This window comes from Piliocolobus tephrosceles, chromosome 18, assembly GCF_002776525.5.
Source record: "Piliocolobus tephrosceles isolate RC106 chromosome 18, ASM277652v3, whole genome shotgun sequence".
NCBI classification, from domain to species: Eukaryota; Metazoa; Chordata; class Mammalia; order Primates; family Cercopithecidae; genus Piliocolobus; species Piliocolobus tephrosceles.
Window position 1 is genome coordinate 31,836,552 of NC_045451.1, and position 68,348 is coordinate 31,904,899.

Consider the following 68,348-nt stretch of genomic DNA (forward strand, 5'->3'; position numbering starts at 1 on the left):
ATACAGCGAAAGCAGTGCTTAGTGGGAAATTTAAAAGGGTACAGCCACTCTGGAGACCAATTTGACAATTGAAAAAAGAAAACTAAACAAATAACTACCACAGGATCCAGCAAGAACACTCTGGGGAACTGCACTGCTAGATAAGTGAAGACAAGTTCACACAAAAACTTGTATTCAAAAGTTTATTGAGCAGCTCAATTCCTGACAACCACAAACTAGCAACAACCCAGATGTACTTCAAAAGGTAAAATGATTAAACAAACCGGGATACATCTACACCATGGAATACTACTCAACAATAAAAAGGAACAATCTGTTGATATGTGCAAAAACCTGGATGAATCTCAAGAGAATTATCCTGAGCGAAAAAAGCCAATCCCGAGGTTTCAGACTGTACAATTCCAGTTATATAACATTCTTAAAATGACAAAATTATAGAAATGCAGAACAGATGAGTGGTTGCCAGGGGCTAAGAAGGATGTGGTGGTGGGAGGGAAATGTGTGTGTGTCTATGAAAGAGCAACCAAAAGGATCCTTGTGGTGATGGAAATGTGCTGTATCTTGACTGTATCAATGTCAATATCCTGGTTGTGATACTGTACTAGACAGATATGCAAGATGTTACCATTGTGGTAAAGGGTACAAGGGATCCCTCTGTTATTTCTTACAACTGCATGTGAATCTATAATTATTTCAAAATAAAAAAGAATTTTGTGAAATAATTGAAAAAAGGATAGGGGTGTGGGTTACATGGCTATATGGACCAGTCAACACTCACTGAGCCATATCCTTAAGATCTGTACATTTCACTTTATGTAAATTTTATCTCGGTTTTTTAAACAAGATTTTGCTTCCAAGCTGCTTAACTTATTGCTTTTCAATACACCAAGGCAAAAGAGTACTCATAATAAAGAATATGAGGCACAGCTTGCTAGACACATTATAATTTCTCATAAATACTTTTGTGTATTCCTTAGAGACTTGAGTCAACCCAAGTTTAACAGAGCTAAATTGATATTATATTAAATTATATTAAACTCTCTAATCATATGTAGTCTTAGCTCCAGTTTGAGTCACATTCTTTACAATGTGTCAGGAAGGGCCGGGCGCGGTGGCTCAAGCCTGTAATCCCAGCACTTTGGGAGGCCGAGACGGGCGGATCACGAGGTCAGGAGATCAAGACCATCCTGGCTAACACGGTGAAACCCCGTCTCTACTAAAAAAAAAATACAAAAAACTAGCCGGGCGAGGTGGCGGGCCCCTGTAGTCCCAGCTACTCCGGAGGCTGAGGCAGGAGAATGGCATAAACCCGGGAGGCGGGGCTTGCAGTGAGCTGAGATCTGGCCACAGCACTCCAGCCCGGATGACAGAGCAAGACTCCATCTCAAAAAAAAAAACAAAAACAAAAACAAAAAACAATGTGTCAGGAAGATCCCTCAGTATCTTGCATAATTCTTTCCTTTTGCCACTTGTATTAGTAAGTATATTTATAGAACAATGACAATGGTTTATTAAGAGATGGGATATTTCATAAAAGCAATCATTTAACATTATGAAACAAAACTGCATACTATCAAATATAATTCTACTCAAAGCACTACACTCATTTATGATTACATATAATTTACTTATAAATTATAAAATATTAAAACCATACTTAATAAGAAAAATAAATTAGAAAACTAAAAATACTGGCTGGAAAAAAAGGTCACATTTTTATCAAGATCCTTAGTCAATGAAAGCTTCTTAGTTTTTATTATGTAATTAGTAACAGAATTTCAGTATTTCTTGAAGCCTAATTTATAGACTCTTTTCTTAAAAGATGAGACTTCCATGTAACTATCAGAATTTTTTTACATTTTGTATGACCCATCCAGACGGAATATCCTTTTTTTCTCTTTCCAATTTTTATTTTAGGTTTAGGGGTGCATGTGCAGGTTTGTTACATGGGTAACTTTCATATTGCAGGGTTTGATGTACAGATTATTTTGTCACTCAGGTAATAAGCATAGTACCCGATAAGTAGTTTTTTGATCCTCACCCTCCTCCCAACTTCCACCCTCAAGTAGGCCCTAATGTCTGTTGTTCCTTTCTTTGTGCCCATGCGTACTCATTGTTTAGCTCCCACTTGTGAGAACATTTGCTATTTGGTTTTCTGCCCCTGTGTTAATTTGCTTAGGATAATGGCCTCCAGCTCCATCCATGTTGTTGCAAAGGACATGATCTCATTCTTTTTAATGGCTGCATAGTATTCTATGATGTACATGTACATTTTATTTATTCAGACTACCATTGATAGGCACTATGAACATACATGTACATGTGTCTTTATGGTAGAACAATTTATCATCTTTTGAGTATATGCCCGGTAATGGGATTGCTGGGTTGAATGCTAGTTCTAAGTCCCTTGAGAAATGTCCAAACTGCTTTCCATAGTAGCTAAACTAATTTGCAATCTTACCAGCAGCATATAAGTGTTCCCTTTTCTTCATAACCTTGCCACCATCTGCTGTTTTTTGACTTTTTAATAATAGCCATTCTGATGGGTGTGTGAAATGGTATCTCATTGTGGTTTTGATTTGCATTTCTCTAACGATTTGTGATGTTGAACATTTTTCCATATGCTTGTTGGGTGCCTGTATGTCTTCTTTTGAGAAGTCAGAGAGAATATCCTTTAATTTCACCATAAATGTGTTGCCCAGAACTAGAAATATTAGAATCATAGAATATTAAAACTAGAAGGTCCTTAGAGAGATATTTGTGCAACCATCTTAATACACACAGGAGGAAGCTGAGGCATGGAAAGAAGTCATCTGCCCAAGGCCACCAACTTTCAGTTAGTATGCATTCAACAAATACTGATTTAGTGCCCTCTCCTGTAAAGCCCTATTGGAACAGCTTTCAGACACAGCAGTGAACAGAAGGGACAAAAACTCCTGCTTTCATTTATTAGAATTCTAGTGGGGAGAGAAAGACAAATACAATGTATAACCCATCAGATGGATGTAAGTGTGGAAAAATTGTTGCAGAATGGAACTGTAATTTTTAACATAGGGTGGTCCAAAAAGATCTAAAGCAGGGGTCCCCAACCTCGCGGCCATGGACTGGTACTGGTCCACACAGCAGGAGGTGACTGGTACGGGCCACACAGCAGGAGGTGAGTGGCGGGCAAGTGGGCAAAGTTTCACCTGTATTTATAGCTGCTCCCCATTGCTCGCATTACCATCTGAGCTTCACCTCCTGTCAGATCAGCAGTGGCATTAGATTCTCATAGGAGCACAAGCCCTACTGTGAACTCCACATGCAAGGAATCTAGGTTGCACACTCCTTATGAGAATCTAATCCATGATGATCTTATGATCTGTCACTGTCTCCCAGAGGGGACCGTCTAGCTGCAGGAAAACAAGCTCAGGGCTCCCACTGATTCCACATTATGGTGAGTTGTATACTTATTTCATTTTATATTATAATACAATAATAATAGAAATGAAGTACACCATAAATGCAATGTGCTTGAATCATTGCCAAACCATCCCCCAACCCCGGTCCATGGAAAAATTGTCTTCCATGAAACTGGTCCCTGATGCCAAAAAGGTTGGGGACATTGGCCTAAAGGATCAAATGACATTGAACAGAGATGTAAGGAGGTAAGGAGGAGGTCACTGGCAGGGGTGGAGAGCTTCCTGGGCCGAAGCAACAGCCAGCACAATGGTGTGACGTAGGCTCATACTTAGCCTGTTCCAGAAACAGAATGGAGGCCAAAAGGGTTTGGAGCAGTCAGCATATGGAGGCTTAGAAGACGGTGCCCCTGCGTTGAGGTGCGACCCATGAAGGGCCTTGTAGGCCTTTGTAAGAACTAGGCTTCTACTCTGAGAGAAATAGGAGCCTACTGGAGGTTCCCCAGTAGTGGAGTGACCTAATCCAACTCTGCTGCATGTGAAGACTCTACAGTAGGGGCAAGAACAAAATGAGAGGGACCAGTTTTGTAATAATCCAGGGGAGAGATGATATTGTTTGGGACCAGGGTGGTAGACACTAAATTTGTAAGAAGGAGCCAAATTTGGATTATATTTTGAAGGTAGAACCAAGAGTTAGTAAACGGCAGAGCTAGGCCTAGACCCAGGTTTTCTGATGCTCACAGGTTTTTTCATGCGTTCTTTTTGGTACAACATGTTGTTGGATAATTTTTTAAAGTTAAACAGTATTCCTGAGAATTTGAGTCACAATTAAGGATCAGAGTTGCAATTTTTTGTATGAAAATGAGGCACAGCTCACAATCACTATACCAAGAAAATATCTGTAATTAGAACAGCCCACATTTATCAAGTTGAACCATCTGATGAAATAAAATTTTAATTACCTGAGCTTTTTGAGTTGCCTCACTGATCCTAGATTTAAAATATCAGTCTGAAATTGCATTACAGTTTTTGCAAAGAATAATAGTCTCATGATGATAAAGATAAACCTGCATTGGTAAAGAAAATCTGTCTATGTTAATCGCCTGCAGGCCTAAGCTTATTTAAAAATGTAGTACTTAGGCCGGGCGCGGTGGCTCAAGCCTGTAATCCCAGCACTTTGGGAGGCCGAGACGGGCGGACCACGAGGTCAGGAGTTCGAGACCATCCTGGCTAACACGGTGAAACACCGTCTCTACTAAAAAATACAAAAAGCTAGCTGGGCAAGATGGCGGGCGCCTGTAGTCCCAGCTACTCGGGAGGCTGAGGCAGGAGAATGGCGTAAACCCGGGAGGCGGAGCTTGCAGTGAGCTGAGATCTGGCCACTGCACTTCAGCCTGGGCGACAGAGCTAGACTCCGTCTCAAAAAAAAAAAAAAAAAAAAAAAAAGAAAATGTAGTACTTTAGCTGGGCACGGTGGCTCACGCCTGTAATCCCAACACTTTGGGAGACTGAGGCAGGCAGATCACCTGAGGTCAGGAGTTCGAGCCCAGCCTGGCCAACATGGCAAAACCCTGTCTCTACTAAAAATACAAAAATTAGCCAGGCATGGTGGCGTGTACATGTAACCCCAGCTACTCAGGAGGCTGAGGCAGGAGAATCACTTGAACCCGGGAGGCAGAGGCTACAGTGAGCCAAGATTGCGCCACTGCACTCCAGCCTGGGTGACACAGTGAGACTCCATCTCAAAAAAAAAAAAAAGAAAATGTAGTACTTTAAAAATGACAGATTTTTCAGATACCAAGCTTTATACACTGCATATCATTTCTCCATGGATAAATCAGAAGCCAAATACATTGCTTTGTGTATGGACATAATATTTATATACAGTATAACTCAAGAAATTCATATCTTCACCTCCTTCATCTAATACAAAAGTTCAAACACTCAGCCTAGGTTCAGTGAGTAGTGTTGGGAAGAATGCATGCAGATGGGAAGCATGGCCAGTGAATTTCACCAGAGTACTGGAAATAGCATATGAGCTCATCATTGATCACTAACACTTCTCCCTTCTTTCCCAAATTCACCAGCCCACAGGTTCTTATCAATGAATGTTTCATAAAATGTAAATATCCAATCAGTACATTTGTTTCACACAGGCTTTAATTTTATTAGGAAATACTTTTTAAAACATTCAGAAAGTTAGAAAGAATAATACAATGAATACTAAGATACCCTTCAGTTATGTAACAAACCTGCACGTTGTGCACATGTACCCTAGAACTTAAAGTATAATAATAAAAAAAAAAAAACAAAAAAAGATACCCTTCAGCTAGGTTGAACAATTAACACTTTCTCTTATATGTTCTATATATGTATGTAACTTTCCAATTATACTGCTGGACCCATTTTAAAGCATATTAATGATATCGCATATCACTTTACCACTAAATGTCTCAGTATGCATCTGCAGAAAATAAGGATATTCTCCTGCATAACCACAATGCCATTATCATAACAACACAATTCCCCTTTGACACCTAATATACAATCCTTCTTAAAATTTCAACAGTTGTCCCTATATCTTCTTTTTCCCCTCAAAACTGAATCCAGTCAAAGTTCATTGTTTATATTTGGCTATGCTCTTAAATCTTTTTATTCAATGACATTGACTTGCATTTAAGAGACCAGGTTATTTATGTTATATACAGATTTGCCTGATCATTTCTTCATGGTAACATTTAGCTTGTTTCTCTTTCCCCTGTTTCCTATAAACTAGATGATCGATCTAAAGCCTTAATTAGATTCAGGTTTAATGTTTTTGGCAGTAATACAGAGACAGCCAAATGCCTAGGCAGATAAAAAGGGGTCCCTGCAGAATCTCCGACATGCCCCATAAGTGTTTATATCAGATGCTTTTGTGCAGATGAGGGAACCCGACCTGGGCCTTTTCTGCACATGCCCACATGTGCACTGGGGGAACGGGGTGGAGCCATGGGCAGGTGGGAGGAGCCTGGCCTCTTCAGACCCTGTGTGGTGGCCTGGGATTCAATCTGTGAGGTGGGGGGCCTGTTAGCAGGACTCCATCTCGCTTTGCTGAGATTTTTTTTCCCTTTTCACCCAATAAAATCCTGCCCTACTCACCCTTCAATGTGTCCGTGTGCCTAAATTTTCTTGGTCATGTGCCAAGAACTAAGGAACAAAATTCTGTAACAATACTTCAGAGGCAGTACACAGAGGAATGTCTACTTCATATTGTATCACATTTAGGAGGTGCCTAATGTCAGAATGTTCCACTACTGGTGATGCAAAGTTTGAGTAGTGTATTCATTATCTCTTATATAACAAATTATGCAAAAACATGTCTTTAAACCACCATAATTATTGAGTATTTTTCATGATTTCTGCAACTCCTGAATTTGGACAAAGCATAGCTGGAACAGCTTGTCTTTGCTTCTTGATGTCTGGAACCTCAGCAAAATAACTTAAATGAAGGTTGGGAGCTAAAATCATCTGAAGGTTCATTTGCTCACATGACTGGCAGATAGTAATAGCAGTTATGTGAACTCTTCATGTGGCCTTGGCTTTCTCACAACGTAGTGACAGGGTTCTAAGGGCAAGCATCCCGAGAGAGAAAGCGAACCAGACAAAAGCCGTATTGTCTTTTAAGAGCTAGCCTTAGAAATCATGCAGTGTCCTTCTCCACTCTGTAGGTTGAAGCAGTTACAAAGATAGCCCAGATTCAGACAGAGGGAACAAAGATCCCACCTCTTGATGGAGGAGTGTTGACATCACACTGAAAGAGCATATGGGAACGGGAATATAGAATCCTCCCATCCATCTTTGGAACATGCAATCTGCCTCAAGTAGTGAAAGCCAACTCTCTCCATTTAAAGTTACCGCTCCCCTCTTCTGACTACCAAGTAAAGGCATGGTTTCCTACCAGTGTTTTACCTTATGATTTTAGCATGCATTGATGACCCTTGTGCAAATCAATTATTAGGAGTTAGAAAAAAGTGATTTTCTACTTTTAACATTCATTGGACATATTTAGCTGGCCTCCTTCTGTAAAGAACAGTGTCCCTTTCTACTTGGACTATTAGGTTATCCTGAAATATGATTCTGCCTGAAAAAGCGGGATAACTTTTACTTTATTTTTTACTAGTTACCAATGTTCAAAGAAAAGTTGGTGTAGAAGAGTCCACCAATACTAGCAATTTGGGCTTTCTCTTTTTTGGGGGAATCATAAGGAATGCATTTTTATATGTGTTTGAGTCAATTAGTATTATTTTATGTTTAAGCTTAAATGCTCCTAATTTGGCTAGTGGGAATCAGGTTCTAGTCAGGAAAACAGAAACCACTCTAGATATTTCAATGGAGGGGGGTTGGAATTTAAAACCGGATATTAGATACACAAGTGATGGAAGAGCAAAGAAGCCAGTCAAAGGATAGTTGTTGTAACAAGTGAGTTATAGAGAAACGCCGCACTTTGAGACTAATTTAGGAGTATTTTATTAGCTGGCAATCGGGAAATGGCTAGTGCTCAAAATTCTCTCGGCCCCAAAGGGGCTAGATTTTCTTTTATACTTTGGTTTAGAGAGGGGAGGGGGAGCCTAGGTGTAGCAATCTTACAGAAGTAAAACAGGCAAAAAAAAAAAAAAAAAAAAAAAAGTTAAAAAGACAAAAGGTTACAGGAAAGCAAACAGTTCCAGGTGTAGGGGCTTTAAATCCATCACAAGGTGATAGGTGCGAGGGCTTTGGGTGCTATGTACTGGACACAAATGCAGGGGCTTAGGATACTATCACCCTGGCGAATTTCTGGGAACTGGGGACATAGCTTGCCACCATACCTTATCAGTTAATTGCACTCTTTGATGTGCTGGGAGTCAGCTTGCACAAGTTAAGTCCTTGAGGAAGGGGGTGGGTTAAGGAGCCCTTGATGTCTTGCAAATGAAGGAGCCAAATGGAGTCCGTCCGGCTTTTCAGCTAAGGGAGAGTCTATTCATATTAAAACAAGGTAAGGTATCACATTGCCCACTTGTGGTTTTGGGGAATCAAATCATCGATTCCTCAGTTATAACAAGGGAGTTATTCTGGGTTTTAAGATACATAAGCTATGCGTTGCTTTACAAAGTTAAGAAACCAATTTAATATACACGGCCTGAAGACTAAGCCTAACAGTAAGAGAAGGGGGCTAGCTGACCTAGTGATTAAAGTAGTCAGCCATGGATTCTAGTTAAATATACTTTGGTACCAGGGGGTGGTATTTTCCTATTGTTTATCTAGATTTTCTGGATGATGAACATAGTTTTAACTTTAAATCTCGAGATATAAAGCCTTAATCTCTATGACATGTCATAATACCATTGAGCTGAACCAGGGTTATAGACAGTTACAGTAAGAGGGTTACAATTTTTCACAGTACATGGTCTAGGACGGGAAGTGTGAGTTATGGAGAGGGTTGAGGACTGGGTTGATCTTCTAGCGTAAGTAGCTAGGGTCACACATGACCAGTGAGGGCAGAAAAACTGATAAGAATCTTAACAACTAGAGTCAGGGTGATTTTTAGGACAGAGGTAAAAGTCAACGCTCTGGAGTCCTTTTTTTTTTTTTTTCTTCACTTTTAGAGTTTTAAAATCCAGTCTGGCTTCCTGTGTGTCCGAACCCTGCAGCAAGGTTGACGTTCCCTGCTCCTATGACCGGCAGGTTGCATGGTTCTTCATGGGTAGGCGCAACAAAGCACATAAATCGACTGCAGAAGAGACTTTCTTGGAGGTTCCTGCCTTCCAAGTAGTGTTTACAAATACAAGTCCTGTCGTGAAAGAAGAGAGGAGAAAATAATAGGAAGGCGCAGAGGGCATAACAGGTGGAAACAAACAAGAGAGGTAAATAAAAAGAATGAATGTAATGGCTTCACTTGACTTAGACGCAGTTTTAAGGGGCCTGGCGTAGGCTTGGGGACCTATGTTTCTTGTTGGGCTCTGTTGGCCTTTTTGATGTGAGAGTGATGAATCTAAGCAGGAATGCTGTCCACTTTCAGAGTTGTTGGTGTGGGGAGGATGACAGTATGAGGTCCTTTCTAAGCAGAAGTGAGTCCTTCTTTCTGGAACTTTTTAACAAACACCACATCACCTGGCTGGAATGAGTGGCAGGGCCCCATCTGGTCAGGAACTGGATTGGGATGAGCTCCCCAGACAAGTGGCTGGATGATATTTTGCACCTGTTGGAGAGACTGTAGGTACTGTAATAAATTCACTTGTGAGATTTCTGCTAAATGGATATCCTTTAAGGAGTGGAGTGCATCTTACTTGAAGAAGGGTTAAAGAAAGGAGTCTTAGCTAATTTTTTTACCAGTCTCTAAGATCAATTTTGTAAGAGTTCATTTTAGAGTGCGATTCATGTGTTCTACCTGCCCAGAGCTCTGGGGTCGATAGGCACAGTGAAGCTTCCATTGAATGTTTAATGCCTTACTGACTGACTGAGCTACGGACAAAGTGAAGGCCAGTCCATTATCAGACCCTGTGGCAGCAGGCAGCCCATGTCCAGGGATGGTTTCATTGGGTGAAAACCTAACTACCGTGGTGGCAAATGCCTCAGTCTATCTGGAAAAGGTGTCTACTAGTACCAGAAGGTATTTGTACCCTGCCTGGTGTGGTTTTATTTCTGTAAAGTCAATTTCCCACCTTTCTCCTGGCGAGTATCCCTGGAGGCAGTGGCCTGAGCTAGGTTTAGGACCTTGCTTGGCGTTGACCTGGGCACAAGCCATACACCGGAGAGCTGCTTGGTAGGCTTAAGTCCTGACGGTGGGGGGATCTTGAAACAGCTCCTTAGAAGCTAGGGCCAGTTTTACTTCTCCTTCCTGATTTGTACTGGCCTGAAGATCCAAAGCCTGTTTTTCCTCCTCTGGGGAATATTCTGGGTGATCTGGCAAGTCAGGTTGCAGAAAGGACACTGCAGGCAGCAGGGTCAGAGGCGCAACTGGGAGTCCAGCTGCCTCCCAGGCTGCAGAGTCTGCTCTTTGATTACCACGGGCAATGGCCGTGTCTTCTTTTTGATGTCCTTTGCAGTGAATTACAGCCACCTGTTGAGGGAGCCAAACAGCTTCAAGCAGGGCCAAAATTTCTTCTTTGTTTTTGATAGCCTTTCCTGCTGAGGTGAGTAGCCCCCACTCTTGGTAGATGGCTTCGTGTACATGCACATTAGCAAAAGCATACCTGCTGTCAGCGTAAATGTTAATACGTTTGTCCTTACCCATTGGAGGGCCTGAGTGCGAGTGACCAATTCAGCTTTTTGTGCTGAGGTACCAGCCAGCAAGCCTGAGTCTACAGTTTATCCATCTCCATAGTAACAGCTGCACCAGCCTTTCTACTCCTTGCTTAAGAAAGCTGCTGCTGTCTGTAAACACTGTGGTGTCCGTCTCCTTTAAAGGCATATCTTGGAGATCAGATCGGTCAGTTTCCACAGTCTCTAACAGTTTCTGGCAGTCATGGACAGGTGTGGTGAAGTCTGGATCAGGGAGCAAAGTAGCTGGATTTAAACACCTTGTGGGAGAGAAAGTTAAACGAGGCTGATCTAACAGTAAACTCTGATACTGCAGGATGCATTTGACAACCATTTGCCAGAAGCACTTTGCAGCAAAGTATGGCATGAGGAGCTGTAAGGGTTAAATTTTGACCTAGAGTCAGTTTATCAGCCTCCTGAACGAGGCTTGCTGTGCGGGCAACAGCCCGCTGACAACTTGGCCACCTGGAGGTCACTGGGTCCAGTCTTTTAGACAGGCGACAGGGCGTCGCCATGGCCCTCCACTGTGGCGGTCACCATGGGCTCTGGGGGGCCAAGTGAGAGGGAGCCCCGGCCCTTTAAATCATCAGATTTCTCTGCTGCGGGGAGGGTGAGGGCCTTTTTCTTTCCTGGTTTCTCCTCTGGCTTTAATGGGCATTCTCTTTTCCAGTGTCCTATCTGCTTGCAATAAGCACATTGGGGTTTTTTTGTTTGTTTGTTTGTTTTTGCAGGGGAGCCTGCTGTCTTTTCTGGCCTTTCTGGCATGGACCCGGGGTCCCCTGGCTAGTGTTCTGTGATGGGGGCCCTTCCTTTCCGGCTTCCTGGATGGCCACCACTAAGATTTCCGCTTGTCTTTTGGATACTTCAGCAGCAGCCTTTTCAGCTGCCTGAGCTGCTTGTTTTTGTTTCTCTAACTCTCGATTGTCAAAAACTCTCTGGGCTACTTCTAAAAGCTGGCTAATGCTCATGCCAGCAAATCCTTCCAGGTTTTGTAATTTTTTTTCCGATATCAGGGGCTGCCTAAGCCACAAATGCCAAATTAATAGCACGGCTATTCTCGCGGGGTCAAAAGGGGTGTAAGTCCGATAGGCCCCCTGGAGGCCTTGTAAAAATGCTCCAGGTGGCTCTTCAGGCCCCTGGACAACTTCAGTTGTCTTAGACAGATTCATGGTTTTTGAGCGGCTCCCTTGATACCCGCAAGGAGAGACCAGTGAAAATTATCCAAAGCTCTCTTCCCACCCGAGGAGTTTGGATCTCAATCAGGCCAGGTAGAGGGAAAATCCTCCTCCTGGAGGTTTTTGGCTCCCCTCTCCGGTCTACCGGCTGATGTAAGGAAATACTTTCTGGCTTCTCTTGGAATACGTTCCCACTCTTCAGAGGGTTAAAAGGAGTTGTTGACAGTCATCCCAGGTGGGTCCAGAGCATAGACTACATCAGTGAGGTCAAGACCTGAGGCTTTTCAGAAAAGGGGGGATTATGAGCTTTCCAGTTGTACAGGTCAGAAGAAGGGGACATAAACTAAGTATGGAGCTGAGCACTCATCCCCCAGAGGGATTTGTGCCTCTCTCAGTGGGAGGAGGGGGCTACCTCCTCCTGCCACCGCCCCAATCTGGAAGCAGTAGGCGGAGAGCCCACAGGAGACTTAGTGGAGGAGACAAGGGAAGATTCTAAGGGAGCAGGAGGGTTATAAGGCAGCGGAACTGGGTGAGGGAGACTTTCCTCTTCTTCAGAAAGAGGCAATACAGGAGGAGCTGAGCCGAGCCGGCTGAGGGTCCAGGAGAAAGTGAGATCTGGCTCAAAAGGACCTTGGAGGTAGGATTATGAAGGGCGCATGGGTGGAGCCATGGAGGAAGGCTCTGGACCAAACTCAGCCATTGATCAATGTAGAGAAACTGATTGGCGTGACCGGGAGTTCCAGCCACAACCCGCCAGCCACACAGCCTGAACAATTGTGAGGTTCAGTGACCCTCTGGGGACCACCCGGCTCCAAACTTAGGCCATTCTACTTCACAGAGTGTTGGAGTTTGCCTTTTTAAGGCGGACCCCATAATCCTCTGAGAAGCCTAGAGAGAAATTTTGTAACATACATTGGAGAGGGCTCCAATCTTTATGAGGCCGGGAAGAAGAGTTTCCCATTCTGGAGACAGTTTAACAAGGTTTGAGCAGAGATATTAAACCCAGCATGGACAGAGAAATTCACGACCTGGGGGGCTGGGGTATTGGAAGAACAGAAGTATCACAACCAAAAGAAGTAGGAAAACAGCTATAGCCAGTGCTTCTTGCCACATAAGGTCTGCTTCCTTAAGCTCTGAGATTTAGGGAGAGGACAAGAGGCAGGTCCGAGGCTAGTGGGACCTATGTGATCCCCCTTCTCCTGACTTATAGCCTAAATATTTTTGTGTCTCTACAACTCGAAGGCACAAAGTTCAAACTTGGCCTTTTAAGGGTTTTAGGAGGGAGAGCATAGCAGTCTTGGAGGCGCTGGACTTGCTGTAACACAGGAAAACAGGATGTGCGGGGTAAGGTATGGGGATGAGGAGGAAAGGGGCCACTTGGATCTTTGCTTTAAGGTACAGGAAAGGCCTGGGCAAAACTCTTGGTGGGCTTTTGTTACATTCTAGCCTTTGTGTAAGGGTACTGGCTCTTTCAGCTTTTAATATTTAATGTAGCCACTCAGTCGGTGCTAAAACAGTTGTTACGGAGGCCTGTGTTAGTGAGACCCGGCCTGCCACATTAGTATAGTAGTAGTGTCTTGCTGTAGCAAACCTCTTAGGCACTTCACTATGTGATACCTTACCTTGTTTTAATATGAATAGACTCTCCCTTAGCTTAGAAAGCTGGACAGAAGGACACCATTTGGCTCCTTCATTTGCAGGACATCAAAGGGCTCCTTAACCCACCCCCTTTCTCAAGGCTGGGAGGAGTGGTGCTGGGCAGCAGTGGGTTGCCAGGTCAACTCCAAGGTCCCCTACCCCGCCTCCAGGCCCAGTCAGGCGCTGCAAGCCCAGCTCAGAAGCCTGGCCCGGGGCCAAGGTCACTGCAGCAGACTGGGCTCCTGAGTTCCGAGCTGAGTGTGGAGGTGCTGGTGCTGGGGGAAGTCGGTGGCTTTGACGCCTGAAGGCGCAGTAGCTGGGCGCCCAAGGGGGTCCCTGGGGGAGGGGGTCCGGCGCCGTCCTCTCCCACTCCTTGACTGCGGGTCGGGTCGGGGAGCCCCTGCCGCTGTAGGGAGGTTGTTTTGTAAACTGGCAGAGGCACACCTGGCCTCAGGGCCCGGCAACAGGAAGAGACACGCCTGAGACCTCCTGTGTTAGAAAATCTGCACTCAGGACTTAGAAGAAGTCCTTGCCCAGTTGTCTTGGGCAACATCGATGACCTGACATACTATACTTAGACACCAGACAGGGCAATAGACATTAAACAGGATAATACATACTGGGGTATATAAACAATTACGACAATTTTTATAGGCAGACAAGGGGAGGGGGTCTTGTGATGGGATCAGTCAGATGCCCTCCTGGCCGCTCCCTCTGAGGGGACTTAGGCTCCTCTTAGCATTAGCAGGCCGGTATGAACCTCCACCTCAGATGGAGCTATGCCCCATGCTGCCCTGAGCCTTATGAGGTCACCACGGAACCGCAGGTGAGGGCCCTCTCGAACTCCGTAGCTTTTGCGGTGGAGCTACAAACTGGAAATTCAAGTGCCAAGCCCTTGAACTCCACATTCACGCACTCATTCACACAGAGTTTATAACAGTTTTCTTATTCCTGTTCTAAGACAGGTCGCCGGGAGACCTGAACGAGAGAAGGAGAAGAGATAAAGAGGGAGGGAGAGAAAGAGTGAGAGAGACTAGTCTTAACAGAGAGGCCGGCCTGCCAGAAACCAGGACTCTGTCCTCCAGCGTCCTGGAACGCGGGCAGAGTTAAAAGGAAGGGCCCTCGTCAGGGCCGCTGCCCTCCCAGAGAGACACAGAGGTGCCTAACAGAAAACCAGAACTCTGTCCTCCAGCGTCCTGGAATGCGGGCAGAGTCAAAAGGAAGGGCCCTCGTCAGAGCCGCTTCCCCTCCCAGAGAAACAGTCAGATCTGACTTACCTTCCTGGGACCAGAAACTGAGGACTCAGGAGTTGAATTTTTGTGGGCACACACCGGTGGTCGATCCATTCCCCTCCGGAAGACGGGGTCTTATGGGGCCCTGGAACATCTTCACCTGGCACCTCCCTTGTAAGTCCGCCATCTGTCTGGGGGAGCCTGGAACGAGTCCGGCTCTCACCCGGTGGTGAAACTCTCGCTGGGGCCTCCAAATGATGTAACCAAGCGAGTTACAGAGAAACGCCACACTTTGAGATTAATTCAGGAGTCTTTTATTAGCCGGTGGCCGAGAGATGGCTAGCACTCAAAATTCTCTCGGCCCCAAAGAAGGGGCTAGATTTTCTTTTATACTTTGGTTTAGAGAGGGGAGGGGGAGCCTAGCTGTAGCAATCTTACAGAAGCAAAACAGGCACACACAAAAAAGTTAAAAAGACAAATGGTTACAGGAAAACAAATAGTTCCAGGTGTAGGGGCTTTAAATCCATCACAAGGTGATAGGTGCGAAGGCTTTGGGTGCTATGTACCGGACACAAACGCAGGGGCTTAGGAGGGGACTATCACCCTGGCGAATTTCTGGGAACTGGGGACATAGCTTGCCACCATACCTGATCAGTTAATTGTACTCTTTGATGTGCTGGGAGTCAGCTTGCACAAGTTAAGTCCTTGAGAAAGGGGGTGGGTTAAGGAGCCCTTTGATGTCCTGCAAATGAAGGAGCCAAATGGTGTCCTTCTGTCCAGCTTTCTAAGCTAAGGGAGAGTCTATTCATATTAAAACAAGGTAAGATATCACATAGTGAAGTGCCTAAGAGGTTTGCTACAGCAAGACACTACTACTATACTAATGTAGCAGGCCGGGTCTCACTAACACAGGCCTCCATAACAACTGTTTTAGCACCGACTGAGTGGCTACATTAAATATTAAAAGCTGAAAGAGCCAGTACCCTTACACAAAGGCTAGAATGTAACAAAAGCCCACCAAGAGTTTTGCCCAGGCCTTTCCTGTACCTTAAAGCATGACTAAAAAGGTTTTATTATGAGTCTAAAGAAACTCTCCAGGCCTCCACAAACAAGTTTACTGGGGGTCTGAAGAAACTCCCCAAACCTCCATGATTTAGCAGGAGACAAGATAAGGGTAATCATCCCAGCACCTGGAGCCATTTAGATTAAGTAAATTTACTGAGGCTCCAGAGGAAGGTCTTCAAGACTTAGACCTTAGGTATAGATTAAAATAAGTTAATCACTTAAGTCTTTAGACGAATGCACACTTACATATAGACATATACCTTCTAAAGTATGTAAGCTCTAGAAAACTTCGTAATTTTGAGTTTGGTGATAATTTCCAGGCCTTCTCCCTGTAACTGGTTGCAGAAACAAAAACTCTCTTCCTCCCCAGTCCACCTGCATCTCGTTATTGGGCCACGAGAAACAGCAGCCTGGCCCTCAGTGTGGTCTGGGAACACTAAGACAGAAGGATTATGGGAGAAAGTGGTATTACTAGAGGCTATTTCCCAGGCCATCCAGATAAAGCTACAACTAGAGTGGAGAATTACACTGCATGATTTCCCATTGCCCAATGGCAAATGGAACCACAAAAAGAGGGCTGGTTGGAGTAGTCAGTGCCACAGAGGAGACACAGCCTGCCAAGGATACCAACCCAAAGCAAAGTGAGAGAAGATGAAATTTCTGGCTTCTCCCCGTCTCCAACATGCCAGTCTTCCACTAGCACTTCCTATTGGCTAAACCCAGCCAGAAGTCATTTGGTAAGGGAGACTGGAAAACTAGTTCCTTGCAAATCACAGCAGAGAAATAGGTGGCTGATGATACCAGTTCCTGATGCTACCCCCTACCCCACATCCATGGCTCCTGCTCCATAGACAGGATCTGGATGGGGCAGTTGGTGAAAAACTGTTCCTCCTTTTCCCCCAGCTCCTCCTATAGTACAGAGGTTCGGTCCACAGGGGGTAGAAGCAGGTCTCAAAGACTGGCAATATCCTGCCCCTGCCAAGGGGCTTGACTTCAACTGAATCAGATTGTAGAGCAATTTCTGCCCCCAAGGCACTGTCAAGAACAATAGACCAATCACCTAGCAATTAGTGGAGGCTAACAGCTGGGTGTGATACCAACTGAGGCAGACCTGCCAGAAGCTTAATGGGAAGATCAGGAAAGAAGATAGTCAAATCACTAAACAAGCTCAGCCAAGTCACTGCAGCTGTTATATATGTGTTCAAAGATCTAAAGGGAACCATGTTTAAAGGAAGCCTAGTGACAATGTCTCATCAAATACAGAATATCAATACAAAGAAAGAAATTGTAAGAAAGAACCAAATGAAAATTCTGGAGTTTAAAAGCACAAAAACAGGAACCAAAGAAAGAATGGCAAATCTGAAGGTAGATCAATAGAGATCATATATTTGAAGAATACAGAGAAAGAATAGAAATAACAGGAGGGAAAATAAAAGACAAATGAGCAGAGCTTCAGAGAAAAGTGGGGCACCATTAAGGGCACCAACATATTTGTAATGCAAGTACAGGAGTGGAGAGAAAGTGCAATGGCAAAGGGTTCTTGCCTTAGCCATGCCAAAGAATTGGTGTGGCAGCAGTCTGCGGCAAGAGAGGGACACGAATCAGACCAAGAGAAAAAAAGCGGTAGGCTTTATTGAGCAGTGACAGTACAAAGCTTCCACAGCGTGGACGGGGTCCCGAACGGGTAGCCAGTGTAAGATTTTTCGATCCCCTTTTAAACTCTTTAAGGCGGGAAATACGCGTGGCGGGAAGATGTTACCAGAGTGAGAAAGACAATTAACATGTCTCAGATCTTGAGGAAAACCGGAATTGTAACTTAAGTTTTATCTACTTTATGACCTTGCAGTAGCATGGCAAAGGAGACAGGATCTCACAGGGTTTTACAAATTGTGTTTACAAGGAATTAGAATTGGGAGCATAGATAAGGTCTGCTGGTCACAGAAAAGCAGGCTTTTAACATTCCTTTTAGTTTCAGGGGACGGGGAAAGGAGAGAGGGAGAGAGGACACAGGGAAGCTTATAGCAAACTTTTCGCTGTTTATAGCTTTCTTGGGGAAGAAAACACATGTACAAATTCTAATGTTAGGAATATTTTAAGCATGTATCTTCAATATTATTCATCCAGGACCAAAGTAAGTCGTGATGCAGGAAATGAATGAGTTTCACAGCTTTCTGAGCCCCTACCCGACCCAGGAAGCCCAGCTGCCACCGCCTCTCAAAAGGAGCATGCGCACACACACACATTAAAAGAAATAGCTGAAAACTTCCGGAATTTAATTAAAACCCATTAATTCACATATCAAGAAGCTCAAAGAACTCCAAGTAGGACAAACACAAGACCATCAACATCCAAATATATCATAATCGAAATGTTGAAAGACAAAAAATCTTGTCTCCCTAAGTTGTGGCAGGCCAGGTCTCACTAACGCAGGCCTCCATAACAACTGTTTCAGTATTGAGTGGTTAAGTTGAATATTAAGAGCTAGTGCCCTTATACAAAGGCTGGGATGTAACAAAAGCCCACCAAGAGTTTTGCCTTGGCCTTTCCTGGGCCTTAAAGCATGACAAAATAACGAAGCAATTCTTAACAGGACCCATTTAGAATTAAACAAGTTTTACCTTGGGTCTGAAGAAACGCCCTAGGCTTCCACAAACAAGTTTATTGGGGGTGTGAAGGAACCCCCCAAACCTCCGTGATTTAGCAGGAGACAAGGGTAATTACCCAGCACCTGGACCCACTTAGATGAAGTAAATTTACTGAGGCTCCAGAGGAAGGTCTTCAGGACTCAGACCTTCTGGGAACATAGTGACTATTCATGAAGTGATTGCTACCATCTTTTCTTTCAAGAAATCTCTACCTCAACAGCAGGTTTGAGCCCTCTCCTTCCCTCTAAGCAGCGGCCTTCCATGCACAACCCCTAAGGCAAGAAACCCCATCTTATCCCTTCCATAGCAGCTTACACCCAGGGGACCCTTGCCCAACAGGTAGTCTTCCTGGAGGAGGCTGGTATGTTTAAACCACAGTCCACAGGATCCACAGCAAGATGCTTTAAGTGGAGGAGTCCATGTGCTGTTCAGACATCTGCCAGGATCTTGCCCTGCCAAAGATGGGATGCAGGCTGTCCTTGTACTAGCTCCCCTCTCTCCTCTTCTCTATATCACACTGTAGTATCACTGTCACTGGGCACTTTATCAAGCTTGGTGGCTGAACAGACATCGTGTTAATGGTGGAGGGTTCTTGGCGTCTTGAACAAAGAATTGGACAAAATGCAAAAAGCAAGGAAGGAATGAATGGTTTCATTGAAAATGAAAGTATACTCCACGGTGTGGGAGTGGGCCTAAGCATAGGGACTCAAAGGCCCCGTAACAGAATTTAGGGAGTTTACATACCCTCGACTTGGGGTATGCCCTATATAAATGAAGAGGATGAAGTGATCAAGTCATTTACTTGGCCTACATCCTATGGAGAGGATATTTCCTGTGATAGCTGAAGTGTGAATCAGCCTTATGTTCCTTGCCTCCAGACTCTATTTTCCTGCCTCAATTGGGCTGGTTTTTAGGATATCCATCTCCCTTTAATTGCACTCTCAAGCTTCACCAGTACTTCTTTCACCTCCTACCCCCAAGTGGAGTCAGCAAGGGCAACCAGTGACTGCCGTGATTATCTTGTTACAGAAGATAAGACGACTGTGGTTCTAAGAGATTAATTGAAGTTTGTGCTGCATGTCAGTAGCATATCCAGGATTTGAACTCTGGTTAGCCTTCTCACCCCAAAGTCCATTACGTTGCCTCAATAAATGTCTTTTACATACATATATTTACTAATAAGATTGTGTAATGAAATTTCATTAATAAAAATGAGTGGGATTTCAGAACAGATTGCTTTATGTCATAAAGCAAAACAGACTCCTTTATGTCCCCAAAATGTATTTTATGGGGCATTAGTATGCCCAGAGATATTAATATGTATTCCTCAAAAACAGTGAAATAGGTAATGGAAGTAACTCTCCACAAGTAGAATGTGTGCTCCACTCCACAGCCTGTCTCTGTTGGAGATTTAGAAAATAAATGGGTACAATGAAGGACTTCAGAAGTCATGCAATAATAAAATCTGCTTATCTTTACTTAACTAAGCATATCCCACACTCTTATAACCACAGAATCCTTGTAAAAACCATCTATGGGCTGGGTGTGGTGGTTCACGCCTACTATCCCAACACTTTGGGAGGCCAAGGAGGGTGAGTGCTTTAGCCCAGGAATTCAAGACTAGCCTGGGCAACATAGCAAGACTCCAGCTCTACAAAACATACAAAAAAATAGCCAGGCACGGTGGCATGCACCTGTTTGGGAGGCTGAGGTGGGAGGATGGCTTCAACCTGGGAGGTGGAGGTAGTGAACCAATATCACACCACTGTACTCCAGCCTGGACATCAGAGTGAGATTCTGGCAAGAAGATGACGATGACGAAGATGAAGAAGAGTAGGAAGACAAGAAGAAGATGAAGAAGACGACAAAGACAAAAAAGAAGACGAAGAAGAAGATGAAGACAAAGAAGACGAAGGAGGAGGAGGAGGAGAACAGGAAGAAGGAGGAAGAGAAGGAGAAGAAGAAGAGAAGGAAGAAAAGGAGGAGGAGGAGGAGAAGGAAGCAAAGGAGAAGGAAAAGAGAAAAGAAGAGAAAAAGAAAAACAACAGAAGAAAAACCCCATCTACTATATTGAGACTAGCACTCAAGACATGCAGTTTGGGAAATGCCAAAGCTAAAGGTTTGTAAGCTTTACCTAAGCTCAAGCTCCCCAGAGGCACCTCAGCGGCCATTCTTTCAAAATAAAACAAACTTAGACAGTCGTTTGACATTAGTTTCAGGAAGAAACATCTTAAATAGAGAAAACGTTTTTTCATGGGGAAAAATGACTCAGAGAAAAATTGTATTAGTCTGTTCTCACACTGCTAATAAGGACATACCTAATAATAGGTAATTTATAAAGGAAAGAAGTTTAATGGACTCACAGTTCCTCATGGCTGGGGAGACCTCACCATCATGGCAGAAGGCCAATGAGGAGCTAAGTCATGTCTTCCATGGCAGCAAGCAAGAGAGCTTGTGCAGGGGAACTCCCATTTATAAAACCATCAGATTGTGTGAGACTCATTAACTACACTATGAGAATAGCATGGGGAAAACCACCCCCATCATTCAATTCTCTCCACCTGGCCCTGCCCTTGACCCATAGGGATTATTACAATTCAAGGTGAGATTTGGGTAGGGGCACAGCCAAACCATATCAAAAATCAAGACTTAAAGAATAATGCCATTATTTTCATTTAAGTTGAGGCATGAAAAATTAAACATGCCTATATTTAAATTAAGGAAAACAAAAGGATAACAGTAAATATGCAGTGTCTCTGTGTTCATCACAGTGATGGTGTTAACCAGACCACAGGCTTGGTGAGACACATTTTTTCTCTGCTACAGGGACAAGTCCTGCCAAGCAGATGGCACAGACATAGATAGACCAGTCTCCCCAAGTGCATGAAAGAAGCATGACTAAGTTCTTACAATCCCATTACCCATTTTTCTTGACTACTATCAACCTACCCACACATTATTTTATCATCTTTTTCATCTAAAAGGGAAAAGCCTGTTTTCTTCTATACTACATTCACATATTATTTCTGACACCAAATGTGTGGGGGGTTTTTCCCCATCCCAACCAATTTTCCAGCTCTCTAGACACCAACAGGGTACGCCACATTTAATTCAATTCTGACACCAAATACCTGGAGTTAACGCAGACTCCACAGATTAAGGGCTCAGTCCCATAAAACTGTCCCCAACTTCAAACACCAATCACAACTAGCGGGTCCCCAGGTTGCCCATACTTCTGTCCAACATGGCTACACATGGGGGCTCCCACAACCCCGTCCTCAGGGTTGATAATTTGATACGGCAATGCAGAACTCAGGAAAATGCTTTACTTGTGTTTACCAGTTTAAGATTACTACAAAGGATACAGATGAACCACAACCCGATGGAGGGGTACCTGGGGCAAGGTCCAGAAGGGTCATGAGCACAGGACTTGCTGATTTCATAAAGCTGGAGTCCGTCACCTTCCTGGCACATCAAAACGTTTGCCAACGCTGAAGCTCCCTGAACTCCACAGTTTAGAGATTTTTATGTCTTGTTGACATAGGCCTGATGGATTATTCACTCAATCTCCAGCCCCTCTCCCCTCTCTGGAGGTGGGAGACTGAAAGTTTGAAACTTCCAATCATGATGTGGTCTTTGTGAGCAGCCCCCATCCTGACATCCACGTGCCCATCAAGAGTTACCTCATTAGAACAAAAAATTCTATCACTAGGAAATTCAAAGGAATTTAGGAGCTTTGTGTCAGGAACTGGGGTCAAAGACCAAATATTAGAACAAAAGATGCACTCCATCACTTTGGAAATTACAAGGGTTTTAGGAGCTCTGAAAAAGGAACTGGATAGGAAGATTAAATATATATTTCTTATTATATCACATTATCACATCAACTTTATTACACTTTCATTACAGGTTGAAGTTTACAGACGGATGTACACTAAATGCATTTCAGGTAAGCTGCTGCCTAACAACCTATAGGAAAGCACAATAATCAGATGATAAACTGTCTCCAAATCCAGCTTCCAGGAAGTTTACCTATAGATTGAAACACCATCAATGGAATTTAGACACTAGTGATCTTTAAGTACAAAGGGCCTGGGTATCCTAACCTCATCATCTTGATCTTTTTCTTCCAATATCACATCTGTACTCAATCTTTTTTTTTTTTTGAGACGGAGTCTTGCTCTGTTGCCCAGGCTGGAGTGCAGTGGCGCGATTTCGGCTCACTGCAACCTCCACCTCCCGGGTTCAAGCAATTCTCCTGAGTAGCTGGGACTACAGTAGGTGCACGCCAATCTGTACCCAATCTTTTTGGGGTCTGCAGCATTGTCCACTCAACACAGAAACTGGACATGAGCATTTTTTAGTTCTATTATGTGCCTAGTACAGAGGCTTATTCAGCAGGTAGTTAAATATTTGGTGAAAGGAGGTAAATCTTGAAAATATATAAGCATTATCCAAAAAAGTTTTATTTTTGTAAGAAACAAGAATAGGTCAGGTGTGGTGGCTCACGCCTGTATCCCCAGCACTTTGGGAGGCGGAGGAGGGTGGATTGTTTGAGCTCAGGAGTTCAAGACCAGCCCAGGCAACATGATGAAACCCAATCTCTACACAAAATACATTAGACAGGCATAGTGGTGCACACTTGTAGTCCCAGCTATTCAGGGGGCTGAGGTGGGAGGATCACTTGAGCCTGGGAGGTTGAGGCTGCAGTAAGCCATGTTTGCGCCACTGCACTCTAGCCTGCATGACAAAGCAAGATCCTGTCTCAAAGAAAAAAAAGGAAACAAAAAAGACTAAAAGTTAAAAAAATTATATATAAGAAAATTATAGAAATAGCTTCTATACCCTATTGGTCCATTCAAAAGTTCACAAGGGACTCAGGTTATAACGTAACGAGTAAGTCCTCCCCCTCGGACCTCTGACAGCCTCCGGCAGTGTCGTAAAATATTCAGTAACACGTGAAACTTCTTGTCAACTTTCAAAGTCGTGAACTCCTTTATGTCAGCTTCCACTATAAAATAACGACCTAAAAATAAAGATATTAGTGATAACTTTTATAAGGCCAACTTGCAAAAGAGTCTTTAATACATTAAATTGTGAATATGAATGGTATTAATCGTTTTTACTGTTAGTATCCAATAAAACGAGTAACTAGTATTCTTGCTAAAATAATAATTATTCTATCAATAGAAGTTGCATGCATTATATTTATTAGGTCACTAGCTATCTGTTGGTATCGCTTGAACAATTCACTTTTCAAGAAGCAATATGATGTACTGGTTACCAGAATAATACCCGTAACAGTGCTATCACTTAACTGGATGGCCTTGGACAAGCAAGTTAAGCTCTCTTTGCCTAGTCTGCAAATTGGGAGTAATAATAGTAAGTGACACGGGTGTTATAAGGATTGAAGCTCTTGGCACACTCTCTGCCGTACAGAAAGTAGCTATATCAACAGGACTAGCTGTTATCATTACTATTCAATTTCTCAAAACATTGGGCCTAGTTCCACAATAGACTCTATCTAGCAGTGTTTCTCAGGCTCAGCACTACAGACACTGTGAGCCCGATAATTCATTTTGTGGGTGCTATCCTGTGCACTGCCGGCTGTTACAGCAGCATCCCTGGCCTCTACCTACTAGATGCCAGGAGCACCCAGCTCCAACAACCAAAAATGTCTCCAGACATGGTAAAATGTCCCCTGGTAGGATAACTGCTCCTGGTTGGGAATTCATTTCCCATGATCTAGTTATACTCAGAACAGTTCACATGTACACATATATATGCTGCCATTTTACCTTTGGTATCCTTTGTTTCTTCATCAATAAATCTGTGATAGAGATTTCTGGCCACAGAATTCATAGACTTTTTTGGCTGATGTAGGATTTTATATTTACTAATTACTGCCTTGTTGATTTCTTTAATAACATCATTAATTTGACCATAGGTTAAGCGGGATTTCATGTACCTATAAAGAGGTATATGGTTAATTATTGTTTTAAAGAATCATCATACAAAATTACTTTCCTTGAAAAACATAAGTATGGTGACTTTGTATGATAGTAAAACTATAGTACCCTTTATAAGAACAATTTTATATCAACTTCCAAATAAACCGGACAGCTGAATAATTAAATAGAGGTGACAACATACCAGGGCTTACCTTCTCTAACTATTAACCTCTACTGTTTACCTATGGATATAAGCTCTCAAATTCTGATTCAAATGGACTGATTAACTGCAACATATAAGTTTATTTAAACATTAATTTTTAAATGTGACAAAGGAAAAATTTAAATATTAATAAATTATACAACTCATAGCACTCTGGTGCTATGTAAAAACCATTACTTGTTCAGAGAAAGAAAGAGAAAAAAAGGAGGAGGAGGAAGGGAAGATGAAGGACAACAAAGAAGACCACAACAAGGATGACAATGAAAATTAAGACAAAGAGGAATTAATAGGGTAGGCGATGTACAGGAGTGAGTGACTGGAAGCTGCCCGGGCAGAGGAGAATCAAAGAGTAGCCATGATGTTTTTTATGCCCTAGCTCAAATTCCCTTAGAGCACTGTCTATTTCACTCTGAATTCTACTCTTTAAGCTCCCTCCTGTCCGTCCTCCCAGTCACCATGGAGTCTTAGAATATAAAAATAGGAGACTCTCAATTTTGAATGTTTTGAACACACCAAAAACAAAACTTGATGATCTGCTTCAATTTGTCTCTTCAACAAATGATAAGTTCAGTAAGTTAAGCTCTGTCCTTCACTTCCATTCAAAGTAGCAGCTTTCTAGTCAAAACTTCCTTGATAAAATGATATAGAAGTTTATTTAAAAGAAAATGTTAGGCCAGGCACGATGGCTCACGCCTGTAATCCCAGCACTTTGAGAGGCCGAGGCGGGCGGATCACGGGGTCAGCAGATCGAGACCATCCTGGCTAACACGGTGAAACCCGTCTCTACTAAAAATACAAAAACTAGCCGGGTGTGGTGGCAGGCACCTGTAGTCCCAGCTACTCGGGAGGCTGAGGCAGGAGAATGGCGTGAACCCGGGAGGCGGAGCTTGCAGTGAGCCAAGATTGTGCCACTGCACTCCAGCCTGAGTGACAGAACGAGACTCTGTCTCAAAAAAAAAAAAAAAGAAAAAGAAGAAAGAAAATGTTCGTATTTCCAAAAAGCACTCATTTTCATTATTCCTCTCTTTTCTAAATTCATTTTTGCTGTCCTGTTTTTTCTAACCACAGTTTCTACAAACTCTAATACCTCAGCTCTCCACAATGCACTTATAAATTCCTTCAAATCCTCTCAACTACCACCTTGATTTGCTCAATAGTCATCCCTAATCTCTGCCAATGTTTTCCACTTTAACTCTACTCTCAGCACCATTTGTTTTAAAGTAAATAAAAACTCTATGCTTGGAAAACATGACTTGTTACCCTAATCTTCTATCTTCATTTCTCATTGATTAAATAACCCCAGGTTGAAAAATGAATACTCCACCATGACCATTCTAATTTCCTTCCAATAGCTCTTCATGGAAGCATTTTCCAAAAATCCTTTACTCCACTGTCCCTCACAGTCATCTGCTCGTCACATTAGCTCAGCCAATGAGCAACAACAACAAAGACTAAAGCTGAATAGCATCAGAGCATTGAACAGTTTTCATGAAAATAAAGCTGTCAATAAAGGAAATGACCACCAGTGTGGTGGCTCACACCTGTAATCTCAGCACTTTGGGAGGCCAAGGCAGGTGGATCACTTGAGATCAGGAGTTTGAGACCAGCCTGACCAACATGGTGAAACCCCATCTCTACTAAAAATAGAAAAATTAGCTGGGTGTGGTGGCACACACCTGTGGTCCCAGCTACTTGGGAGACCGAACCATGACAATTGCTTGAGCCCAGGAGGCAGAGGTTGCAGTGAGCCAAGATCATGCCACTGCACTCCAGCCTGGGGGACAGAGTGAGACTGTCTCAGAAACAGAAGTAGTAAACAAAACAAAACAAAGTCAAAGGAAATGACAAAATGACCCCCCCTTGCCAAAAAAAAAAAAAGACTAAAGAGCAATGTCAACGTCCTCACTAGTCTTGGACTTGTAAAAGAGCCAGGTATTTTTCAAGTGGCTAACTGGTAGCAATTTTTAAGTAGTAGGTAACACTAGCAGGTGTGAGATTAGGTTGGGCATTCTCACACACTACCAACAGGGGTAAAAACTGGTATGCAGCACTCTGACGTGTCAAGAGCTTGGAAACTGTCACTGCCATCCTCACAGCAAGAGCAAACAAAGCTGGTAACTCTTCTCAGAGAATCGAGGTCACGGGGCCAAACACTGCCTCCAAAACAGGAGAGACAAGCAAATACAGAGAATCATAGTTTCCTAGGAACAGAAGCCACTGGAGTGAGTAACTGCAGGAACATTCAAATAGTAACTGACAAACTGCTAAGGCTCAGTTTGAACTGGCTTGAGAGTTAAAAACTGGTGATCCAGTTTAGGAAACCCCCATACTTTCACGAGTTTTACTTCCAGGAACCACCCCTGCCTTCCCCCCAGGTTTTCAAAATGAGGATCAGAGAAAAATTCTTCTGAGCATCAGCAAGAGGAGGGAAAAAGTAATTATTTTGAAATAGGGCAGGTAAAAGTAGAGCAGTTCTGTTATTCAAAACAAAGACCTGCCCTCAAGGAAAACTACTTGACTAAGAACCTTATCTGACCTAGGGGAAGGGTAATTAGACAATTTCAGCCCCGTCTAGCTAAGAAACACTTTAGAAGGTCACAGGCCAGAGATGCAGAACCCCTAAAAAGCCTGAGATTTAATCATAAGATTGTAGAATGCTTCTCCTCTCCAACACCTTACCACCACTACAACAAGGTTACAGGAATGCATTAGTGAACTAACACTGAGCAAGCTACATGACACAGAATCTATTAAGAAAAAATTTCTAAGGAAACTCAAAGACGACAGAGGAGACAAAAGAAATGGGAACTAGGGCCGGGCGCCCTGGCTCACGCCTGTAATTCCAGCACTTTGGGAGGCCAAGGTGGGCGGATCACAAGGTCAGGAGATTGAGACCATCCTGGCTAACACGGTGAAACCCCGTCTCTACTAAAAATACAAAAAATTAGACCAGCATGGTGGCGGCGGGTGCCTGTAGTCCCAGCTACTCTGGAGGCTGAGGCAGGAGAATGGCGTGAACCCAGGAGGCGGAGCTTGCAGTGAGCTGAGATCGGGCCACTGCACTCCAGCCTGGGCGACAGAGCGAGACTCCGTCTCAAAAAAAAAAAAGAAGATACGTCAATAGATACTTCCCAAACTAAAATGCAAAGAGAAATACAAAAAAGAACAGAAAACCCAAGAACTGTGAGGTAATCACAAAAAAGTATAACATACAGGTAATGGGAATACCAGAGGAGAGGAAGGAAGATATGCAAAGAATTCTTAAAATTCAATGAGAAGAAAACAAACAACCCACTTTAAAAACGGGCTCAAGACCTGAACAGATATCTCATCAAAGAAGATATGCAAATGGAAAATAAGTATATCAATATGAAAAGATGCTCAGCATTCCCTTTGATAGCTCAGCTGGTAGAGCAGGGGACTGTAATACTTGCTGAAAAGATGCTCAATGTCAAATGTCACTAGGGAATTGTAAAGTACAATAATTAGATACCACTACACACCTATCAGAGTGACTAAAATCCAGAACACTGGCAATACCAAATGATAAAGAGGATGTGAAGCAAGAGGAATGTTCTGTCATTGCTGATGGGAATGCAAAATGGTATAGCCATTGGCAGGTTTTTACAAAACTGAACATACTCTCACATGATCCAGCAATTACACTCCTAAGTATTTACCCAAATGAGTTGAAAACATGTCCACACAAAACCTGCACATGAATGTTTTTAGCAGCTTTATTCATAATTGCACCAAAATGGAAGGAACTAAGATTGCTTCAATAGGTGAATGAATAAAGAAACCAGTACATCCATACAATGGAGTACTATTTAGTGTTAAAAAGAAATGAGCTATCAAACCACAAAAAGATACAAGGGATCATAAATCCTTATTTCTAAGTAAAAGAAGCCGGTCAGAGAACACTACATACTGTATGACTCTTAACCATGTAACATTCTGGGGTTCAGTGGGAGATAGAAAGAGGTGGGATACAAGGCACTTTTAGTATAGTGAAACATTTTAGGATAGTGAAATTCTTCTGTATGATACAGTAATGGTAGACACATGATATCATGCTTTTGTCAAAACCCACAGAATGTACAACACAGAATAAATCCTAACACAAACTAAGGATGTTAGTTAATAGTAATGTATCGATATTGGTTTGACAACTGTAACAGATATGTCATACCAATGCTCTGTTACTGAGGAAAACTGTGTGCAGGGAAGAAGCGGTATGAGACCACTAGTATCTGCTCAATTTTTCTGTAAACCTAACAAAGGTTCTAAGAAATACACTTTATTAAATAAAACAACAACCAAAACAAACTAGTATGAATAACTCTCTAGAAAGCAAAATAATCATGATCTTTGCCTCAGGGACTCTCCTCCTAAGACTCTATCCCAAGGAAATAAAAAAATTGCAAAACAGCTTTGTCTAAAAGATATTTCATTGTACCCTTATTTATAACAATAAAGTCAACCCAAATATGTAATGAGGAAATGCTTCAATAAATTATTGGATAGCTACATATTATATGACTATTAAGATAGAAAAATTATCATAATAAAAGGATAGTAAGTTGCATTTACAGTATAACTACATTGCTAAAATAACAGGTATAAGAAATACCTGTTATACATGTATAGTTAAATAAAATCTGGAAAGCTATACCCTACCTTATCTGAATGGTAGAATTACAGATGAGTTTTACTTTTTGACAACAAACACTTCCTAGCAACATGTATTATTCGTATAATAAAAAGGTAACAAGAAATGTAACATAATATAAAGCTTAGAGGTTAAGCAAAGCCCTGGAATTATGAGTTTAAAAACATGGATTTTCATAATTGGTTCCCCATTATTGCCATATGTAAGAGGCAAAGGAGACCACCCTCTAGGGGAAGCCTTTTGTCTTATTCATTCTTCTATTCAGAGCGACCCAGGGCCTGGAATATAACACAGGCTCAAACAAGCGTGGGGTGCAATGCACAAATGGAAACCAAACACAACATACTCCATTCTCATTCTCAAGTCTATACAACTCATTCAATTTCCTTAAAATTACCACAAAACTGAGTCTACTTCTATAATATAATTGGTAAATCTGTAACACAGAAAGGTCTGAGAGGACTTAAGCAAAGAATTGATCCATCTCTAGACCTCTCTATGAAGGGGTTTTACAACAAAAATCTTCAAAATTTTACTGCATTTTCACAGTATAATGTGAAACGTTTTAAAAAGATCAATATTTGAACACAGCATATTACAATTAATATAATTAAGCTTTATGATTTAAACAATCATCTATGTTATTAAGCGGTTGAACATTATTTATCTTAAATACTTACGAAGGAACACCATTGAACTCATCACAAGTTATAAATGGCATTTCCTTAATACTTCTTTGTTCTTTGGGAGGCTTCTTTATGGGTTCAGGTTCCTCAACTTTGAATGGTTCTTCAGGATCAAGATCTGATCCCTTAACACTACAGAACAGAGATGTACATACATACAGGCAACTGTCAGAAATAAGCAGCATACTGCAAAGTTTTCCCAACTGAAAATAATAATAAATACATAACTCATCCTGTTATAATCTCACTGCCAACTTTTTTTTGTATTCCTATGTCTATTGTTCATGAAAATCTAAACAGTGAAGGAAATGTTGAAAAATTAAGTTCCCAAATCTTCAGTAATATAGCTATATTTATTTACATGTAATACGATATCTTCATCAGTTCTCCCACTGGCTCCTCAAAGTCAGTAAGTTAACAGCTTTGCGGCTTCATGGCTTCTCTTAACCCCTTCCTGACATCCCTAACTCTGAATCTGGAAACATCAGTTACCTTAGACTTCTGTTTATTCTAATTTATCCTGATGGTTACTCGTGTCAGTCCCTGTGGATTGCAGAGTCATTTTAGTTGCCAGCATGATCATGGGTCACCCCAGATTCAATCTGCCCAATTTTTAGAGTGAGAAGCCTACTAATATATCTCCTGCCCCACTAGCAAACAAAGTCTAGAAACACACTATAGCTCCTCGGTTCCTTAACTGCCAGGGATGTGGCCAGCAGTAAGTCAAGATACAGGAAAGATGACACCAGATATAAGAAACAGTAGGGGCTGCTATAACTACACATCATAACAGGTAGAAGAAATGCCTGTTATATATGTGTAGTTACGTAAAATCTGGAAAGCTATACCCTATCTTATCTGAATGGTAGAATTACAGATGAGTTTTATTTTCTGACAACAAACACTTTCTAGCAACATGTATTATTTGTATAATAAAAAGGTAACAAGAAATGTAATATAATATAAAGCTTAGAAGTTAAGCAAAGCCCTAGAATTATGAGTGGGAGGATGGCCACAGGAGCAAACCAAGGGAATCCCCAGAAAGGCAGGAAGCGAGAGCCCAAGATGACAGTCGAATGCCAGACACAGATGGCAACCAGCCTTACTGAGGTGGTGTGACTCGGCCATGCTGCACGCTGTCAAGATAAAGATGCCCAATGCACCATAATCCTTCTGTGAATCCTAACATATGAGATTCCACTGTGAGACTGGATGAATCGTATCTGTACTTGTTTGTCTTGACCATGTGTTGAGGAAGCACCTGAGTGCTCCCTTTATGCCCTGCTGTGTTTATCAGCTGAAAATAACCATTTTGACCTACAGAAAGGTTCTGCTCTGACCTACCCCTGAGAGTTGAAGCTAGGCCATAGTGAGCTTAGAAGAAAATTCCTCCTATTCCCCTGATCAAATTCTTGCTGGATGTACAATGACAGGTAATGTGAGAAAGAGCGAGACAGGATAAAGATGCCAATTCCTCACCGAGGTGATGGTAGGATATATGGGTAACAAGAGAGCCAGGTCTTCGAGATACAAAGCAGGCCACTGAATCACGGGAACTAGATGTCCTATCAAGGCTAGAGCTGGACATTTGAGAGCATTAACAGTGGAGTTAGGTAAGAATGAGTAAAGCAGGTAGGAGAGATCTATAATCTAAAGCAGGGGAGAGAAAAAGGAGGCAGCCAAGTCAGAGATGTGGGCTGACAACTAAGAAAACATAGTGGCAGTGCAGAAAACAGAATTTCAAAAACAAAAAGGCGGTATGCAAAATGAAATCTTAGAAGTAGAACCAGGGCTGACAAGGGATTTTTGACCTCTTTGTGACCTTCAACCACCCTAGGTATGGTGGCAATGACAGCCAAAAGCCAGGTGTTAAGGCCTTGGGGAAAAAACCACCACAGACATACCTTGTAAGTGCGGAGAGAGGATAGACATTTGAGGGGAAAAAAGAGCTAAGCTTATTGTTCATTTGGCTTTTATTTATTTATGTATTTATTTATTTTGAGGCAGGATCTTACTCTGTCACCCAGACTGGAGTATAGTGGCACCATCAGGTCTCACCACAGCCTTGACATGCCAGGCTCAAGCAATCCTCCTGCCTTAGCTCCCTGAGTAGCTGGGACTACAGGGGTGTGCCACTGTGTCTGGCTAATTTTTTATATTTTTAGCAGAGACGGGGTTTCGCCATGTTGCCCAGGCTAGTCTCAAACTCTTGGGCTCAAGCAATCTGCCTGCCTCGGCTTCCCAAAATGCTAGGATTATAGGCGTGAGCCACTGTGCCCAGCCTCTTTGGCTATTTTTAAAATGGTAACTTCCTTACGGTTATTTTTACCCAAAGGCAGTGGTTCTCAAGGGTCAAGGAAGATTTTGCCCTCAGTGGCATTTGGCAACGTCTGGAGACCTTTTTCATTGTCATGAATGGGTGGGATAGGAGGAATGCTACCAGAATCTAGTGGGCAGAGATCAAGAACACTGCTCAATGTCTATTCTCATAACAAAAAATTAACCTGCCTAAAATGTCAAGGAAGCTGAGGTTGACAAACTGCTCTAAGGAAAAGAAATGAGTGGAAAGAGAGAGGCTAGAGAGACTTGCCCTTAGCAAACTGGGAAAGAGGTGTTAGATTTTCCTCAGAGATAGCAAGATAAGAACACTGGTGAACATAGTAGGAAATAATGTTTTTAGTATAGGTGACAAAAAACTAGATCATTGCTGACAAAACTGCAAGTACATGAAGAGCAAAAGGCTTTGAAGTATTTGTTTTCATGGGTTTATAAATCCAGATAGCAAGAATAATTATAAATACACTTACCAGCTCTGGGCTACTGTTACTTGAGGCAAATGGGAAGGAATGTTTTCTTTAAGATGTTCTACGTCTTTGTAATCTTCTTCAAGAGATTCACAGAGTTCCTAAAATTTAAAATGCTCACAATAAGTCTCTGTCCTCCCCACGTATGTTTTAAGATATTCTAAAGAGCAGGGAAAATGGTGAACCATAATCACAGTGACTATGGCCGGTCGCGGTGCTCACGCCTGTAAATCCAGCACTTGGGGAGGCTGAGGCGGGTGGATCATGAGGTCAGGAGATCAAGACCATCCTGGCTAACACAGTGAAACCCCGTCTCTACTAAAAATACAAAAAATTAGCCGGGCATGGTGGCACACGCCTGTAGTCCCAGCTACTCAGGAGGCTGAGGTGGGAGAACTGCTTGAAGCTGGGAGGCGGAGGTTGCAGTGAGCCGAGATTGCACCACTGCACTCCAGCCTGGGTGACAGAGTGAGACTTCGTCTCAAAAAATAAAAAAATAAAAAAAAAATCACACTGACTGTGAGTACCAATAATGCAGAATGAAGTGAAAAAGCAAGGAATCCAGCAATAAAAAATTGGTTTCTAGAGCTGTTTTTGGATGGTGGTAGTATTTTTCTCTACTGGATTTTTTTCAGAGAACAATCACTATAATCACATTGCAATTACAAAGCAGGACTAAAGCAAAGTCTTTCTCAAATACTTTAATCTTGGGAGATAACTAAGAAATATATAAAGAACTTATGTTTTTCATTATCATCAATTGCTTTTGTTGGCTTAGCAAATGCTCCCAAGTGTTATCTGTGTAACAGCAACTGTATTATCACAGCATGGTAATATACCCAGCTGGCAAGCACAAGATGCTGCTTTAGGATGACTTCCACTGTGGGCTACCTACATCCCAGCTTAATGAAAATTTCTACTTGATAGCTGGGATTTTTTTGGTCTCCAACGTTTACTAGAACTTCAGGCTATGAACTCATACAAATTTTAATGAGGAAACTATTCTGTGCCTTTGGATTCCCGCCATCTGGCTCCCAATCACAATGTGAACAGAAATTCCAAATAGCCTTCAGTTCTGAGTTGGGCATTCTCTAGGCCCACACCTAACCCCGGATATTCTTGAGCAGGTTAGAAGTGAAATACCAGTATTGGTTTCTGTTTTGAATTTATATAATGTCTTTTCCTTTAAGAGGTGAATGACATTCATGGATACCAATTCCATTTTGACTAATAGAGTGATAGGCATAATCATGCCCATTCCTATAGCTGAAAAATCTTTACAGACCTTAAGGATTATAGGCTGAATGCAGTCGGGGAGGTCCCTTGTTCAATCCCACTGAGCAATTCCCCGGCTCTAACAACGTGAGATAATTATGGTACAGACTATTTCCCCGTCGGGAAGTGCACAAGCACTTTTATTAGCTGAAGTCAATTTGAAGGCTTATTTAGAACAAAATGTGCCTGTGAATGAGGCTCAAGTTTTTCTTTACCTGAGAGCCCTTATATTACCTTTTATAAAAATATAGAAATGTAGACATATAAGGGAGCTAAGAAACAGTTCAATATGATCCATTATTTTTTCAAATGAGGATCTTGAAACCCCAAGAGGTAAAATAGCTTTCTCAGGGTGGCAGAGAATACCAAGGACCACCAAGGTAAGAATCCATATCTCCTCACCCAAAGCAGGTGTTCTTTACATACCACTCTACTAGAACATCATTGTTTAAATTAAAGCTACCAAGAATGATTAGCAAACTCTCCTTTCTAGTAAAGTTCAATTCCACTGGCCATCAGCAGAAAGAAGTAGCTGTGGAGCTCTGAATTCCATTATACTAGGAAAATAAAACATAAATGGCATACTGTACCATTAATAATTCATAAACCGAAAACATTATAAACAAAGCATCCTTAAGAATTACTTGATGATTAGGGAGTTTGTATGTATTGCCTTTTTACTGCTTCCTCATTAGAGAAACATTACCTTGAGTGAATTGTTGGTTTGTTCTTGATACTGAATTTCCAATTCCAATTTATTTAGAAGTTCATTTACTACAATGATCTCATCTCCTATTTTATTTAATACTGTCTTCAAGGTAGGTTCCTGGCCTGTTATAAACAAAAATAAAATAGAAAACAAAGTGTATAGAAGAGCAGTAGCTGCAAGTACTCATGCAAACTCTTGGAACAGATAGCTGTACCTTAGAGATGGGTGGAAAAAGGACTATTGCTTTAGCCCCTAGAAACTGACTCCATGGATAATCTTAAGACCTCATTTCTCTTTTTTTTTTGAGACGGAGTCTCACTCTGTCGCCCAGGTTGGAGTGCAGTGACCGGATCTCAGCTCACTGCAAGCTCCGCCTCCCGGGTTTACGCCATTCTCCTGCCTCAGCCTCCCCAGTAGCTGGGACTACAGGTGCCTGCCATCTCGCCCAGCTAGTTTTTTGTATTTTTTTTAGTAGAGACGGGGTTTCACCGTGTAGGCCAGGATGGTCTCGATCTCCTGACCTCGTGATCCACCCGTCTCGGCCTCCCAAAGTGCTGGGATTACAGGCTTGAGCCACCACGCCCGGCCCATTTCTAAGTAGTATGGAAGAGACGGAGAGGAGAGGCAAGGACAATGTCTCCCCTGCATCTTTTGTTTCTGGCAAATTCCTCCACTTATTAAAACATGTAGAAATGTTAGGTAAAACAAGCATCCTTCTACATCCACAGCTAAGCTTTCATGAGAAAAAGGCTAATCTCCAAGGGTTCCAATATGAAGGGGGAACCACAGTTCCCCCTCACACCAGGCAGTATGTGTGAGCTGAGGCTGCAGCAGCCGTAATCTGAGGAGTGTACAGCAATGCTGGACAGGAGGTTGTCAATCTCAGCACCAGAATATATTTGATTTTAATAGGGATAAGATCCAAGGTTTTGGGGCTTTAAAACACAGGGTGTTGGAAGTGAGAATCTCAAATGAGGCTGGGACCCTTCTTCATGAATAGATTTTCAGTGAAAGTTGTAATCACTCACCACAGAAATAAGCTTACGTTTTAGACAGGCCCTTCGGTGTGTGTGTGGAAGGGGCAGGAGTGAGGTTGAGGTGAAATTCTCTTTCAGAATTTGTAATACGGATTTGGAATTCATATTAACACTATTCACACTATGCAAAACCACCCCTAAGCAAACAAAGTAACGTAAAAAGTCACAAGCTGGTAATAACCCTGGGTACCCGGCAAAAACAAATGTAAGACATTCATAAAGTAGTATATTCTCATAGTCCCAATCCCACCTCCTAGCACCTCTCTCTAGCAACTGTCAGAGATTTGAGATGGATGAGAAAATCAGAGTCCCTTCCTCCCTAGAAATAAAAGAAGTAGTTTTTAAAAAAATTTAAGGGCAGATTAAAAGCACAAAAGAAAAACTACCTTCATAATTGAAGTTTCCCATCTGCATTTCCAGCAATCACAACAATGACATACACATAAGTAAAAGCAGACTTTGGCAGTATCTGTAGATTATGGAGGCAGTAAAGTGAACCAGGTCGAAGGCCTGAAGTCAGAGACACAAAGTACCTACCTCATTACTGCGAAGATAGGTGAAAGTACACATAAGGTGGGCTTAGCCCTGTCTAAAACCTAATACTCAGTAAATGCTAACTGCCATTCATCATCATTATGAGGAGTATATCATTCTATCTAATAGAGCAATGCTACTTGCATTTGACACTCAGCTCATAACAACTAAAACAAGTAAATGAGAGTACTGATGTCTCTACTGAGAATAATTTCAGTAGAATTAGTTGAATATAGTATTTCTTCCCCATACACTGGTATCTCAACTTTTAGTCACCTAAATTTTAGGGTTTTTTTTACCACTTTTTTTTTTTTTTTTTTTTTTTTTGAGACAGGGTCTTCTTGCTCTGTCACCCAGGCTGTAGTTCAGTGGCACCATCACAGCTCACTGTAGCCTCAACCTACCAGACTCAAGCAATCCTCCTGCCTCAGCCTCCTGAATAGCTGGGACTACAGGTAAGCGCCACCACGCCTGGCTAATTTTTTATTTTGTGTAGAGACAGGGTCTTATTATGTTACCAGGCTGGTCTCAAACTCCTAAGCTCAAGCGATCCGCCTGCCTCGGCCTCCCAAAGTGCTGGCATTACAGGCATGTGTCTGTCCACTGCTTTTCATGTAGTAATCTAGTCAGTTACAGAAGCCAAAGTAGCAAACAAATGAGCAGGCTTTATTTGATAGGCTATAGAGGCACACAAATTATTCTCCCCCCATACAAAATGACAGTTGACAACTGTGTAGGAATCTAATGGGTCTGACTGCTTCAGCCAGGCCTCATGCTTTGGTGGGTCATTTGAATTCAAGGCTTGATAGTTTTATAGATCTCCAAATTATATTTGTTTATCCAAGAGTAATCATAACCTCAGAAAGTGAATGTAAACAAGACAAATTATTAAACATCTAAAAGTCTTTTACAAATTACTTCAATCAAAATGGCAACAAATAGAAAGAGTACTAACATGGGAATCAAGAAACAGAAACTGTCACCCAACCAAGTACTCACGAGCTGAGGGACCTGGGCTAGCCACCTGACTTCTGACAGTCTCAATTTCCTCAGGTATGAAGTAAGGGGGCTCCTTAAGATGAACCCACAGTCCCTTTAGCTTTAAATTCCAGAGTATGTGAACCATAAACTGTAAAATGTATGAGGCTCCTTTATTAGTAGTTATCAATATAGGACTGAGAATATCAAGGTCCCTGGGAGGGGAGGTATAATTCGAAAGGGCCTATCTAACATTATAATTTCATATTTGAGAAAGTTTTCAAACTACCAATTCATAATACAAACTACAATACAAGTTCAACACAACCTTCCCAGCACATGGAATTCTGTCTGCCAACAAACCTTTACTCTCCCAGATAAGGTTAGGGTGTATATAATTCCTTAAACAATATTTTAGATTTGACAAGGATCATCTGTTTCTACGAAGTTTCATTGCATCATCCAATTTCAGCACATCAAAATATTTTCAAAGATACTTGCAATCTCCAACTTCATGGATGCTGAAATAATTTATTTCATTTTCAATTAGTTATTTCCCAGTGATATAGAGTAATAAGCTTCCTCCAAAGCAGGCTCTAAGATGGGTTATGGACTACTTTTACCTCTATGGATCTCTACATCAGTTTTTTTTTTTTTTTTACTTGTCTTTTAATACAGTGATGTGCCACATAACAGTGATTCAGTCAACAATGGACCACAAATATGGCAGTGGCCCCATAAAATTATAATGGAGCGGAAACATTCCTATTGCCTTGTGACATCGGAGCCATCATAACCTCATGGTGCAATGCATTATTCACATGTTTGTGGTGATGCTGGTGTAAACAAACTATAATGCCAGTATTATACAAATACAGCACATACAATTATGTATAGTACATAATAATTGACAATAAATGGTTACTACTTTATGTTATTTACTATACGATACTTGGTACTTTTTAGAGTGTACTCCTTCTACTTATTAAAAAAAAAAAAGTTAACTGTAAAATAGCCTCAGGCAGGTCCCTCCGGAGATATTCCAGAAGGCATTGTTACCATAGGAGATGACTGCTCCACACGTGGTACTGCCCCTGACAACCTTCTAGTGGAACAAGATGTGAATGTGGAAGACAGATGTTGATGATCCTGACCCTGCGTAGGCCTAGGCTAATGTGTGTGTGTGTATTCATTTTTGATAAAGTTTAAAAAGTTAAAAAAAAAGTAAAAAAACCTAATAAAGATATAAAAATATTTTTGTACACCTGTACGATGTATTTGTTTTAAGCTGTTATTAGAAAAGAATAAAAAAGCTAAGCCAAACTAAAAAGTTTATTAAGTAAAAAAGTTATAGTAAGCTAAGGTTAATGTATTATTGAAGATTTTTTTATATAAATTTAGTATAGCCTAAGTGTATAGTACTTATAAAGTCTACAGTAGTGTACAGTGATGTCCTAGGCCTTCACATTCACTCACTGTCACACCCACAGCAACTTCCAGTTCTGCAAGCTCCATTCATGGTTAAGTGGCCTATTCAGGTGTTCCACTGTTAATCTTTTACTGTATCTTTTCTATGTTTAGATACACAAATACTCACCATTGTGTTACACTTGCCTAAGGTATTCAGTACAGTCACTTGCTATACAGGTGTGTTGCCCAGAAGCAATAGGCTATACAGCCTAGACATGTAGTAGGCTGTACCATCTAGGTTTGTGTACATTTACGTACATTCTATGATGTGATGTTTGCACAACGACAAAATCATGTAATGCTTTTTCAGAACACATCTCCATCACTAAGCAATGCATGACTGTATCTCCATTTAGCTGTAGAACCATGGATGCCACATAACCTTCAAATCTTACCATTGGCCTATGTGTCTCAGAAAAACATAAGTAAATAATCTAATGAATATTCAGTTCATTGTTCAACATACCTTACATTTTTAGTATCCTCCGCAATACTAAAAATGACATTGGACTATTTAAAAAATCGTTGTTCAAAATCTAAAATTACCTAAGATGCAGTCACTCAACCAAGCAAAGATGTCATTCAGAGTGGAATAATCAAAATGCATTTTGTACATACGAAGTCAGTGGAATCTGTTTTACTTACCACAGTTTCTTAATGACAAGGTTTTCTTAATATTGCCAATCTTTTCATTAACATGAGAGCATAACTGTTCCAGATCTGAAGAGGCCATCCTTTAAGCCTCTGAAGAAAAAAATATAAACATATTCGTAACGAAAACCCACACAAATTTCTGTTCACTTTCGAAATCCAAGAATGGTCAATATCAAGTAAATCACAAGTCTTTGAAGGTTAAGCACAAATATTCAAGAGCAATTTCTTTCAATTCCACAACATTCAGTTTCTAACCACGGTACAGTACTGACTTGTCTTAGAGCCTCCGGCCATCGATGGATCCCAAACCAGGGTAAAGGGGATAAGCCTGAGTCCTTTCCTTTAAGGGTTCAGGAGGACAGACGCACTATTTATATATAAAGACAACATTGGTATTTTCTTTAAACACGCAAAATACGGACACAGTTTTTTAAAATATCTTACACGGTCAAAGAAATGGGCCCAGGTAATCATTTTTCCTGCGCTGTGAGGGGTTAGGGCTTTACAGTTTGGGATCGGTAAGGAGGCAGAGAAATAGGAAAGGACCAGTTTCCCACCCACTCCGCGGGTGAGAGAGAAGGGGCGGGTCTAAAGCATCCAGCCCCGTCCTGCCCCACGCCGGGCGCGGCCCGCGGCCCCCAGCCGCCAAGCAGTGCCTCAGGCGCTTCCGAAGGCAGGGTCCCCAACACACAGAGTCCAACCTCGAGTCGGTCGGGCAGCAAAAGGCTACTCGCCGCTGGGTCTCCAGCCGCGAATACCGCAGTCTCAGCCCGGGATGGTGTGACGCGACTCCGGGAGCAAAATTCAAAACGCCCGCCCGGCCCTGCGCAGCGCAGGCGCACATCCACACTTCCGAAACGCAGGCTCAGCGGGTGTTGAAGGTTTGCGTCTTCCGGGGCCACAGCTGGGCGGGGAAGGAGGCGTGGCCGAGCCGGGAAAAGGCGGTGCGAGGGCGAGGGCGAAGGCGGAGTTTCCGGAAGAAAGGATACCCCGGAGGTGCACCGCCTGCGCTAACCAGTCTGGGGAGATTTCAGTGGGCTGCGCAGTCTTGACAGCCGTCCAGCCAGGGACCTGGCGTTGCCAAGACGTGGTCTTCCACATTTGCTGCACCTTAGAGTCACCAGGGGCAGCTATTACAAGTCGCAGTGCCTAGAGCACACCCCAAGTCGGTGATATCAGACACTGGGGAAATGAGGCACAAGCCTTAGTATTTATAAAAACACCCCAGAAAATTCAAAAGAGCAGCCAAGTTTGTGTAGAAGAAACAGTGACCCTGTCTTCTGGGTGTTACAGCCTCTGTAAGTGTTCCCGGACAAAACCAGGGGTGGGGCTGCTTATTCTCATGATGAACTGGGAAAGAAGAGTTTATTTTGGTAACCGGGTATGGGGAAAAGACCTGGAAAATATCGCCAGGTCAACTCAAAATTACAAAGTTTTCCAGAGCTTATATACCTTCTAAACTATCTGTCTACATGTAAGTGTGCATGTGTGAAAAGATGTAAATGGTTAACTTCTTTTAATCTATAACTAAGATCAGTCCTAAAGATCTTCCTCTGGAGCCCCAGTAAGTTTACTTAATCTAGATGGGTGCAGATGCCAGGGGTGATTACCCTTACCTTGTCTTCTGCTAAATCATGAAGGTTTAGGCAGTTCCTTCAGACCCCCAATAAACTTGTTTGTTGGAGTCTGGGGAGTTTCTTCAGACCCCCAATAAAAACTTGTTTAATTTTGAACAGGTCCTGTTAAGAATTCCTTCTTTATGTTGTCATGCTTCAAGGCCCAGAAAAGGCCTGGGCAAAACTCTTGGTGGGCTTTTGTTACATTCCAGCCTTTGTATAAAGACACTGGCTCTTTCAGCTTTTAATATTTAACTTAACCAGTGCTGAAACAGTGGTTACGGAGGCCTGTGCAGCTGTTAGTGAGACCTGGCCTGCCACATAAGAGCAAATATAAATTTAAAATAAGAAAACAAAAGTTTAATTCAGAGGGAAAAGCACCCAGGGCTGGAGTGGTGGCACTGCCAGGTTCTGTCCATCCCTTGGCTCCACTGCGCTATTATTATGCACTCGGGCCTTCAGGCTGCCAGCCCCTGTCCTCAGGTCTTTCTCCCAGGCAGCAGGAATGAGCAAGAGGCATGTGTAATAGGCTTAACTGCCAGTGGAACCAGCACCTTGAGAGCCTTGTACTGGAAGCCACACCCAGTGACTTCAGTCTGCTTCTCACTGGTCACTCCCATCTGCAAAGGTGACTGAAAAAAATCTTTTGTAAAAAATGTATTCTGGACAGTTACTTTCACTCACGTCTGTGTGAAGAGACCATCAAACAGGATCTGTGTGAGCAACAAGACTGTTTATTTCACCTGGGTGCAGGCGGGCTGAGTCTGAAAAGAGAGCGAAGGGAGATGGGGTGGGGCCATTTTATAAGATTTGGGTAGGTAAAGGAAAATTACAGTCAAAGGGGGTTGTTTTCTGGCAGGCAGGGGTGGGGGGTCACAAGGTGCTCAGTGGGGGAGCTTTTGAGCCAGGATGAGCCAGGAGAAGGAATTTCACAAGGTAATGTCATCAGTTAAGGCAGGAACAGGCCATTTTCACTTCTTTTGTGATTCTTCAGTTGCTTCAGGCCATCTGGATATGTATGTGCAGGTCACAGGGGATATGATGGCTTGGCTTGGGCTCAGAGGCCTGACATTCCTGTCTTCCTATATTAATAAGAAAAATAAAACGAAATAGTGGTAAAGTGTTGGGGCAGCAAAAATTTTTGAGGGTGGTATGGAAAGATAATGGGCGATGGTTCTCAGGGCTGCTTTGAGCGGGATTAGGAGCAGCATGGGAACATACAGTGGGCGAGATTAAGCTGAAGGAAGATTTTGTGGTAAAGAGTGATATTGTGGGGTTGTTAGAAGAAACATTTGTTGTATAGAATTATTGGTGATGACCTGGATATGGTTTTGTATGAACTGAAAAAAGAATGGAATAAGACAAGGAGAAAAACAGGTATTAAAGGACTAAGAATTGGGAGGACCCAGGACATCCAATTAGAGAGTGCCCAAGGAGGTTCAGCATAGCCCTGCTGGCAAAGATTATTTATTTACTTTAAGATAGAGTTAAGAGTGGCGGTTTGGGGATATCACCAGGAGTTATCAGCTGTGATGGCTTGGAGAAACAGTGTAAACTGGCAGTATAAACAAGAGCACGGCATTTATGAGTAATTGAGAACAGTGAATAGGAGTATGACTATACAGAAGATGGTAGGGATGACAAGTTTTTTGGGGTGCAGTTCAAGTTGGTCTACTGTCTGGAATGAGACTGGGGCCTAATAAAAAGGAGTGTCTATACAAGGGCTTAAATGGGCTGTACCCTGTAGCATTCTGAGGACAGGCCCGAATTCTGAGAAGGGCAAGTGGTAAAAGTATTGTCCAGTCCTTTTTAAGTCGGTGGCTGAGCTTGGAGAGGTGTGTTTCTAAAAGACCGTTAGTTCATTGAATACCAAGAGCCTGAGAAACTGTATGGGTGATTTGACTAATAAAGGCCGGTGTATTATCGGACTGTATAGAGGTGGGAAGGCTAAACCAAGGAATTATGTCTGACAGAAGGGAAGAAATGACCATGGTGGCCTTCTCAGACCCTGTGGGAAAGGCCTCTACCCATCCAGTGAAAGTGTCTACCCAGACCAAGAGGTATTTTAGTTTCCTGACTTGAGGCATGTGAGTAAAGTCAATTTGCCAGTCCTGAGTAGGGACAAATCCCCAAGCTTGATGTGTAGGAAAGGGCGGGGACCTGAACAATCCCCGAGGTGTAGTAGAATAGCAGATGGAACACTGAGAAGTAATTTCCTTAAGAATAGATTTCCGCAATGGAAAGGAAATGAGAGGTTCTAAGAGATGGGCTAGCAGCTTGTAACCTACATGGAAGAGGTTATGAAATGACAACAGAATAGAATGGGCCTGTGAGGCTGGAAGGAGAGATTTTCCTTGGTCCAAGAACTATTTGCCTTGTGTGGGAAGAGATTGATAGGTGGAAGTTTCAGCGGGGGAGTAGGTGGGGGTGGCCAGATGAGAAGGAGAAAAACTGCCATGAGGGATAGAAGTTGGAATGCTAGCTGCTTTTTTAGCTAACTTATCAGCATAAGCATTGACCTGAGCGATGGGATCTGATGCCTTTTGATGGCCCTTGCAGTGAATGACTCCAGCTTCCTTTGGAAGTAAAGCGGCCTTCAGAAGAGTTTTTATTAAAGAGGCATTAATGATGGAGGACCCTTGCATAGTGAGGAAATCTCTTTCAGACCATATAACAGCATGGTGGTGCAGGATATGGAAGGCATATTTAGAGTTAGTATAAATATCGATGCATTATTCCTTTGCAAGGTTGAGGGCTCGAATTAAGGCAATGAGTTCGGCTTGCCGAGAGGTAGTGGAGCAGGGCAGAAAGTATATGCGTCAGGTGTGAGGAAGCAAATAGGTTTTGGAAGTTATGAGAAATGTAGAGAATGAGTTGAGCACAGTTTTGATTTTGAGATCCTCTAAAAGTATTGAAGCAGTGGCAGCTACTGCACATAGACATGAGGGCTAGGCTAAAACAGTGAGGTCAAGTTGTTTGGACAGAAAGGCTACAGGGTGCGGTCCTGGCTCTTGTGTAAGAATTCTGATTGCACTAACCATGCCTAGGAAGGAAAAGGAGTTGTTGTTTTGTAGAAGGGATTGGGGTTTGAGAGATCAGTTGGATATGATTGGCAAGGAGAGCACATGTGTTTTCATGAGAATTATGCTGAGATAGGTAACAGATGAGGAAGAAATTTGGGCTTGACTGAAGTAATGGGGGCTGTCTGTGAAGCTTGTGGCAGTACAGCACAGGTAATTTGCTGAGCCTGGTGGGTGTCAGGGTCAGTCCAAGTGAAAGTGAAGAGAGGCTGGGATGAAGGGTGCAAAGGAATAGTAAAGAAAGCATGTTTGAGATCCAGAACAGAATACTGGGTTGTGGAGGGGGGTATTGAGGATAGGAGAGTATATGGCTTTGGTACCACAGGGTGGATAGGCAAAACAATTTGGTTGATAAGGGTGGATCCTGAGCCTATAAGCCTTGTGTGGTTTTAGGACAGGTAAAATGGGGGAATTATAAGGAGAGTTTATAGGCTTTAAAAGACTGTGCAGTAACAGGCAAGTGATAACAAGCTGTAATCCTTTTAAAGCATGCTGTGGGATGGAATATTGGTGTTGAGCGGGGTAAGGGTGATTAGGTTTTAATGGGATGGTAAGGGCATGTAATCGGCTGCCAGGGAGGGAGTGGAGGTGTATTATACTTGTGGTTTAAGGTGGGGAGATACAAGGAGAGGATGTGCAGGAGGCTTTGAACTGGGGGAAAAGGCAGCAATGAGGTGTGGCTGTAGCCCAGGAATAGTCAGGGAAGCAGATAATTTAGTTAAAATGTCTCAACCTAATAAAGGAGTTGGGCAGGTGGGGATAACTAAAAAGGAGTGCATAAAAGAATGTATCCACAGTGGCTCATGCCTGTAATCTCAGCACTTTGGGAGGCTGAGGTGGGCGGATCACCTGAGGTCAGGAGTTCGAGACCAGCCTGACCAACATGGAGAAACCCCATCTCTGCTAAAAATACAAAATTAGCCGGGCGTGGTGGCACATGCCTGTAGTCCCAGCTACTAGGGAGACTGAGGCAGGAGAATCACTTGAACCTGGGAGGCAGAGGTTGCGGCGAGCCGAGATCACGCCATTGCACTCCAGCCTGGGCAACAAGAGTGAAACTCCGTCTCAACAACAAAAAAAGAATGTATCCAAGTTGGCACTAGAGTTGGGGAGTTTTAAGAGGTTTAAAAGCCTGGCCATCAATACCCACAACAGTTATGGAGGCAAGGGAAATAGGCCCTTGAAAAGAAGGTAATGTGGAGTTGGTAGCCTCCGTATTGATTAAGAAGGGGACGGACCTACCCTCCACTGTGAAAGTTACCTGAAGCTCAGCGTCCGTGAATGTCTGGGGGCTTCCGAGGCGATGGGGCAGCATCAGTCTTCAGCCTTTAAGCTGAGAAGATCTGGGAAGGAGTCAGTCAGAGAGCCTTGGGCCAGAGTTCCAGGGGCTCTGGGAGTGGCTGCAAGGTGACTTGAAGAGTCCAATTTTCAGTTGGGTCCTGCACAGATGGGACACAGCTTAGGAGGAATCCTGGACTGCGGGCATTCCTTGGCCCAGTGGCCAGATTTCCAGCGCTTGTAGCAAGCTCCTGGGGGAGGGGGTTCTGGAGGAACCCTTTGCAGCTGCGTTCAGGCATTTGGAGTTCTTGTGTGCTGGAGATGTGGCTGGGGTTTGTCTCACAGTGGACGCAAGGAATTGCAACTCAGAAATACATTGCTACTTGGCTGCCTCTACTGTATTATTGTACACCTTGAAGGCGAGGTTAATTAAGTCCTGTTGTGGGGTTTGAGGGCTGGATTTTAATTTTTCGAGCTTTATTTAATGTTGGGAGTGGATTGGGTAATAAAATGTATATTGAGAATAAGACAACTTTCTGACCTTTCAGGATCTAGGGCTGCAAAGCGTCTCAGGGTTGCTGCCAAACAGGCCATGAACTGGGCTGGGTTTTTCATATTTGATGAAAAAGAATCTAAACGCTAACTGATTTGGGAGAGGTTGGATAAAGAAAACGGAACATTAACCTTGACTATGCCTTTAGGTCCAGCCACCTTTTTAAGAGGAAATTGCTGGGCAGGTGGGGGAGGGCTAGTCTAGGAATGAAACTGTAAGCTGGACCAGAACCAAACTGTAAGCTGGACCTGGTGCGAGGAGGGGAGGTAATAAAATGATTACAGGGTGGAGGAGCAGAGGCAGAATTAGGACCTAGCTCGGCCTGGTGAGGAGCAGCCTGGGGAGGAGGGGAGAGGTCAGATGGGTCCGCAAAAAAGGAAGATTGGAAAGACTCAGCAACACTTGGGGTTGGGACTGAGGGGACAGGCGAGAGGGAAAGAAGGAAGATTTGGGATGAGTTGCATTGGGAACAGAGACTAGGGAGGGACCGATGTGTAAAAGAATGCCTGGGCTTCAGGGACCTCAGACCTTTTGCCCATTTTGCAACAAGAATTATTTAGAACTTGTAGGATGGAAAAATCGAAAGTGCCATTTTCTGGCTATCTGGAACCACTGTTGAGTTTGTATTGGGGTTAAGTGGCATTGCAGAAGAAAATAAGGCATTTAGGTTTCAGGTCAGGTGTGAGTTGAAGAGATTTTAAGTTTTTGAGAACACAGGCTCAGGGAGAAGAAAGAGGAATGGAGGGTGGAAGATTGCCTATAGTGAAGGAGGCAAGTCCAGAGGAAAGAGAGAGTACAGACACGGAGAGAAGGGGTGGGAGTGCTTGCCCCCCAGGAAAGTGGAGAGAAAAGAGAGGGTAGAGACATGGAGAGAAGGGGTGGGTGAGCAGCCCTGGGCTGCAATGTGGGTGAGCAGCCAAAGCAGGCATCTCGGCAATTGACTTGCTACCAAGGGTGTCTCAGGTGTCCACGTGAAGAGACCACCAAACAGGCTTTGTGTGAGCAACATGGCTGTTTATTTCACCTGGGTGCAGGTGGGCTGAGTCTGAAAAAGGAGTCAGCAAAGGGTGGTGGATTATCATTAGTTCTTACAGGTTTGGGATGGGAGGTGGAGTTAAGAGCAATGTTTTGGGGGCAGGGGGTGCATCTCACAAAGTACATTCTCAAGGGTGGGGAGCATTATAAAGAATCTTCTTAAAGGTGCAGGAGATTACAAAGTACATTGATCAGTTAGGGTGGGGCAGAAACAAATCACAATGGTGGAATGTCATCAGTTAAGGCTATTTTCACTGCTGCGGATCTTCAGTTGCTTCAGGCCATCTGGATGTATACGTGCAGGTTACTGGGGATATGATGGCTGAGCTTGGGTTCAGAGGCCTGACAAAGGGAATGTGGGTGAATGACCAAGGCAGGCATCCCTGTGGTGATCAGACACCAATGAAATGTGGGTGAATAATCAAGGAGGCATCCCCGTGTGATTAAACACCAAGGGAAGACCGTCTTCCCAAGTCCGTGACCGGCTTGGAGTTTTGGGTTCACAGATAAAACGCATCTCCTTTGTCTCTACCAGAAAAGGAAAGGAACTGAAATTAAGAGAAGGGAGAGATTGAAGTGTGGCACCAAGATTGAAAGGAGAAAGTGGTTAAAGAATAGTGAGAGAGGTTGGAGAAAGAGAGTAAAAAAGAGGCTGCTTACCTGATTTAAAATTGGTGAGATGTTCCTTGGGCTGGTTAGTCTGAGGACCAGAGGTCGTGGGTGGATCTTTCTCACAGAGCAAACAGCAGGAGGACAGGGGATTGATCTCCCAAGGGAGGTCCCCCGATCCGAGTCACAGCACCAAGTTTCACTTGGCACCAAATTTCACTTGCATCCCTGTGAAGAGAACACCAAACAGGCTCTGTGTGAGCAACAAGGCTGTTTATTTCACCTGGGTGCAGGCGGGCTGAGTCTGAAAAGAGAGTCATCGAAGGGAGATGGGGCGGGCCATTTTATAAGATTTGGGTAGGTAAAGGAAAATTACAGTGAGAGGGGGATTGTTCTCTGGCAGGCAGGGGTGGGGGTCACAAGGTGCTCAGTGGGGGAGCTTTTGAGCCAGGTTGAGCCAGGAGAAGGAATTTCACAAGGTAATGTCATCAGTTAAGGCAGAAACAGGCCATTTTCACTTCTTTTGTGATTTTTCAGTTACTTCAGGCCATCTGGATGTATATAGGTGCAGGTCACAGGGGATATGATGGCTTAGCTTGAGCTCAGAGGCCTGACAGTTGCATTGCATCCTCAAGACTTAAGTTTAGCCTAAAGTTGCCTCCATACATATTTTAAATTGTGCCTAAAGGTTTCTCTGTAAGTCACAAATATAACCTAAATGAAGGTGTAAACAGACTGTAGTCTACTCTCGTGCCAGTCACTGAGTTATGGCCAATGAAAGGGGGCCAGCTGCTCAAACCCTGTTCAAATAAAGCAAACGCTGACTGTAACCAATCCGGCTGTTGCTGTGTAGCAGGACGAGCAAACAAAACTCCTCAGACACCAAGTTAAAGAAGGAAGGGGTTTATTCGGCCGGAGGCATCGGCAAAACTCCTGTCTCAAGAGCTGAGCTCCCTGCATGAGGAATTTCTGTCCCTTTTAAGGGTTCACAACTCTAAGGGGGTGCGTGGGACAGGGTCGTGATCGATTGAGCAAGCGGGGGTATGTGACTGGGGGCTGCATGCACCGGTAATTAGATCAGAACAGAACAGGACAGGGATTTTCACAGTGCTTTTCTATACAATGTCTGTAATTTATAGATAACATAACCGATTAGATCAGGGTCCATCTTTAACTACCAGGCCCAGGTTGCGGCGCCGGGCTGTCTACCTGTGGATTTCATTTCTGCCTTTTAGTTTTTACTTCTTCTTTCTTTGGAGGCAGAAATTGGGCATAAGACGATATGAGGGGTGGTCTCCTCCCTTAGCTGTACCTCACTACCTTTTCTGTACATCACTTCCTTTTTCTGTCTATAAATCTTCCACCACGTGGCTGTGCTGAAGTGTCTCTGAACTTACTCTGGCTGGGAGGGCTGCCTGATTGGTGGAATCATTCTTTGCTCAAGTAAACACTGTTACATTTAATTAGGCTAAAGTTTTCCTTTTAACAGACTATAGGAATTCTATTTGTAAGGGAGAATGAGAGTATAGATACTGGGTAGGGAAGGAGTTCAGAGCACACCACCTCGAAACATGCCACTGTAGCATATTGACTCTTTTGAGTGAAAAGCACTTAAAAAACAGCAGGTGCAAGAAGGGCACACTGGCCTTCGTTTTTCTTCCTGAAAGCGGAAGATGGAAGTCCCATGTGAGAGATGTCCACCAAGAGGAAAGAAACATTCTGATCACTAGACATGGAAGTCAAAGACAAGAGACATCTGTACAAACAAAACTTGTTGCACTAACTGATATCTTCCTAGTCACTTCTCCATGATTCATTGCCAAAATCTAAGCCCCTTTTTCTTGTCATATTTTCACAATTTACTACTCTGTCCAATATGGTATGTAAGCATTTAGCTCTAACTGCATCTTTGGGTCTTCATTTTTCTTGTGAAGATTCCCATGTGCAAGTAAAAAAATTGTTAATATTGTATGCTTTTATGTTGTTCATCTGTATTATGTCAGTTCTGGCCAGAGACCTTAGGAGCATGGAAGAAAATTTTATCCATCACTGTTTAATTTCCTCATGTTACAACATCACATGAACAATTCTAGATTACTTTTGAATTCTACATTTTTCATACCCAGCTGACTTTGAAAGAAAAGATTTTATTTTTATTTTTTGTATTTCTACTTTGCCTTTTTCTTACAGCTAGTGTCAAGGTTAACTTCTGGATGTCCCCAAGTCAGAATTAACTAAGAGCCTCATTGGAGAATTAGGATTGAGGATCTCTGTAAGCAACAGGATTGCATTTCTGGGCATCTTGGGAAACATTTATTTTAATGTTTTGACCAATGACAAGTGACCAATGGGTCCAATAAGTTTTGGGACAGCTTCATAGATCTCCGGTGCTGATAAGTCTTCATTCAGAAGAGGGAGGGCCCATTGAAATAGATGGGGTGCATTCCGAGATGCCTCACTGATCAGATCTGACCCAAGGCAGATTATATTTTTACATTTCCTATTAATCTACAGTCCTTTGGCTTGTTTTTATTTTATTTTATTTTATTTTTGAGACGGAGTCTCGCTCTGTCGCCCAGGCTGGAGTGCAGTGGCCAGATCTCAGCTCACTGCAAACTCCGTCTCCTGGGTTTATGCCATTCTCCTGCCGCGCCCGCCACCTCGCCCGGCTAGTTTTTTGTATTTTTTAGTAGAGACGGGGTTTCACCGTGTTAGCCAGGATGGTCTCGATCTTCTGACCTCGTGATCCACCCCTCTCGGCCTCCCAAAGTGCTAGGATTACAGGCTTGAGCCACTGCGCCCGGCCGGGATAATTTCTTAATTCTCGCAAGCAGTCATAACAGCTGAGACAAATCATTCCAGAAAATCAAATCTTTTTCAATGTCTCATGCCCTCAAATGATATGTAGTCCTGGTGGTGTTGGTTGGTTTATTTGTTTTTAACCAGAGGAGAGAGGAAGAAGAAAAACGTCTTACAATTTTCCTAGTGTTCTTTCTTTACCATATTGAGTCTTTATCCAATATATACTTTTTTAGTATTATAGTCAGAGCCCCAATTTCTGTGCCACCAGAGCTGCCCCTAACAAAGGCCTGGTGCTATGTAATATGAATAAAGGCAGGAAAGGAAAATACTCAACATGCAAAACTTCTCATTCCCTCTCTTTCTCTCTGTCTGTCTTTCTGATGTCTAAAATGCCACCCACACATGAGACAGGAAGATGGAAAAAAAAAGGTGGAGACCTTCTCCTCAGTTATTAAATGGCTCTGTGAACTTGGAAAGTGGATGACTTTTTTTTTTTTTTTTTTGAGATGGATTCTTGTTTTGTCAGCCACACTGGAGTGCAGTGGTGTAATCATGGCTTACTGCAACCTCTGCCACCCAGTTTCAAGCAATTCTGCTGCCTCAGCCTCCTGAGTAGCTGGGATTACAGGCATGTGCCACCACACCCAGTGATTTTTTGTATTTTTAGTGGAAACAAGGTTTTGCCATGTTGGCCAGGCTGGTCTTGAACTCCTGACCTCAGGTCATCCACTCACCTCAGCCTCCCAAAGTGCTGGGATTACAGGCACTGCACCCAGCCCAAAAGTGGATGGCTTCTGAGATCACTTCCAGCTCAAAGCACTAGTTTCTTTTTCTTGTGAAAAGTATTTCCTTCTTCCTGTAGCCTGCTTAAAAAATATAAATATGGTGCTGTAGAAAAGATGGACTTCTAAGTTTAAAAGAATTGAGACTGCCTCACAGTTTTGCTTCCCTTACTTCTTAACAAGATGCACCCAAAATCAGTTTTAAAAAAAAGAAAACCTCTCCCCAAAAATCGCTAATAATTGCCAGCAAGAAAGGGGAGATAGTGGAATGCAATAAACTTTAAAAATTGGTATCAAGGAGGAAAATGAAGGATTCTGGAGTGGAGAGGGTAAGTAGCCTGGCTCCTAATCACACAGCACCCCTGAAGTCATTTGAAAAGCCACATATCTGAAAATTGAAAACAACTGGAAAATAGCCTTTCTTTTTTCTCTCTTTGTAGCCATGGCTCTAATTCAGTCTAGTTTCCCATTGGGAAAATTACCGAAAGGTTAGCTGTATTCCCTAAAGGGACGGACCACTCCTTGAAATTGTGAAAAAGCAGAACACTGGTTCAGGGCATCTAACAAGGAAAGTAAATGAAGAGGGAGGCAAGAAAGGAAGAAACCCTGCAAAGATTGATAAAGAAACTGACCTGGGAGAATACATAATTAAAGGAATAGTAATAAACTGTGTATTTATGTATATACATTATATATACATTAATTTAAAATAAGACCTCATAGAGAAGAATATAAACAGCAGCAATAGAAACATAAATGGAGATCATCACACTTAAAAATACAAAGTGAGGATCCAAGCAACACCATTCAACACATTGAAGTACAAATTGGAAGGAATAGAAAAGACACCACTGAAAACTAAGTTAAAAGAAAAGCTTAAGATCATAACAATACATGCAGCTGAAAAGAAATTAAAGCAAATACAAAGAAGCCCACAGAATCACAATGTAGAAATGATCCAACATGAGGATAATTGGTGTCCTAAATGCAAAGTGACCCAACTTTGGAATAGAAGAATTCAGAAGATGTAATAAAGGTGATTACCTAGAAGAAAAAAAATGAACCTCTAGATGGAGGCACACATTGCAGTCCAGGAAAATTTATTAAGAGACACTTTATAACTAGAATATACAACTTAAAGAAAGAGTTATTCAAGCATCCAGGCAAAAAACAAATTGGCTACAAAGGGGGGAAAAATCAGACTGGACAACTGCAGAGTAACATTCCCCCCACAACTGTTTATTTTGAAAAATTTCAAACATACACGAAAATGAAAAGAGTAGGATACCAAATATTCATACACCTTCCACTTAAATTTTTCAAATGGTAACATTGTGCTCTCTAGATATCTATGCATATGTAGTCGTAGTTTAAAAATGTGTCCACAAATTCTTTGATGACCTTCTATCAAGAGGTAGAGTCTAAATCCCTTCCCTTTAAAAATAGGCTGGCCTTAGTCACTGATTGCCAATGAATAGACTATTTCCAAAGCAATATTTTGTGAATTCCAAGGCTAGTTCATAGAAAATGGTACAGCTTACGCTTCTCTCTTCATATTAGAATACTCAACTTTGGTTGTCAAGGCTTATGCTGTAGAATGAATGTTTATGTTCCTCAAATTCTTATTTTGAAACCTAACCACCAAGGTGATGTTATTAGAACACAAGCCCTTTGGGAGGTTATTGGGTCATGAGGGCACACCTTATGAATGGGATTAGTGCTCTTATAAAAGACACCCCAAAGAACCCCCTCACCCCCTCTGCCATGTGAGATCATTATGCCATGTACAGCCATCTATGAACCAGGAATCAGGCTCTCACCAGACACTGAATATGCTAGCACCTTGATCTTTGACTTCCCAGCCTTCAGAATTGTGAGAAATAAATTTCTGTGGTATATATGCCCCCAGTCTGTGGGATTCTGTTACAGCAGCCTGAATGGAGTTAGATAGCTAAATTTCTGCTGAGTAAGGCCAAAAGGTTGGGGGCTCCCTTCCTCTACCTAGCTGCTACTCCCAGGATAGAGGCTCTACCCTGGGCTTGGCAGAACAAGACTACCAGGGTCCCAATCACCCCTGCTGCAGTTCACTCATTGAGCAGAGGTTCCATGCCAAGACAGGCAAGCTAAAAAGACCAGCAGCCACTGTCCTCATCATCCGGCACCACAGTACTGGTTCAAATGTTCTGCCCATGAGGAGAGAGACAGCCTTTAAGAACAGAGAGTCCTGAAGTTCTGCAGAAAGGAACTGACTTTGAGACAGAGTGTAGGGAAGTTCAAGCCTAACAGTGCCTTGAAAACAATAGAGATTTTGGTGTAAAGCAAATAAGAGGAAGTTGGACTTGGTACCTGCTCTTAATTAATCAGAACAAAGCCATCTGGTTCACCAGAGACAAGCAGAAGAGATGGTTAAGAATAGTCCTCCTGGGATTAAAACAAACTTCAAAAACTGCCTCAAAACCACCCCTGCCTGACAGATTGACTTCTGGCATGACAGCATGAGGATGTCTGCTGATTCTATCCACAGTGAAATTATTAAAAAGCATTAAAAGTATTAAAAAGCAATGACTTAAAGCCTCTGAAAATGGTCCTCAGGGCAAATAGCAAACAATGAAACAGTTATCATATGGTCCCATTTTTACAAAAGTATTTCCTCCTCTCTAGCTATTTCTTTAATCACATACATGATTTTAAAAAATGTTCTGAAAAGTGGTGCTCAACTAATAACTATTATTAATTCTGAGCAGTGGGATGTGGTGTAGTTTTTATTTTCATTTTTGCATTTTTATACACTCAGTTTTTATTTGTAAGCATCTATCATTTTAATAAAAAAATCAGCATGAGTTTTTATAAAAAAGGAAGGTTGGGGCCGGACATGATGGCTCACGCCTGTAATCCCAGCACTTTGGGAGGCCGAGGCAGGTGGATCACGAGGTCAGGAGATCAAGACCATCCTGGCTAACATGATGAAACCCTGTCTGTACTAAAAAAAAATACAAAAAATTAGCCGGGCCTGGTGGCGGGCACCTGTAATCCCATCTACTCTGGAGGCTGAGGCAGGAGAACGGCATGAACCCAGGAGGTGGAGCTTACAGTGAGCCGAGATTGTGCCACTGCACCCCAGCCTGGGTGACAAAGCAAGACTCCCTCTCAAAAAAGGAAGGTTGGGCTGGGTGCAGTGGCTTACACCTGTAACCTCAGCAATTTGGGAGGCTGAGGCAAGTGGATCACTTGAGGCCAGTAGTTCAAGACCACCCTGGTCAGTCCAGTGAGACCCAATTTCTACAAAAAACAAAATTTAAAAATTAGCTGGATGTAAAAGCAATTACCTGGGTGGCATGCACCTGCAGTCCCAGCTCAGAAGGCTGAGGTGGGAGGATTGCTTGAGCCCAAGAGTTCAAGGTTACAGTGAACTATGATTGTGCCACTGGACTCCAGCCTAAGTGACAGAGCAAGACCTTGTCTCTAAAAAGAAAAAAACAAAGCAAACAAAAAAAAAGAGAGTTTGGATGAGAAGCAAATATGCCAAGGAGGTAACATACATTGCTATGGCATTATAGGATGTTTTCTGTATTTTCCTTTTTTAAAATTAATTACTTTATTTTTTATAAATAGAGATGAGATCTCACTATATTACCCAAGCTGGTGTCAAACTCCTGGACTCAAGCGATCCTCCCACCTCAGCCTCCCAAAGAGCTGAAATTACAGGCATGAGCCACTGCACATGGCCTGTATTTTCAATAGACATAAGTGAGGCACACACTGTCTTAGCTCAGGCTGCTATAAGAAAATATCATAGACCAGGTGACTTAAACCACAAACATTTATTTCTCACTGTCTTGGAGGCTGGGAAGTCCAAGATCAAGGTGCCAGCTGATTCAGTTCCTGATGTGGGCCCACTTCCTGACTTCCAGGTAGCTGCCTTCTCATTGTGTCTTCACGTGGTAAACAGAGAGAGAGAGATCTTCCTCTTCATGTACGGACACTAATCCCATAAGCCCCACCCTTGAGACCTCATTAACCTTAATTACCTCCTAAAAGCTGTATTTCCAAAGTCAGTCATGTTGGAGGTTAGAGCTTCAACATGTGAATTTTTGGGAAACACAATTCAGTCTAGAGTACATACATACAATTTTTTTGTTTCACTATGAAAGGCTAAACTTTTATGTCTCCAGCTGTTAGTGTCTAGCATTTTAATGTGACAGAATGTGTTTAGAGAATAAAAGGATAAAATAATGGGGGAAGGAACAAAGACACACACAACAAAATTTATTTAACGATGTCCAATAATAGTAAGAAAATCTTTCGTCCTTCAGGTTGCAATGAGCCGAGATTGCGCCATTGCTCTCCAGCCTGGGCAACAAGAGTGAAACTCTGTCTCAAAAAAAAAAAAAAAAAATAGAAAAAACTTTCCTCCTTCTACTTCACATGTTCTAGAGGATGGCTGCTGCATAAGGGGGTATAAAATGTCCAACCCAAGCAATAACAATCTGAACAACCCCACAAACACTCACAGGCTGCAGGTGCACTGACCTCAAGAGTGACTCAGAGACCGGGCATGGTGGCTCATGCCTGTAATTCCAGCACTTGGGGAGGCCGAGATGGGTGGATTGCTTGAGGCCAGGAGTTTGAGACCAGCCTGGTCAACATAGCGAGACCCCCATCTCTATTTATTTAAAACAAGTATTTAAAAAACAACAATAAAGAGTGATTCAGAGCTGACGGGAAATTGGAGCACTGTTTTCTATTTAAAGAAAAGGAGGCTGGGCACAGGGCTCATGCCTGTAATCCTAACACTTCAGTAGGCCAAGGTGGGCTGATTGCCTGAGCTCAGGGGTTCAGGACCACCCTGGGCAACATGGCAAAACCCCATCTCTACTAAAAATACAAAAAAACAAAAAAGAAAATTAGCCAGGCCTGGTGGCACATGCCTGTAGTCCCAGCTACTTGGGAGGCTGAGGCACGCAAATCCTTTGAACCTGGGAAGTGGAGGTTGCAGTGAGCTGAATTGCACCACTTCACTCCAACCCAGGCAAAAAAGGGAGATTCTGTCTCCATAAAAAAAAAAAGAAGGAAAAAAAGATGTATTGACATAGTAGCTTTGTGGTACTGAATTTCTTGTGTGTGTGTGTGTTTGTTTTTTTGTTTTGTTTTTATAAACAGAGATTGTATTTCAGCACCTTTTGCCCCACGCTTCATTTACACAAAGGAAAAGAGTAAAAGCGCTGTTACCATTCAAGGTGGAAAATTCAATTTGGATCACTGGAGGAGAAATTAATAAACTATTTAAAATATACGGGTAGTTTACAGAAGATAGCAAATGATGATGGAGTTCGCTGGGGCTTGCAATCTCAGGGAACAGTTATTATTATCTCTAAGCACAAAGATTGAAGGTCATGGGGTGAGGGGTCATCTGACAGGAACTGTGGCCTTCAATATCAGTTCAGAGAACACCCATGGGGAGAATAAATACCTGCCTCCATTCTCCTCCCACCTATGGATCTTTTGCTGATAACCCCACACTGGTTGGCTGAACCCAACCTGGAGCCAGAAGGCAAAAGAAACCCTAGGTCAGCACCCACATCCCCCGGCTGGGTCCAGGACTGGATGGAACACCATGGAGAGTGGATCTTAGCGGGCAAATGGAAGACACCAGCACAAGCCTTTAGATTATGCTGTTCACATACTGGCATACTTTGTGAATTTGATAAAGTATTTATCAGAACAGGCATTAGTAAATATTTGAAATCAAGTACTATAATAAGTTACAAAAGCATATCTTTTATTTGATAGGGATTTTTCTCAATGCATTTTAAGCGCTTTAAAGGATATTGTTACATTGGTATTTACAAAGTGGGCAGTTGTCCAGTTTCTGAAATAGAAAAGTATAAGGCTTGCCAAATTTCCTAGAATCAATTAGTTGTGGAAGCACCTGCCAATCTGATCTCTAATAATGGGCCACAAGAAAGCCAGAAAGAACCATGTTTATGTCATTTACATCAATGTTTTCATTTTGCCAGATATATTTTAATCTCTCAGGCCAAGGCATTTTTCTTGCTTATCTCCTGAAAGTTATTTTCTTTAAGGAAAATTTAACTATAAAAAGGAAAACACAGATTTTCATTTTATTAGCTGCCATTATGATGTGCAAGTCTATATAATGTATAATGAGGCAGTTTTGGTGTTTTAGAAGTCTTCTGTCTATGTGGATGCTGAGGTACACATTCTGTATATAACCTTTATGTAAGGTTAAATTAATAACTCACGTACTTCAAAGATGCTTATAATAAATTGCAAGATTGTAGACCTTTGCATCAAAGATTTATCATATATCATTAGAGCACTCCCAAACCTCCAAATAAACTTCCCAGATAATTTAGAAAATGGTTAAATTATGATAGGAATCTTTCATGTGACATTGCAACACTATTATAGCAGAGGGGACAAACCCAGGCACAGCAGATTCACCTTCCCAGATGCAATTGGCATTTGAGAAAAACTGAGGCAGCCCAGAAGGAGTCCAAACTGCAGGCGAGCCTGGCTGCATTCAGGGGAACAGCATGTGTGCCCCTACCATGATGGAGGGTGAAGCAGCAAAGCTCAGTCCTCTGTTCACCATGTAGTGGTCACATGCACATTCTGCAGTTGAGTGGATTGGGTCTCCCTCACCAGACTTGAAGCTTTTCCAAGGCCCAGATTTTTACCTCTATCTTTTCCCTTGTACCCTGTTGCAAAACCATTCACTTCACCTCAGTGTCTAGGCAGGAACATATTATCCAACTGGTCACCTCACCCCCCAGCCCCACTCCACACAATGCATTTCTTTTTTTTCTTTTCTTTTTTTTTTTTTTTTTTGAGACAGAGTTTTGCACTTGTTGCTCAGGCTGGAGTGTAATGGCACAATCTTGGCTCACTGCAACCTCCTCTTCCCAGGTTCAAGTGATTCTCCTGCCTCAGCCTCCTGAGTAGCTGGGACTACAGGCATGCACCACCACACTTAGCTAATTTTGTATTTTTAGCAGAGACAGGGTTTCTGCAGGTTGGTCAGGCTGGTCTCGAACTCCCCACTTCAGGTGATCCGCCCGCCTCGGCCTCCCAAAGTGCTGGGATTGCAAACGTGAGCCACTGCGCCTGGTCCGCACAATGTGTTTCTTAACTGTCTGCCCTCCTGACTAGGGTCTACACCTTTCCACCATCCATTATACTTCACTGGTCTTGCCCCGCTCCTGGTCTTGACTCTTCCACTCTGTCCTGCCTCACTGCCATCCACAGCAGCTTTGGAATTGGCAACGACATCCTTTGTCATAACAGTGAACTCAACACTTGTCATTGCTTGTGAAAGTAGAATCACAATGTGATGCAGTTGACAGGGGGGCAGCCACACCTGACATGATGGTCAGGAGTGAGCTCGGCGATGATGGCATCTCCCTTTCTGAAATGCTGATGTGGAAGCCCAGGCCCCTTTGCATGAGGCACACATCCCCTCTTGATTTGGTCCCTGCCTGCCTCATCAGCTTCATCTTTCAGCACCTCCTGCTTGGACTTTTATCTCACAGCAACAGCTGCCTGTAGGGTTGCTCCTGTGCGTGTGTGACCCCCACCCCTCCCTCTGCCATCAGGACACAAGCCCTGCCAACCCACCCATGTTGTCTGACACCACTAAGTCTCTGGTTATGATGTTCTTTCTGCACCTCTCATTATTCTCTATTTCAATCATCCATTCATTTTTCAAAATGTAGCAAATGAATCCCCTCCCATTGGAAGCCTTCCTTCATCCCTTCTTGGATTAAATTTCCCTGCGAGTTTTCTTCTGATTTAGTTGGTCTAGGGGTGGGGTTCAGAATCAGAAATTTTAAAAACTCCTTGAATAATTCTAATATGAATCAGAGTTGAAAGCCATTGAGGGAAAAGAAAAGGAAGATGGGAGGAAACAAGACGGTGGGGCTTTCCAGGTTCCTACCTGAGGCTCACTGGTCTTCTACTGAAATGCAACACCAAGAGGGGTGTCAGGAGTTGAACTGTGCTCACCCCCATTCATATTTCAAAGTCCTAACCCCCAATACCTCAAAAAGTGACTTCTTTGGAGATAGGGTTTTTACAGAGGTAATCAAGTTAAAATGAGGTGATTCGCTGGGCCCTAAACCAATATGACTATTGTCTTTATAAAAAGGGGGAAATTTGGACACGAAGACATGCACAGAGGATGATGATGTGAAGAAGCAGGGAGAAGATGGCCATCTACAAGCCAAGGAGAGAGGCTTGGAGCAGACCTTCCCCTCAGAGGAAACAAACCCTGCCAATACTTTGATTTCAAACTTCTCACCCCCAGCACTGTGGACAATAAATGTCTGTTGTGTAAGAAGCCACTCAGTTTGTGGTACTTTGTTTTGGCAACCTGAACAAATAAATACAGAGGGTAACGATAAGAAAAAGCCCTACCAGCGGATTGCTTGAGCTCAGGAGTTCGAGACCAGCCTGGGGACCATGGTGAAACCAGGTCTCTACAAAAAATACAAACGTTAGTCAGGCGTAGTGTCATGCACCTGTAGTCCTAGCTACTTGGGAGGCTGAGATGGGAGGATCGCTTGAGCCCAAGAGGATGAGGCTGCAGTAAGCCATGATCATGTCACTGCACTCCAGCCTGGTTGACAGAGAAAGACCTTGAGAAAGAAAGAGAGACAGAGAGAGAGAGAGACAGAGAGAGAGAGAGACAGAGAGAGAGAAAAGAAAGAAAAAACGCTCCACCATCCCTGGATTCACTTGTATTTCCAATGAACTAAGCCTGGGCTCTTCCTGGTGATGGATTGAACTTATCTTTGCATTGAGGAGATATTGTTTTTAAAAATCATGAGCTCTAAAGGAAAGGTTTTTGTGTTCAATACACTCTCTAAGAAATGAATAAGAATGTTCACTTAATCTTTGTAGAGGTCCTTAAGAGTTAAGCTTTGAGTGGACAGGCTGTTTCTTCATGATGCCAAAAGGATGAGGTATTACTGTAAAGCAGAAAAACGTATCTCTGTGTGGTATCAATAAAGTTCCATCCAAATCATAGCTTTCTTTGAATGCTGAATATTTGTTGTCTTTTTCAAACGTGAGAAAACAGATTTTGCCTTTATTGTAATACTGGCTGGAAGGCTTACTTGCCACATGGCCACAAGGTGGCAGGGCAGTGCCATTCTTCTGAAAGCCACCAGCAAAGTAAAATGCAGCTAGGACTATGTGGCCACACGTAGGAAGTCAGCAGTTCTCTTCAAGTTTACGAAGTTGAACTTTCTCTCTCTTTTTAAGCACTCCCTTTTAATGAAAATCAAAGTAGCATATGTTTTTAATTGAAAATGTTATCCTGGGCAACATAGTGAGACCCTGACTGTACAAAAAATTTAAAGATTAGCCAGCCCTGGTGGTATACACCCGTAATCCCAGCTACTCAGGAGGCTGAGGCACGAGAATCACTTGAACTCAGGAAGTGGAGGCTGCAGTGAGTAGAGATTGTGCTGCTGCACTCCAGCCTGAGTTACAGAAAGAGACCCTGTCTCAAACACACACATACAGAAAAATGAAAAGAATAAAACAAAAAATTCATTATCCCACCACTCAGAAACAAACATGGGATGTGTAGACCATCCCCAGCCTTCTCTGCCAATGCCACCTGCTTAGGATACCCCTCTCTCACCTGCTCTGCCTTGTCTGTCTCACTTCCTCACGCTGCCTAATGTACCCCTCCCCATCTTTCTTCTTAACACTCACTACTATTTCGCAGCAGTTGTCACTGCCTCCTCTGCTAGTCCGTGAGCACCATGTGGGCAGAGAACTTGTCCTGTCAACCCTTACTACTAGGAGCAGCAGTCCCAAGATGTCAACCCACTGTATTGCAGAACTGTCTATTTCTCCCTTCAAGTCTGTCATTTTTTTGGCTTTATACATTTTGGAATTCTATTGTTTGGTGCATGTCTTAGTCCCTTTTGTGTTGCTATAAAAGATACCTGAGACTAGGTAATTTATAAAGAAAAGAGTTTTATTGAGCTCATGGTTCTGCAGGCTGAGGATCTCAATGGCATGACCCTGGCTCTGGCAAGGGCTTCTGTGCTGAGTCAAAACATGACAGAGAAGGGCAAAGGGGAAGCAGACTTGTGAAGAAAGAGAAACCTGAGGGGTGACCTGGCTTGTAACAACCACACTTGTAGAAACTAATCAACTCCTGTGAGAACTAATTCAGACCAGGCCGGGCGCGGTGGCTCAAGCCTGTAATCCCAGCACTTTGGGAGGCCGAGACGGGCGGATCACGAGGTCAGGAGATCGAGACCATCCTGGCTAACACGGTGAAACCCCGTCTCTACTAAAAAATACAAAAAACTAGCCGGGCGAGGTGGCGGGCGCCTGTAGTCCCAGCTACCTGGGAGGCTGAGGCAGGAGAATGGCGTAAACCCGGGAGGCGGAGCTTGCAGTGAGCCGAGATCCAGCCACTGCACTCCAGCCCGGGCGACAGAGCGAGACTCCGTCTCAAAAAAAAAAAAAGAGAACTAATTCAGAGATCCAGTCTTAAAACAGGAAGAACTCACTGACTACCTTAAGAACAGCACCAAGCCATTCATGAGGGATCTACCCTTATGATCCAGACACTTCCCACTAGGCCCCACCTCCCAACACCACCACATTGGGAATCAAATTTCAACAGGAGCTTTGGCAGGAACGAAAAAAACCATGCCCAAATCATAGGAGTGCATATATGTTTATTATTGTTATATCTTCTTGATAAATTGACCCTTTATCAATGAATAGTGACTTTGCTTGTCTTTTGTCATTTTAACTTCATGTCTAATGTATCTGATATTAGTAGAGTTATACCAGCTCTATTTTGGCAATTATTTGTGTGGAATAGCATTTTCTGTCTGTTTATTTTCAGCCTATTTGTATCTTTGGACCTAAAGTTAGTCTCTTGTGGGCAGACAGCATGCTTTTATTTTTTAATCCTCAGTTTTTGTCTTTTAACTGGTGAGTTTAAGTTATTTATATTTAAAGTGATTACTGATAAGGAAAGATTTATTTTTGCCACTTTGCTCTTAGTTTTATACATTTTTTATGTTTTTCCCGCAATTCTTTCAATATTGCTTTCTTGTTTAATTGATTTTTTTTCCTAATATAAAGTTTAGATTTCCTCCTAATTTTATTTTCTGAATATTTTAAAATTATTTTCTTAGGAGCTGACATGTGCTTTCAATTAACATCCTAATTTTTTAAAAAATAATCGATAGTTATCTCTCTGTATCTATGGAAGGTTGGTTCCAGGACTTCCCTTGGACCACAAATCCTCAGATGCTCAAGTCTTTATATAAGATGGTATAATATTTGCATATAATGTACACACATCTTCCTGTATACTTTAAATCATCTCTAGATTACTTACAGTACCTAATAAAATGTAAATGTTATATAAATAGCAGTTATGCTGTACTATCTTTCACATCCATATGGTTTTTATTGTCATATTATTATCCGTATTGATGTTTTTCAAATACTTTTGACCTTTGGTTGGTCAAATCCTCACATACAGAATGTGCAGATACTGAGAAGTAATTACAATTATTATCATTATGAATAAATTTCAATACTATAATTGAAATTGGTATCAGGTTAGCTTTAATAATATACAAAAACTCTGCTCCTATACATCTGTCTCTTCCTTTTATGTTGTTATTGTCACAAATTACATCTTTATACATTGTCTCCCATTAACACATTTATAATAATTTTATGCATTTATCTTTTAAATTATATATGAAACAAAAAGAAAATTTACAAGGCAAAAACATAATATTGGCTTTTGTATTTACCAATGTAGTTGCCTTTACCAGAGTAGTTATTTAAGGAAAAGAAAAAAGAAAGAAAGAACTACTCTGGTAAAGAACTACATTGGGTTTTTTGTTTGTTTGTTTGATTGTTTGTTTTTTAGGTAGGGACTTGCACCCAGTCTGAAATACAGTAGCACTGCATAATCTTGACTTACCACAGGCTCAACTTCATAGGCTCAAGCAATCCTCCCACTTTAGCCTCCCAAGTAGCTGGGACCACAGGGATGTGCTACCATGCCTGGTTAATTTTTCTATTTTTTGCAGAGTCGGAGTCTCCCTATATTGGCCAGGCTGGTCTCGAACTCCTGGGCTCAAGTGATCCTCTCACCTCAGCCTCTCAAAATACTGAGATTATAGGCATGATCCACCATGGCCAGCTGTATTTCTTTGTATGCCTTCTAATTCCAATCTTATGTCTTTTCATCCTGGGGGACTCTTTTTAATATTTCTTGTAGGGCAGGTTGGCTAGTGATGAACTCTCTCAACTTTAATGGGGATATCTTAATTTTTGCTTCATTTCTGAAGTAGAATTTAGTCACATATAGAATTTCTGGTTGATAGCTTTTTTTTTTTTCTTTCAGCACTTTAAATATGTAATCTACTGTCTTTTGGCCTACCTAGTTTCTGCTGATACATTAGCTGTTGATCTTATTGAGGATCCTTTGTACATGATGAGTCGATTATTCCTTGCTGCTTTCAAGATTCTCTTTGTTTTTGCCTTTTGAGAGTTTTATTATAGTATGTCTTGGTGTGTATCCCTTTGAGTTTATCCTTCATGGGGTTTGTTCAGCAACTTGGATGTATGGACTCATGTTTTCTTTTTATCCAAAGTCACTACCTCTTAATATTGTTGAAGTTTATTGAGTTATTATGTTTAGAGAACTAAAACAATGCCTGGCATTATGAAATATCAGTGTCTGTTTTTTTAATGTCAATCTACTTCTGTCTAAATTTGAGAAGATCTAATCAAAACTCTAGTAAATACATATCCTCTCTGTGTCCCAATTTTCTCATCCTCAAATGGAAATAACAATAATACCAATCTCACAAGGTAGCTGTGAGAACTAATTAATACACTTAAGAATTTATATCTCTGGCAAATAATATTTTGCTATTATTAGTATAATAATAATTATTATTGGTTGTAAATTCTAGTATATAAGAAGCCCAGATTGAAGTTGCCAGTTTGTCTTGTAAGGAGGTTGGAAGTTGTCATTCCCATTTTCACAACAAATAAAAAGCTGAAAAAACTGAAAATTAACCATTTTTTATAGCTCCATCAGATAATTGAGATCACAGGACTAACCACTGGCTCCCAGGTTAGGAGTGAAATCGTTGCTGGAGCCAGTACCAGGGTAGGAAAACATAAACTATCATGGATAAGTTGCTGGAATTTCAGTGTGGAAAAACTTGGCCTCTCAAAGGCCAAGTCTTCAGGGGTCCCACACAATTATACATTTTGTCTTCAGTATCCCTACTAGGTTCTCAAAATGAGAATTTAAAAAAAATCTCCTCATGCTTCTGACAGGGGGAGAAGAAAGTAGTCATTTTGAAATGCACACAGAGAATTCTACAGATGGTTCAACTTATAATTTTTTGACTTTATGACAGTGTGAAAGTAATATGCATTAATTAAGTAGAAATTATATTTTGAATTTTGAGTTTTGATCTTTTCCTGGGCTAGCAATACAAGACACAATAATCTTTCTTGGTGCTGGGCACTGGCAGCAAACCACACCTCCTGGTCAGTCACAATATCACAAGGGTAAACAACTGATACTCTAAGGTGTACTGTGTTGCAAATAATTTTGTGTTTTTGTATCCCATCATGTATACAAAATGTCCATCTGTGTCTCCTGCTTCCAAGAAGAAGAAGAGGAGGAAGAAGAAGAAAGAAGAAGGGGAAGAAGAAGAAGGAGGAGGAGGAGGAGGAAGAAGAAGAAAGAAGGAGAAAGAAGAAGAAGAAAGCAATTACCTGTTTTTTTTTGAGGCAGGGTCTAGCTCTGTTGCCCAGACTGGGGTGCAGTGGACACAATCATGGCTCACTGCAATCTCTGCCTCCCAGGCACAAGCAATCCTCCCATCTCACCTTCAGAGTAGCTGGAACTAGAGGTGCATGCCACCATGCCCAGCTAATTTTTTTGTAGAGACAGGATTTCACCATGTTGCCCAGGCTGGTCTCAAACTCCTGGACTCAAGCGATCTATCCACCTTGGCTTCCCAAAGCACTGAGATTACAGGAATGAGCCACCGTGTCCAGCCACAATTACTCTTTAAGGTAAAATTTTACTTAATTGCCCAGCATAAAGGCAGCAAGCCAGTAATGGCCACTGCACGTAAGTTAGAACCTTCACAATTGACAATCTCAACCATCTTAAAGGATGAGAAGCAAATAACTAATGCAGTGAAATTATCAGTATTGGTTAAATCCACTCTCATCACAAAGAAAAGAGCTGGACTAACTGATTATATGAAAAAAATTATTTGTTATCAGGATGGAAAACCAGATAGAGAAGAACATACCATTTAGCCTACTAATGATCCAGGCTAAGGCAAGAAGTCTTTTCAACATATTAAAAGAATATGCAGATGATCCTAGATATATGCAAATGTTTACCTCAAGTTATGAGTAGCTCCAATGCTTCAAAAAGTGTCATAATTTTCATAATGTGAGGCCAGTGGTGAGGCAGGAAGTGCCAATACTGAAGGTGCTAAAGCTTTTAAGGAAGCGCTGTACAGGATAATTATAGACAGGAAATATTTTCCAGAACCAATATTTAATGTTGATGAAATGAGGTTGTTCTAGGACTATATGTCAGAGCATACACACATTTATGGAGAATCCAAGACAATGCCAGGATTCAACACATTCAAAGACCGTTTTGCATTCTGCTTTTGAGTGGAAATGTGGAGGAGTTCAAATTAAAGTCTTTTCTAACCTAACACTCAGATAACTCTAGAACACCCAAGAATGTGAGTAAGCAGACATTTCCTAATTATTGTCATCATAACAAGGAAGCCTGGGTGACATCAGCATTCTTTGAAGACTAATTTTTGAACTATTGCGTTCTGCAGGCAAGAGACTATTGTAGGAAACACAATATCCCATTCAAGATGTTTCTGATCTTAAATATCACTCCAGGACATTCACAACATATCAGTGACATGCATTCTGATATAAAGGTTGGATATCTTGACCCCTGAACACAGCCAGACTCATTCTACCAAGGGACCAAGATGCAATAGCTCCATTCAAAGCATACCATTTATTCCGAAGCATACTATATCCCCTTCCATTCAATCTGTACCAATGATGAGTCCTAGACACCATCTGCTATTCAAGAAGTTTGTTCTGGTAGAGTTCTTATAAGGCTGATAGCAGAAGCAGGCCAGTGGCATGGGTTAGATAAAACCAGAGGGTCAGATGACTAACTGAAGGTCTCTGTCTAGAAAACATTTTCAGAGTTTAGGGAATCTTTCCCTCTTTTTTCATATCTGTGTTCAGTCCAGGTTAATTACCAGATAATTCTTTCATAAAGGGGGTTTAAGCTATTTTTGTAAGGGTAAGTTTTATTTTAAGGCTTCTGAAAATTTTATCTGTACAGAGGTACCCTTGTGCTCTAGGCCTTGCCTTCTGGAAATCACCATATCAGGTTGGAAATCCCTGGTCAGGTTGCATCATACTGCTGAGTAACACATAGTGCCATATCCCTGTGGCATGCTTAAGTGGTCTTTATGGCTACCATTAGTCTTACAGTCACAATATGTCTCCAGGTTCTAATGGGAAAAGTAGGCAACATGTAAGAACAAATGGGTACTGTAAGTAGAGAGAGGGAAACTCTAAGTAAGGATCAAAATGAAACAGCAGAAATGAAAAACAATGTAGCAGAAATGAAGAATGCTTTGATGGGCCCATCAATAGTCTGGACATGCCAAGGAAAGAATCCGTGCTTGAAGATATGTCAGTAGAAACTTCCAAAATGGAAATGCCAAGAACAAAAAGAATGAAAAAGGCAGAAAAGAAAATCCAAGAACTGTGAGAGAATTACAAAAGGGATAACATACATATAATGGAAATGCCAGAAAAAAAAAGAGAGAAAGGAGAAGAATAAATATTTGAAGTAATAGTGACAGAACTTCCCCAAATTAATGTCAGATACAAAACAACAGATTCAGTAAGCTCAGAAAAGCCCAAGTGAGATAAATATCAAAAAATATACACCTGCTTTTTCCACGCTACCTATAGAGGGGTCCATACGGCATTGTTCTGGATTGCTCTCATTTCAGATTCCCGTCGTGACTTAAAGGGAAACTTTTCACAATGTCCGGAGCCCTTGATGTCCTGCAAATGAAGGAGAAGGATGTTCTTAAGTTCCTTGCAACAGGAACCCACTTAGGTGGCACCAATCTTGACTTCCAGATGGACCAGTACATCTATAAAAGGAAAAGTGATGGCATCTACATCATAAATCTGAAGAGGACCTAGGAAAAGCTTCTGCTGGCGGCCCGTGCCATTGTTGCCATTGAAAACCCTGCTGATGTTAGTGTTATATCCTCCAGGAATACTGGCCAGAGGGCCATGCTGAAGTTTGCTGCTGCCACTGGAGCCACTCCAATTGCTGGCTGCTTCACTCCTGGAACCTTCACTAACTAGATCCAGGCAGCCTTCCGGGAGTCACAGCTTCTTGTGGTTACTGACCCCAGGGCTGACTACCAGCCTCTTATGGAGGCATCTTATGTTAACCTACCTACCATTGCTCTGTGTAACACAGATTGTCCTCTGCGCTATGTGGACATTGCCATCCAATGCAACAACAAGGGAGCTTACTCAGTGGGTTTGATGTGGTGGATGCTGGCTCGGGAAGTTCTGCGCATGCGTGGCACTATTTCCCGTGAACACTCGTGGGACGTCATGCCTGATCTCTACTTCTGCAGAGATCCTGAAGAGATTGAAAAAGAAGAGGAGGCTGCTGCTGAAAAGGCAGTGACCAAGGAGGAATTTCAGGGTGAATGGACTGCTCCAGCTCCTGAGTTCACTGTTCCTCAGCCTGAGGTTGCAGACTGGTCTGAAGGTGTACAGGTGCCCTCTGTGCCTATTCAGCAGTTCCCTACTGAAGACTGGAGTGCTCAGCCTGCCACGGAAGACTGGTCTGCAGCTCCAACTGCTCAGGCCACTGAATGGGTAGGAGCAACCACTAAATGGTCTTAAGCCATTCTTGCATGGGCTCTTAAGCAACATGGAAAAATGGTTGATGGAAAATAAACATCAGTTTCTTAAAAAAAAAAAAAATATATATATATATATATACACACACACACACAC

At 42.4% G+C, this 68,348-nt stretch overlaps 1 protein-coding gene, 1 long non-coding RNA gene and 1 pseudogene across 3 annotated transcripts; 2 read left to right on the top strand and 1 right to left on the bottom strand.

Annotated features, from left to right (window-relative positions):
- Nucleotides 1-22,596: 22,596 nt before the first annotated feature.
- Nucleotides 22,597-40,294, bottom strand: SKA1 (spindle and kinetochore associated complex subunit 1). Of its 2 annotated transcripts, XM_023207464.2 has the most exons (7): nt 40,126-40,294; nt 39,416-39,514; nt 34,749-34,873; nt 32,771-32,868; nt 29,958-30,095; nt 24,230-24,399; nt 22,597-23,457 (listed from the first exon to the last, which is right to left on the bottom strand). In XM_023207464.2, the coding sequence occupies exons 2-7, from the start codon at nt 39,501-39,503 to the stop codon at nt 23,309-23,311; spliced, it is 768 nt and encodes a 255-aa protein (XP_023063232.1). In that variant the 5' UTR covers nt 39,504-39,514; nt 40,126-40,294; the 3' UTR covers nt 22,597-23,308. The 2 variants fall into 2 exon arrangements, with proteins under 2 accessions (XP_023063232.1, XP_023063233.1); XM_023207465.2 differs by lacking the exons at nt 39,416-39,514; nt 40,126-40,294 and adding an exon at nt 36,175-36,391.
- A 105-nt stretch (nt 40,295-40,399) lies between these two features.
- LOC111539660 lies at nt 40,400-59,538 on the top strand. Its single transcript, XR_002730745.1, has 2 exons — nt 40,400-40,722; nt 59,347-59,538. It is a non-coding gene; the product is annotated as an uncharacterized LOC111539660 (long non-coding RNA).
- A 7,145-nt stretch (nt 59,539-66,683) lies between these two features.
- On the top strand, nt 66,684-68,243 carry LOC111539574 (annotated as a pseudogene).
- The last annotated feature ends 105 nt before the right edge of the window (nt 68,244-68,348 follow it).

What these genes read in the sequence shown, in the direction of transcription:
- SKA1 (XM_023207464.2), bottom strand. Translation starts at nt 39,503, where the DNA reads ATGGCCTCTTCAGATCTGGAACAGTTATGCTCTCATGTTAATGAAAAG. An exon ending in GTAACAGTAGCCCAGAGCTG is followed by an intron (nt 30,096 to 32,770) that starts GTAAGTGTATTT and finishes TCTGTTCTGTAG; the next exon opens with TGTTAAGGGATCAGATCTTG. An exon ending in AGAAACAAAGGATACCAAAG is followed by an intron (nt 23,458 to 24,229) that starts GTAAAATGGCAG and finishes CTTTATTTTTAG; the next exon opens with GTCGTTATTTTATAGTGGAA.